Source organism: Xenopus laevis, chromosome 8L (genome assembly GCF_017654675.1).
Source record: "Xenopus laevis strain J_2021 chromosome 8L, Xenopus_laevis_v10.1, whole genome shotgun sequence".
Classification (NCBI taxonomy): Eukaryota; Metazoa; Chordata; class Amphibia; order Anura; family Pipidae; genus Xenopus; species Xenopus laevis.
In genome coordinates this window covers 123,594,420-123,666,508 of record NC_054385.1, presented here as the reverse complement: position 1 = coordinate 123,666,508, position 72,089 = coordinate 123,594,420, and the positions used below count along the sequence as shown (strand labels likewise).

The following is a 72,089-nucleotide window of genomic DNA, read 5'->3' as shown; positions in this document are numbered from 1 at the left end:
TTGGGCCTCTGTGTGGGCTGATTGGGCCTCTGTGTACCTGAAATGCCAGGGACTATTTTTACCTGCTCCAAGTCTGCCTCTGATCCACCCCCAGCCCAGCCCTTTCTAGCTACAATAATCACCAATTCCACACTTATCGGTTCAGCCCACCCCTCAATGGCATGATCCCGCCCCTGTGACATCACTGTTCTGCCCTTTTACATCATCTTCCTCCTCCTCATGGACCCACCCTCCACCTTGGCCAGTAAAGTTTTCCCAAAAAGGTGGCAACCCTAATACCAACTAGGCAGAGGCTTCCAAGAGTTTGATGTATATGGATTAGAAAAACAAACATATTTGGGTTGAAAGCAGTGCCAGCTTGATTCTTCACCCCTGTAGTATTCACTTGTGTTTATACAGTGGCTCCATATTATCCTGAACTCATCACTGGCTTATTGGGAAGAAATAGTGGATTTAGGACTTATATTCCTTATGCACATTAGAGTAGTGATCCACAGAATCTGCCTGGCCAAATACACTCTTTTTTGGGCAAATACCAAGCTGAATGTGTTCCTTCATAATCTTTTAAAATAGATTGTCACCAGTTTTCCAACACTATAAAGTCTCATGAATTTTAAGGTTAAGACTTGGTTCCATAGAATGCTTAAGATGCAGCCAAATCTACCAAAAAGTATTGGGGTTCGGTTGAATTCTCTCTATTTAACCAAAATCTAATCCTAGGGATTTTTGACGCCTGGTTTAGGATCTGGTGATGGTATCTAGAGGTTGTTATACTGAGCTGTAGGGTTTGTGCATTATGTTTGTTCATATAATAAATCACACTTAGATATATCTGCACTTTTATTCTTTCTGTCCGGCGGCTGTCTCCCAGGGTTCCTCCGGTAAGCGCTAAACAAGCAGTAAATATTTAGCTTCCTGTATCAAATTCCTGAGCCTGAAACAAAAGTTCTTGAATAATATAAATGCTTTTCATCTCATTTAACTGTTAAGGGAGAACTAAAGTCTAACTAAATAATTAGCTATAAATGCTGTACATTATGTTTTGTGCTTCTGTATCAGCCCAAAGCAACCACAGCCCTTTAGCAGTAAAGATCTATGTCTCCAAAGATGCCCCAGTAGCTCCCCATCTTCTTTTCTGCTGATTCACTGCACATGCTCTGTGCTGCTATCACTTACTGAGCTTAGGGACCCACTCACAATATACAGTACACATAGAATAGAAATGTCACAATATAAGGCTGATTAGAATTAATACACATAATTACTACATGGCAGCACAGAAATCAGTGCAATTAGCATCAGAATTTAATAATCAGCAAACCTGTAGCATCAGCTTATATTACAGGGGAAGCTCATTTTCTGCTGGATAATTAGTGACAAGCCCTAAACTTAGCTTCTCAACAGCCAATCAGAGCCCACTGAGCATGTGATTGTCACAGACACTTTCCAAGATGGTGACCCCCTGTGACAAGTTTGAAGTCCTGGATCATTGCTGCTATTGACAAGCTGACACTTTAGGCTGGTGCAATAAGTTCAGCATATAAAGTATGGCATTTTTAGCCGCATTCATTTTTAGGGTTTAGTTCTCCTTTAAAGGAGAAGGAAAGGCTTGGAGGTGCCAAATGTTAGGCACCTCCAAGTGATTGTATTGACTTGCCTGAACTTACCATGGGCTGGTGCAGCACTCCGCACTTAAAAATCAGCGTCAGAGTGGGTCAAAATGGGGCAGCATCGCTAGTGCATTGAGCGCAATTGCACTCTTTCCAGTAGCGGAGCCAAATTTCCATTTTAAAACCCGGAAATTCGGCTCTGAAAGTTACAAGAGGCAGATTTTTGCCGCCCCTTGTAACTGGCTGCCTGCTGCTGTCTGAGGCAAGGTTCTCACCTTGGCTCATGGCAGGAGCGGCGCCGGGGCCGGTGCTCCTATCAGCAGAAAACTGCACCGGCCCAGGGGTTATACCAGTGAGCACCACGGAGCGATCCTCTTCTGGTTTCTTCTTTCTTAAAATTTCCTGGGGCAAACACAAGCGGAGTTGAACAAAATAGCCAATTTTTTAGTCAAAGTTCGGTTTTTCTCTCTCCTTAGCGATCACAGCCACCAGAAGAAAGAAGAATCCAGAAGAGGATCGCTCCGTGGTGCTCACTGGTATAACCCCAGGCCGGTGCAGTTTTCTGCTGATAGGAGCACCGGCCCGGGGTTTCAGGTAAGTAACTACAATCACTTGGAATACCTAACATTTAGAACCCCCAAGTGCACCAAGTCTTTCCTTCTCCTTTAAAGAGAATTGGGCCCTCGTGTATTGGGAGTGAGGGGCTCAAAGGGGAAATGTGGCCACTTAAATTCTATCCTCTGTGCTCATTTCAGGACTTGATTTAGTTATTAGTAGTGTTGTTGAAGATCAGTTGAGATCAAAAAGTGGCAGAGCACAGGGTTGACGTGACATGAGAACATACAGTACGAATATGGGAATGAGGGGCAGGGTCAGACAACCCACATTTACCCCGACACAAACTGTGGTTTTTCCACAACTGGCCTGGTGGAGGGAAGTCGTCGGCAGTATTCCACCGGCCCACTCCAACCCTGGTGAAGGGGAGTCACTGCTTGGAGACCATAGTCCACAACACAAAAAAACAAAGAACTGCTCTTACAGCCAAACCAGATGGTTCTTCCCTCGAGGCCAGGGTACTAGTAGGGTTGCCACCTTTTCTGGAAAAAAATACCGGCCTTCCTATATATGTATCATTTTTCCCTATTAATAACATTGGGATCAACCATCATTTTTACCAGCCAGCCGGTGAAATACCGGCCAGGTGGCAACCCTAGGTACTAGTGACCAGAGCTAGTTTGAAATCAAAATCCATCCAAGTCAGGGGTGCTCATCCTCATGGGTAGTCTGTTGTGTTGTTCCAAGTGATTATTGACTGGCGATTGGTATTATTACTTGGAGATCTGTGGTTGTTTGTGAACCATGAAATCTTCTTCAGTTGCTCCACTAGACTGCAGGATTCCATGCTGAACAGCCTACGTATTGAATTATAGAGGAGAACACTGTTTTGTTTAGGATCCTGTCCTTAAAGGGGTAGTTCATAGTTACATAGTTACATAGTTAAATCTGGTTGAAAAAAGACAAAGTCCATCAAGTCCAACCCCTCCAAATGAAAACCCAGCATCCACCTTCAGGTTAACTTTTAGCATGTTATAGAATGGCTAATTCTTCAATTGGTCTTCATTATTTTTTTATATAGTTTTTGAATAATTTGCATTCTTCTGCTATTTCTTTCCAGCTTTCAAATGAGGGTCACTGACCCCATCTAAAAAACAAATGCTCTGTAAGGCTACACATTTTTTGTAAATGCTACTTTTTATTTCTCATCTTTTTATTTAGTCCTCTCCTATTCATATGCCAGTCTCTTATTCAAATCAATGCATGGTTGCTAGGGGAATTTGGATCCTAGCAATCAGATTGCTGAAATTGCAAACAGGAGAGCCGCTGAATAAAAAGCTAAATAACTCCAAATAATACAAAATGAAAACCAACTTCAAATTGTCTCAGAATATCACTCTCTACATCATGCTAAAAATAAATTTAAAGGTGAACAGCGCCTTTAAAGTCCCACCAGGCCCAGTTAATAAATACATGAGTGGTTCCTGGAAATGAACAGGATGGGAGCTGTCGGAACGACCTCTAGTTCACAAGTCTAATAATAGTCTAATAATAGACAGAAACAAATCTGTAGCCTGTTCTGCTAGTGACTGTGACTTGCGGATGCTCTGAGATAGCAGTGAAGTCCTGCCTGATAACGGCTTCCAGTCCTGGCATGATTTGTTTTGTATTTGAAGCACCTGTTTTTTTTTATTAAATCTCAAGACTATTCCATAAGCCCATAACACAGTGGATGAAAATATATTTACAGTCAATTGTTCCTGAAGTTCCATAAGGGTTGCTGTAATTTTGATTGAAAAAAACATTAGAACCTCAGCCATAAAGCAGGGCAGGATTTTGCTGCTTATAGTGGCATGCTTATAATTACCATGTACTGAGTGAAATTACAGGATTGCTATCAATTTATTTTGTATGGAATGTAAGATGACTGCTGAATTATAGATTAATTTCTTTAGGATTAGTCTTTTAATGCAGCATAACAATTCTTTCCATGTTGTGTCTGTGATGTGGTCGGGCTCTATGTCTCTGCTTGGGAACAGCTGCACAGAAAGTGTTACAGCAGCTGCAAGTCGCCCTCTCCCTTTCTGCAAAATCATTTCAAATCAAATATCAACGATTTGCCATCCTCAAATCCAACGCTTGTCCATGCAGAGTGAGCTTTCTGCTCTGTATTGGGTCAAGGCCCTTGACCCAATAGAGAGCAGAAAGCTCACTCTGCATGAACAAGCGTTGGATTTGGGGAGGGATTTCCCCTAATGCACAGGCTGAGATCTGATTGGCAGGTGTTTCTTTTTAATTCTCAACTTTGAGCCTCTTACAACCTGGCATTTCAGGTACACAGAGGCCCAATCAGCCCCCAGAGAGGCCCAAACAGCCCCCACCAGCCCACTAAATACTGACTTTCTATGGCACCTTATAGCAGCCCCTCTGGCATTTGCCAGAACCCACAGATTGCCAGTCCGGGCCTGCACCTTACTGACAATAATAAAGAGGTCCCAAAAAGTCTCTTTTTAACCAGGGTCACAAGTAAATATGACCTGGCTGCATCTAGGGTTGCCACCTGGCCTGTATTTTACAGGCCTGGCCGGTAAAAATGAAGGTTGATCCTAATGTTATTAGTAGGGAAAAAAGATAAATATATAGGAAGGCCGGTATTTTTTTTCCAGAAAAGGTGGCCAAACTAGCTACAGCCCATATTTCCAAGGCAAGAGACAATGGGGGATTAGAGCAGACCCCTGCAGAACACATTTTGGCATCAAGCTGAGAAAGAAACAGGAGAGCCCCAGCCCCAGGACTGACACTGTTATTCAGCGGAGAATAGGACTCGGAGATTCAAGCATTTTTTTCATTGTTCCCTTACAAGGAGCTGGAGTTTGGGGCTTGGGTGAGGTCATCGCAGTGAAGTCATCTCTCTGGCTGGGGAGGGGGAGCTTTTGTGTGGGTTTCAAGGAATCAGTCAGCATCAGCCCCCGGTGTCCTGCCCAAAGGAAACAAAGTACTTAATTGTCTGGCAGGGATTCAAATTCCAGTAGATGGGGGGGGGGAGCTGATTTTCCTTAAGTGCTTGATGGGCCTGACAGCCAACACAGAAAGTTTTGCTGCTTGGACAAAGCCAATGGTTTGGTAACTTTGAATTGTGTTAGCAGGGCCAGGCCAGACCAGCCGGGTGCCCCAGGCAACCCAGCAGCCCATCGCCCCCTCTGCAGCCCACATGCACGCTGAATGGCAGGATCACCGCCGGCAGGATCACTGTAATTAATCCTTACCCTGGTGGTGTAGTGGTGGTGCGGCGGGGACGCCCGCCGCACCGTCCTCCTTCACTGCCGGCTTCCTAATGCGAGCCGCGCGTGCACTTCCGGGTTTTATAGGCGCATGTACGCTGGCGTGATTACTTCAGCGCGCAATGCCGCGAAATTCAAATGGATTTAAAGAGACATTTTCTTTTATGTCATTGCCCGTGATAGGATTGTTATCCTGGTGCTCCTTAGCCTTGTGCTTTCTGTTCTTGAACCTTGATCCTGTTGTTAATCCGTGTTTGACCCTGCCTGTATACTGACTACTCTGAACTCTGAATATTGACCCAGCTAGAACTTTGACCACTCTTTGCCTGATCCCATCTGCCTGATTGATACCCGGTTTTGACCCTTGCCTGCCTGACGATTCTCTTATCCACCTGCCTCGACCCAGCATGTCTGACCATGTTAAGTCCAGGTGGCACCCAAGTAAGCTGAGGGCTCCTCCCGAAGCCCAACGGTGGTCACACTACTGGTGAAGCCAGACCAGGGTGCTTGGCACTTGTTCTGGTTTAGGGTGCCGGCCGTGACAATCACCCTCTCACCGCTGGTACTCGTTCGGAGGTGCACAAACAAGTGAAACTAGCCGGACTGCAGACTGGACTCGGGTAGGCAGCAGTGAAAGCAAGGTACGTGCCTGGCGCTCCCTAAGTTTTGGCTCCCTAGGCACGTGCCTACTCTACCTACCCCTAGTTCCGGCCCTGTGTGTTAGTGATCTGCAAAAGCTTAAGGTGGCCATAAACGTAGAGATCCGCTTGTTTGGCAATGTCGGCAAACGAGCAGATCTCTCCCCGACATGACCACACTGAAATGGGCGATATTGGACTGATCCGATCGTGGGCCCTAGGGCCTAACGATCGGATCATAATGCATTCGATACAGGCGGTCGGATTGCGGGACCACATAAATGCACAGATGCGGCCGTGATCCGTCGGAATTTTTTGACCTGCCTGATCGAGATCTGCCCGACTTTTGGCCAGATATCGATCGGGAAAGCCTGTCAGATGGTCCCACACACGGGCCAATAAGCTGCCGTCTCTGTCTGTCGACAACTTTTATCGGCCCATGTGTGGGGGCCTTTATACTCACACACACTAGCATTCTCAGGCAAAACTTTTGGTGATGAAGACGCTGGCAGCTGAGGTTTCTCAGCCTTACCACCTGAAGATACCTAAATAGACTTTACTTTTGCAGCAAATAGGCAAAATAAGTCCTGTTTTTGGAGGAAAACCCTGTTTGATAAATAGGCGAATTTACACAATAAGAAGGAGGAAAAGGTGCTACTGAGTACCAATGTCGATAACTCATCAAATATAACAAGTAGCCCAGGTGCACCAGCCTCAGACCCTCAGCTTCAGGGAGCGGCAATCTGAAAAAAGGCAAACAAAACAAATATACAAGGCTAAGTAAAAATGTGTTTAAATACAATGGAAGTGCAACTGATCTGGCCAATTGATCATTGCACATTCCCTGGTCCCCGGTCTCATAAGTAATTCAGTATAAATGCAGGGGTTTTTAGTTACAAAGTTGGGATCATAAAATTGATAAGCCACCATACCACATCAAGGTAAACCCCATACGGTGGTCCCTAACTATTTACTTCCGGTCATATTATATAGTATCCTCCCTGCATTACCATTCCTTGGGATAAGTGTCAAAACAAATGGAGCTATCCAGCACTCAAGGGAATCCACAGGGGCAAAAAAATTAAAGTAAAAACTATATTTATTTGTAAAGTTTAAAATGTACACATCTCCATGATAAATAGGTGAAACAGTGGCGAAATAAGATCTATTGCGCTTTCTTTTTGGGTCGAAACAAGTTAAACTCTAAATTTGTTGGACCAAGGACTTCCTGCTTGTTGTTTCTTGTTACTGGATTTGCATTAGTTATGTATACAGTTTCTGCACTGAAAGCTTTCAGAGGCGCTGAGAACCCTATACTGGAAAACTGTGCAAATAAATATAAACATACTGTATATACATAGATATCAATGATCCATTAGGACTTATCTAGCATTTGGTTTTCTTTATACAGTCAGTTAATTAAAAGACAGGGACTGCTATGCACGAAGAAGAGTCCTTCTTGGCATGTCTCCATCTAGACTTGACTCCACACTGGGCTGAGTAGTCTGATTTCAATCATACTGCCCAAGTATCTGGACATGTACAGTATGCCAGGTTTGGGGGTCTTTGCAATCCTGTCTGATCATTCAGTCTTTTGGCCTCTCCTACAGGCAAATGGTTGGATACAATAAAGTATTGGCTTCCTTTAAGGTGGCCATACATGGGCAGATTTAAGATGGTGTTTCTGCCCCTTCAGACTGATTAGGCAGCTTATCTACCAATATATGGGGCAATCCAGCAGGTCAACTTCATCAATATCTGGAATAAATTCTTCCAGATGTCAATCGGACACGTTTGATTTTCCTGTAGGATCAAGAACCACATCATCACATACATGAGGTCCTATCCAACAGAAAAATCAAACCTGTCCACAATTATGATCTGATAGGTGGCCTGAGGACCAAACAACCAGATAAGTCCAATATTGCCCACCTCAGTGTGGGCATATTTATGGAAGATGGGCTTGTATGGCGACCTAGCCAAAAGAGTTGGTATGACCAGCCCTAGTCTTGAATGTGAAAACTTTCTCAATTAATTTTTCCCCTAGTCTCACACACTTATCAGAGCCTAAACCTCAGAGGCTTCCACCCACCAGGATTTTCTGGAAGTCAGGATAATAGGGGTGGCCTTGGTATGATGGTTCATGTTCAAAAACCTCCTGAAAATCACCTGCAAATCATTGACATCTCTGAAAGCTCAGATCTTCATACAACAAACACGTGACCTTGTATTTGAAGGTACCTAAGCTAGTATAATATTGCTTATTGAAGTCCATACATTTGTTTAATAATATTCTTTATTGACTGTTTTATTAAATGTTTTATGTAGCCATAGCGCATGGTGCTTCACCTAACAGAAACACTATTTTCTCCAGGAACCCCAAATTGTGAGCATTTCACATAACAGATACCAAAAGAAAAACATTTGTGTGTGTGATAAGGAAGCCACCTTTTGGCCCAGTTGAATCTGGGCAGGGAGTGGGTCTGTGATGCAATGGGGTGGGGTTGTGACTGCAGGGGGTGGGGTGTGATGTCGGGAAGGCTATGATGTGGTGATTGGAAATCGCCGTGTCAATCATAGAGAATCCAGCAAAGTTTTCCTAATCATGAAAACTGGGCAGGCAATTTTGACCCAAGCAGCCCTTCAAAAATCCGTGCTGTCCGGGTCAAAATTGGACAGGTGGGAACCCTAGTGTGTGAGTATGAGCTTTTGCAGGTCTCTAACACAATTCAAAGTTAGCAAATGATCAGCCTTCTCTATGGCGGAGCTTGGTGCCTGACCCTTTTAGCAGCAAAGGAAAACTAACCTAGGACTATGGGTAGCAATGCTGTATTTTATGTACTGAACATACTGTACCAGCCCAGAGGTGCAATAGCCCTATAACAGTAATGATCCTTTAAAGTTGTCCCCAGCAGCTCTCCATCTTGTTAGGCCATCTTTGTGTGTCAGTGGCACTGCACATGCTCAGTGCGTTCTGGATGGCTCTTGGAAAGCTAAGCTTAGGTATCATGGAAAATCAGCCTTGTATTGTGAATGTTCTATTATGTATATAGTCAGAGTATGTGTTGTGAATCAGCAGAAAAGAAAATGGAGATCTTCAGGAGGCACCTCCAGAGTCACTGCTAAAGGATTGGGTCGATCTTGGGCTTGTACAGCACCCCAAAACACAACCTGTGGCATTCTTTGTTAAGGTTTAGTTAGACTTTAAGCTCTGCTTTTACTTTTTACAGAGTTTACAGCAGAAAATGTTGCCATAATCTGAACAATTTAACAGAGAAATACTTAAAGGAGAAGGAAAGCCCCAAGACAGTTTATTGCCAACAGATTAGCCACAATAGTGCAAGCTAGAACATTATATTTATTCATACCTGAGTAAACAGCTCTAGACAATGTCTCTGTTTATTAAGGATAGCAGCTGCCATATTAGCTTGGTGTGACATCGCTTCCTGCCTGGGTCTCTCCCTGCTCACTCATAGCTCTGAGCTCAGATTACAGCAGGGAGGGGAGGAGGGAGGGAGAGGAGCAAACTGAGCATGCTCAAGCCCTGCCCTGGAGGTTTAAACTGAAAACAGGAAGTCTGATACAGAAGCCCATGAGTACACAATAAAAGGAAAGAAATGCTGTGTTTCTTTTGACAGAGGACTCAGAGCAGCATTACTTTGATGGGTTACTGGTAAATACTGGTGTATTTATATAGACCTTTCTGATAAAGCTTACTTCGTTTTAGCCTTTTCTTCTCCTTTAAATATGTGGTTCACCTTTTGGTTATTTTTTAGTATGTTATAGAATGGCTGATTCTAAGCAACTTTACAATTGATCTTCATTATTTATTTTTTTATAGTTTTTGAATTATTTGCCTTCTTCTTCTGACCCTTTCCACTTTCAAATGGGGGTCCCTGACCCCATCCAAAAAAACAAATGCTTTTTAAGGCTACAAATTTCTAGGTATTGCTACGTTTTATTACTCTTCTCTCTATTCAGGCCTTCTCCTATTCATATTCAGGTATATTATTCAAATTAATGCATTGTTGCTAGGGTAATCTCTGCCATAGCAACCAGATGGCTGAAATGGCAAACTTGACTAAAAAGCTAAATAACTCAAAAACCACAAATAATAAAAAATGAAAACCAATTGCAATATGTCTTAGAATATCACTCTCTACATCATACTGAAAGCTAATTCAAAGGTGAACAACCCCTTTAATTTAGCCCTGCTTAGGTGACATAGTATTAAGTTGATCTAAAGCACATCCCTATTGTCACAAATACCCTCTTTACTCCTTCTCTTGCCAAAACACAGGCTTTAATTATCCAGGAGCCAAGTCCAACACAAAGGGATCCATCCTGTTAGCAGCAATTTAATACCCAAAAGCATGGGTTCCTCTCTGGAAACAACATTTACTGTTGCTTCTCTTTTTTTTTTAATTCTTTTTGGCTTGAAACAATCAGTTTGTTGGAGGCTCATCTGACCGCCTATGTTTCTAAATTGCCTTAAAAGGTAAATTCTTGGAAAAAGAAAGGGCTGACTCCAGAAATAAAGCAAGGTTTTGGCCCTGGCCTCTTCTGAAACAGTTGGACAAAACAGCTGGTACACGTCGTATATCAATTATGTATTTTATCCATCAGAACCATCAAGTGGGCTGTGGGGGGGCATTGATCCATAAACAGCATGTGCAGTTCCTAATGAGCAGACGATGCCTCTTCTGATTAGTTGTGAGGCCGTGGTGTTCCCAGGCAATGTTTCAAACCATCTACAGCTATCAAAGTGTAAATATTAATTTATGATACATAGCAACATAGTCGTTAAGGAAGAATAATACACAAGTCTATCACGTTCACCCTTTGGCTTGCATTTTTGTTAGCCCTATGTATGTCAATACGGGCCCCGCTGTGTCTGATGCCTCTATTTATACCCCTCTGATCACACTCTAAAAAATGCTTTAAAGACGAGGGCACCCATAGCATTGGTTGAAATAGCGGCCGCTCACAAACATCAGCCTATGACATATAAGGATGCGGAATTCTCAGGAATTATCTCGGAGCTGTGGGCATCAGAGTGATAAGGGGACTCTGCTTTAACTCAGACTTCTGGAAGGGGTTTATTTTATCCATTTGGGCTGAATCATTTTACAGGAGGAAACATGAAATGTGTAGATATTCAAGAAATATTCAGGAAAGCCATTCAACGGTCCAACATGAGTGCAAAACTTAGAAGAAGGAGTTGGGATATGGGATATGGGATCAGTTATTTGGAAACCAGTTATCCAGAAAGTTCCGAATTACAGAAAGACCGTCTCCCATATAGACTCCATTATAATCAAATAGTCCAAATTTTTAAAAATGATTTCCTTTTTCTGTATAATAATAAAACAGTAGCTTGTACTTGATCCCAACTAAGATATAATTAATCCTTATTGGAAGCAGAACCAGCCTATTGGGTTTATGTAATGTTTACATGATTTTCTAGTAGTCTTAAAGTGTGAAGATCCAAATTACAGAAAGACCCGTTATCCGGAAAGCCCCAGGTCCCGAGCATTCTGGATAATAGGTCCCATACCTGTATAAGAAATTGGTTCAGTGTTTGATGTGTCCCATCCCAGCAGCTCTCAGCTCACGTGGAGCCTTTGCCTGCGAAGAAGATATCGGCACCCTGCTCGTTTATTGTGCGGAAATGCAATGTTTCGGGGACACACCCCTTTGTCAAGCTTGAATCATAGGATCCCAGGGGGCGGCCCTTATTTTTCAAAATGGCAATTTTCCATTTAGGATTACCCAATGTGGCACATACTAGTAGAAAAATATATTATTCTGAAAATGGTTTATTTCAATGATACAGGATTTAACACATGAGCTGTTTTATGAAATATCTTTTTATAGAGACCTACATTGTTTGGGGGTTATAGTTTTCCTTTCAAGCATTTTCAGAAATGGAATGCTGATTTCAGCTCATATCTGTCGTTTCTACGATATAATAACACTATGATTTAGGCAGAAAGGAAAAGTTTGGGTTTTCCTGATCTTTTTTTTAAAGTAAACTAAAAGTTCTCCTCAGGAAATGCCCCAAAAAAATAAAAGAGCGCAAAATCAGTTTTGCTTTAACTGCAACCTCCTGCAGCAACAGCTAGGGGGTGCTAGATTATCAATCCATAAACAAGACTCCGCACCCCTTAAGAGGCAACATCTACCACTTAAGATGCTAGTGGCCTTGCAGGGAAAGTACTCTACCACCCACAGGGCACTCGTCCAGCACAATAATGTTGTTTATTTGCACTTTCATTAAAGACAAACCCCCCCAAAAAAACAAAGCTTTTGGCTGGCCCATCTAACCCCCTAATTCTGAAAATGCCACATGACTCTCAATCTGTTTCCCATATTTAAAAGGGAACAGATTTACCAAGTGTATTTTGCAGTTTATTCGGAACCACAATGGGGGCTGTGGAATCAGAATTGCTGAGTGTAGGACAAAGGATTGTGTTGCCTGAATGCACAATGGCAGGAGTTATGGCTCAGCATGTTCTCTTTCTTTGTACAAAGCAGTGGTTGAGCATTTGGAGCGGAGGCAGCGCATCTGATGTAGAAATCACTGCATTCCTTTAAGGCTGAAGTGTGGTGGAGCCAACTGCCCCTAATCTGTCAAGCTATGTTATGCTTCCCAGTTAGAGGAAATCACTGATACGAAATTTGAATTATTTATATAGGGAAAAAAACACAAAGTGTAACTTTTTGACAACATCCAAGTTGGATACATGCCCTGATTTTCCATCTGTGCACTCAAGACTGGATTTAAAAAGTGTGCGCCCCTAGGCCGCCTGGCTGCTTTCAACCCCCCCCCTGCCCCACCACCTGTTGCACCCCCAGCCGACACTTACCCCCAGCTGCTAACACTGCCCTCCAACCACCACAGCACGCCACCCACTCCTATCCAATCTTGAGGAGTTGGGTGGGATGGGGATCTCTTTATAAGTTAAAGAAAAAGGAAACAAGTTTGTTCTTCAGCCTGATCAACCTCCTGGTATGACATCACTACCGGTGACATCACTTGTGGGTTATGGGGAGAGTGGTGGGTAGCACTTTGGATTGTGGTGAAACCACTGCAGGTTATGTAATGGATCTGTGTGGGTAAAAAATTGGTTTTGGTTGGGTCACAGTTCTGCCCAACTTTGCCTACACAGGTCTCTATCATATGGGGTGCATTGCACTTCTGTGCTGACTTCAAACCCTTAAAGGGATACTGTCATGGGAAAAAAATATTTTTTCAAAACGCATCAGTTAATAGTGCTGGTCGAGAAGAATTCTGCACTGAAATCCATTTCTCAAAAGAGCAAACAGATTTTTTTTATATTTAATTTTGAAATCTGACATGGGGCTGGACATATTGTCAGTTTCCCAGCTGTCCCCAGTCATGTGACTTGTGCTCTGATAAACTTCAGTCACTCTTTACTGCTGTATTGCAAAAACAGCTTAGCAACAGAACAATGGGAAGGTAACTAGACAGCAGCTCACTAACACAAGATAACAGCTCCCTGGCAGGGCCATATTTATTTATATATGCCTATTTTTTTCAGGATTTGTTTTTTCTTTAAAAATACTCCCCACCCTCCACCACGGATTTCCATAGAAAATGTGGTGACGGAGCTGAGGGGTAGGGGGTCTGAGGAAGACAGCGTAAGTGACGTGTGTGATGTCAGCGCACACGCTGTAGGGGTGTTTAGGTCCAATGCCTAGGGCGGCATCGGACCTAAATACAGCCCTGCTCCCTGGTAGATTTAAGAACTGCATTCAATAGTAAAATCCAGGTCCCACTGCGACACATTCAGTTACATTGAGTAGGAGAAACAACAGCCTGTCAGAAAGCAGTTCCATCCTGAAGTGCTGGCTCTTTCTGAAAGCACATGACCAGGCAAAATTACCTGAGATGCACCTACACACCAACATTACAACTATAATACACTTGTTGGTTCATGACATTCACATTTTATCATAATGCAACTCTCAGAACTTGTGGCAAAGTTGATTATTGGCCGACTACATGGGGAAAGGTGGACAGCTGTGGCTTTACGGTTGAAGGCACTCCTTGGCCTTTAACAGGGAATAGTTAATCACAGCAAACTTACAAGTCAGTGTCTCATGTTCTTCACATTTGGTGCACCCCCCGCTGCTGTATGCTCCTCCACTCACTGGTCTCCAATCCAGCAAAATATGTAATTCAAACAGTGAAGAAAGAGTTAGGGAGAGTATCCAGCCAGCGGTTACTTCAAATCAAAAAGCTTTATTCCAGGCTACATTTAAACAGAGATCTACATGAAACATACTTCCTGTTCTATGACAGTGTGATCACCTGACGCGTTTCATGCCTCACGAGGCATTTAAATATAGCCTGGAATAAAGCTTTTTGATTTTAAGTAACCGCTGGCTGGACACTCCCCCTAACTCTTTCTTTAACAGGGAATAGATCGAACATAACCTGGTTTTAAGGTATGGGGGAAAGTAACCATCACTTCTATATCTCACAAAATCTAGCAAATAAAAGAAAAACAGGCCAGATATAATTAGTCTCAGAGCTTCGTAAGCACAGAAGTGATTAATGATTTAGTTACACAGCTTGAATAACATGTTGGGCATCGGGCAGCATCTGTTGATAATGTTACAAAAGCCTCAGCTTGGTATATAATAAACAAAAAGCAGCATGAACACAATCCAGGCTACTATTAGCCCATGCTTGCCTGTTATACTACAATGGCAGACTTGTCTCATATCCCACAGGAGACCTGGCACACCACAGTTCCACACCGACCCCTGCTGCTGTCTATAGTGATATCATGTAATAGGGTGGTGTCAGTCATGGTGCCAGCTCTGTCTATATGGAGATATTTGTAGACTTTGCGCTGATCCTGAGCAACTAATCTCATGCATTTATTAATCTAGCTTCCTGGTGAATGGTTGCTATTGGTTACTAGACCTCAGGCAGCTGTTATTGCATTCTTCCCATACATACCATGACAACTTCATCCCTCAGAAGGTGGCTGTAATTTCCGAGTTCCCAGTTCAGACTATCCCAATAGAGGCAGAAGACTTGCACCTAAAGAATAGCCCGTACATGTCATTTTAAGGGTGAGTGCCCAAAGTGATGCCAACCGGAAAGTGCAATTGTGCCCAATAACAGTGCAAAAGCAACTCATCAGTTTTCATGCATCAGATGCAACTGATTCAAGCGTAACTACCCGTGGTGACCACATTGGAAAAAAGCTGATTTTTGAGTAGAAACAAGGCCAAATGGAAGACATGCTAGTAAAAGCCACAGTAGAGGACACGTTGTGGGTTATGTAATGAAAGACCCTGGTAGTGATGAGCGAATTTGTCCCATTTCGTCTAGTTGGAAAATTCACGAAACTGGGGAAAAAATTGCGAAACGGCGAAATTTCGCGAAATCCATTAAAGTCAATGGACGTTTTTTTTCATGGTGACTTTTTTCTCCTAATGCATTAGGGTGGTGGCACACATGCAGATTCCCGGGGAAATTAGTCGCATCTTCTTCAGGTGACCAATCTCCCTGTAATGCCTTCCCGCCGCCGGCAAGAATGTGAAGCGCCAGCGGGATGCCATATGGATCGCTTTAGTCTTCCGAAGTCAATGGACGTTTTTTCTTATGGGCAAATTTTCACTGGAATTTCCGGAATTTCTACGCAAATCCATGGCTGGCGAATAAATGTGTTCATCACTAGATGCTGGCGGTCATTTATCAACACTGGGCATATTTGCCCATAGGCAGTGACCCATGGCAACCAATGAAATTGCTACTTGGAGCTGTCTTTAAAAAGCTATTTACTGATTGGCTGTTATGGGTAAATGCCCATGGGCAAATTTGCCCAGTGTTGATAAATGAGCCCCACTAAGTTTGCCCAGGAGCAGTAACCCATAGCAACCAATAAGCAGGTAGGATTTACTGATCAGCTGTTTAAAAGCAAACATCTTATTGGTTACTATTGGTTAATGCTCCTGGGCAAACTTAGTGCCTTTTATTATGGGGGATTAGGTTTAAGTAATTTTTCTACATGTATATGGAACCCCAACAGGGGTATAACACAGGCCATGAGTTCATGTGGGGGGGTTATTTGCATTTCTTAAAGTTCTGTAAATGAGAAAATATATTCACTGTCTTTAATACATTCACTTCAAATGGAAAAGACAAAGCCGATCCCTTAGCAGATTAAATCCTCAGCAGTGCGTAGTGGCAGCTGCTGGGGCGGATTCATTCTTAAAATATATGAAATCTGCTCTGTCATGGGACAAATGCCATTGCGTTGAGATGGAACGTTAATAGAGGCCTTTACAGCATGTGATGGAGATGAGAGAGCAGATTCCTTCTCATCTATTTAGAACTTGGAAATAAACTTGCTGGAGAGTTGCAGGCAGTTGCATCAGCTGAACATATAGATAGATATTTCCCCTTTGGGAGATATGGCTCATGTCATGTAGCAATGTGACATTTCCCAAAATGAGAAAAGGAGATTTATAATGGGTTTATAGGATCACCGGACATTTTTGGCTGAAGACCAGGACCTAATTGTCCTACAGTGTTTTAGCTCATCAAAGCTCATGAACTTTGTTATGATCTAAAAGGGCTCTGACCAAAGGATGGACCACCCAAGGCAGAAGAAGACCACTTCCCTTATGTATAAACATTCTGGAGGGGTCAGCTGACTGTAAACAGGAACTAATGCGAGAATGAAAATGTTATATAAGCTTTATTGTGCTAAAATAAGAAATTTTCTAAATATAATCAATTACAATTTTCTGAAATAATCAAGGTAATCTTTGCTCTCCCCATTTCAGCATCTGTCTCTCTTTATTCTCTGTTTGTGCAGGAGTTGGGAGACAGTTAGACTCAATGCAGCCTTTGGGGAGTTCCTTTTGCCTAAAATATGTAGGAAAGCTCTCTGTTTTAAAATCACTGGAAATCTTGACTCTCTATCTGCAGAATTTGTCCCAAAGTTAGTTATTGTGTTAGATTTTGTTTGTTCTGGAGTCTGTTATCTGAGTAAGCTCTAACACATCTGCTAGGAAAGGAAGCCCCCCTAAAAGATATATTGGATCTAACTGTCAATGAAAATCTGACACCTGCCCCCTGCAAGAAGACAGAGTGAAAATAAACAGATGCTGAGAGTAAGGATGTGATTATTTCATGGTACAGGATTTTTAATTGATTGTATTTAGAAAGTTTCTTCTTTCAGTATGAGGAAACATGTTAAATTATAATTTTCACGATAGTTTCCTTTTAAAATCTGTGCTTGGGATATCCACAGCTTTACCTTAAGGAATTACAGATTCCTCATCCAATACTATCTATAGAAAAGCAACTGGGGACACTCAATGCATATGAAAGGCAACTGCTACAATCCTAATATAAGTTCATACCACATCACAAGACAGAACAGGCACTTTGATAATTTACTCTTGCAATTCCAGTTGGTACCTCCTTGGTACCCCAGGCACAGCTGTTTTCCTAATCAGTACTAGGATTTACTCATTGTTTGAAGATGCTGTGCCCTAAAGGTCCCCATAGACGCGACGATTCTTCTTGCCGAACGACCGATTTTAGGGAAGCCCGACCGATCCTTCGAAATTATCGTGCGGTTAGTGGTATTCGAACGATCGTACATCTTACGATTTTTCGTCCGACATCTGTCGGGAAATTGATCGGCCAGGTCAAAAAATCTTTGTCGGTCCCAGTGCAATCTCTCTATAGCTGGCCATAGATGTTGAGATTTAAGATAGGTTTCTATAATAATATCCCCCATAATGACAAAGGCTTAATTAATTTGCATGGAAAAAATATACCAGAAATGGCTGCGCCCAGTGAGATTTGATCATCCGCCTCTCACTTTACTTTGTCATGTTGCTGTTCCCAAGTCCCTACTCACAATGCAAAGAACGACCAGCTGTTACATGCGTGATATGTAATGCATCGGCTCCCCAGGAATATATAATATGTGAAATATTTCCTTTGGCTTTCTTTTACTGTCCTTTTAAAAGAAGCATCAGAGATATTTACTAAGTTATTGCTCTGTAGGTATTCTTTAACGCCAGGCAAAGGCCAAGGTGAGTGTTACTGACAGATTAAGCACCAGCATAGGTACCCTGTCCCAAAATGGGAAAGGCCAGTGGGACATATCGAATGAGCAACCACAGATGTAGCCAGCCCCAATAAGTCAGCAAGGTGAGTGATACATACAGAATAAGTAACTGTAGATGTAGCCAGCCCCAAAAAGGGAGCAAGGTGAGTTATACATACAAAATGAGTAACTATAGATGTAGCCAGCCCCAACAAGGGAGCAAGGTGAGTTATACTTACAAAATTAATAACTATAGACGTAGCCAGCCCAACAAGGGAGCAAGGTGAGTGATACATACAAAATGAGTAACTATAGATGTAGCCAGTCCCAACAAGGGAGCAAGGTGAGTTACACAAGGGGGGTTGTGGGAGCACCCGCATTGCTAAGTAAAAATATATATAAGTATAAGTGAAGTGCTACTGGCATATCCAAATGGGTCAGTGCACATTCCCTGGGCCCCTGTGTAAGTAATTCAGTAGATATGCAAATGCATGTGTTAACAAAGACAGGGGTTTTTAGTTGCAAAGTTATGATCATAAAGTTGAAAAGCCACCATACCACGTCAAGGTAAACCCCATATGGCGGTCCCTAACTTGTTTACCTACCAGTCATAGTATTGAGGATCCTGTGTCTCTCTGCATAATAGCAATAGTAAAGTAAAAAGTAAAAGTCTGCTGAACCTTGGTTTCTGGAGGGCTAAATCCTCCCCCGCTGCTGAATTGCAGCTTTTAAGAGAGAGTGATTGCCCAAACCAACGCCCATTTTTGACAAAAATGTATAAATATGGTGCAGTTAAAAGCATAGGGCCACTATTAATTAATAGGGGTGGGTATGAGGGGGTGCTACAAGCCACAAGAAGCTTAGCCAAAGCTACAGGCTGTAAAAGCAAATACACAAGGGGGGTTGTGGGAGCACCCGCATTGCTAAGTAAAAATATATATAAGTATAAGGGAAGTGCTACTGGCATATCCAAATGGGTCAGTGCACATTCCCTGGGCCCCTGTCTAAGTAATATAATATATAATAAGTCAGCAAGGTGAGTGATACATACAGAATAAGTAACTGTAGATGTAGCCAGCCCCAAAAAGGGAGCAAGGTGAGTTATACATACAAAATGAGTAACTATAGATGTAGCCAGCCCCAACAAGGGAGCAAGGTGAGTTATACTTACAAAATTAATAACTATAGACATAGCCAGCCCAACAAGGGAGCAAGGTGAGTGATACATACAAAATGAGTAACTATAGATGTAGCCAGTCCCAACAAGGGAGCAAGGTGAGTTATACTTACAAAATGAGTAACTATAGATGTAGCCAGCCCAACAAGGGAGCAAGGTGAGTAACTATAGAATTAGTAACTATAGATGTAGCCAGCTCTAACAACAAGGCAAGATGAGTGTTACATACTGAGGAACCACAGATGTGTACCATTTCCAGACAGAGGGCAAGGTAACTGTTACCCACAGAATGTGTAGCCACAGATGTACCCTGCCTAGGAAATGTGCAAAGTTGGTGGTGTATAAAGATAAATAACCATAGATGGAGCCCGCTTCAGCAAAGGGGTAATCACAGATGTACATTGCCTAAAAGAAAGACAAGTTGAGTGGTACATACAGAATGGGCAACCATAAATGTACCCCCCCCCCCTTTTTTTCCCACTGGCCAAGTAGGGTTGCCTGGCCAGTAAAAATAATGGCTGATTCCAATGTTATTAATAGGGGAAAAAGATAAATATATATATGAAGGCCGGTATTTTTTTCTAGAAAAGATGTGGCAACCCTATGGCCAAGTCCGACCCTAAAGAATACGATGTGCAAATTACAATGGATCTTTGGATAGCATAACATTCATGAAAACTCTATTTATAATTAGGGAGATTTTTACTCTTTCAGGGTTTATGGAACTACAACCCCCAGCATACTCCACTAGTTCAGATTAGGAGTTGTAGTTCAAGTTTGGTTGCAATAAATTACAAAAAACTGGCAATGTCCCTGTAATGAATACTTTGGGGAGGTACTGTGCCCCTTTATCTTAGTTTGTTAAAGTCCCATCAGTTATAACCAGCTATTTGCTACCCATCTTTTCTTGGCCACAATAAGATTTACACTGAGGACCGTAGTAGATTAGATTCAATTAATTAGCCCACAAATTGCTATTCATTAATCATACACAATCAGACGATGGCTGTAACCACAGTGGAAATGTGAAAAGCCTGGCATTTAATCACTTATTAACTAATCTCAATGAATGAAAGCCAAAGGCATTATGGAAGGGAAAGAGGCTCGGCCTTATTCTGCTCTTTATCAGACCATTCCGGCTATTTTTTTCTCTCCGTTGCCATGGAAATGTATACCACCAACATTGGTCTGAAAGTAAAGTCGGCCTTCCTCGCTATTCATATGGATCTTTGCAGAGCTGCTTGGGATATTTAAATGCAAATAAAGGGAGGGGAGACCTGAATAAGGAGCCTTTAGTGTTTTGTGAGGCAGCTTTATCATAGGTCAGTGAATTGAGTCACTTGGGCAGAAAAGAGCCCAGATCCCACCGAGCATCGTATAAAAGACAAGATTAACCATTAAATGTGCCTACAACCTTGTTATAATAAATATAACTTTCAGCATCCACCGACAGCCAGAGTTAGGGGAACTGTAGGGCTTACATTTGGGCATTAGCGATGGGCGAATAAATCTGCCTAACGCGAATTTGCGTTGAATCTCTGCGTCTCGCCGCCAGTGTATAAATTCCCGAATCTCCTATGAAAATTTGCTGGCGTCAAAAAAATTTGGATGTGTGTCCGAAAAGTCAAAATCGCAACGCGTCAACACTATTCTGACGCCCATTGAATTTAATGGCTGTGCCGAAATTGATGCAAGCAACTTTTCGGACGCGCGTCTGCAGGCATCAATTTTCGAGTTTCACAATTTTTTTGTGAATTTTTAGCCGTTTCGCGAAATTCGAAAATTTTTCAGCAAAGAGAAATGGGAGAACTTTGCCCGTTACTATTGGGCAACCTTGATTTTCTCAGTGCTTCGGTACAGCTATGGGACCTGTTATCCAGAATGCTCTGGACCTGGGGTTTGCCACATAACAGCTCTTTCTGTCATTTGTATCTTCATCCCTTAAGTCTACTAGAAAATCATGTAAACATACCCAATAAACCCAATAGGCTGGTTTTGCTTACAATAAGGATTATTTATATTTTAGTTGGGATCAAGTACAAGCTACTGTTTTATTATTACAGAGAAAAAGGAAATCATTTTTAATAATTTGGGTTCATTAGATAAAATGGGAGACAGCCTTCCTGTAATTCACTTTTCTGGATAATGGGTTTGCAGAAAACAGATTCCATACCTGCTCTACAAGCCAATATTATGCAAAGGCTTTCCTGTGTCTGACCTGTTGTACATTCCGTAATGGAATGCTGAAGGTCAGGTCATTAGAGGGAAGTGAGCCTATTTATAGCTTATCTTCATCCAAAAATAACAGCATTTCTTATTGTGATGTCACAGACTGACAGAAAAGGAGCCTGGGCAGCTTGTTAGATAGACTTTACATCACTGTAAGGAACAAGAGTGGCAGTGGATGGTATAAGAAATGTACCACCAGGTTCTAAAAGAATTGTGGATAATTTTCTATTTTACAGATATAACCTTTTCTCTATAAATAAAGCAGAGGCCACAACACATGATAAAACATTGACTGATTTATTAAAGTATCGTAAAGGCACGCCGTTACATGATCTTCGTCTGTACTGTCATATGATTTTTCTTAGAGGCAGGTGGCACTTGTAAAAGAGTACATTCATACTTGTAGGTGAGTGCAGTATTTATAACAGTGCTTATACCATATTATACATAGCAACAGGCCCTTTACAGAGAGTTGCCATACTGTTTGCCTCCACTGGCATGTTGCCCCAGGAAAAGAAACATGTTTAAACCATAAGATGCTGCTCTTCTGTTAAGGTCTTGGAAAAATACATGTGGCAACTCCCACTGATATGTACAGAAGAAAATAGACAGCTATGGAATGTTCTCTGCATAGTCCTGCCTTATACTTTGTATATACCTTTTATTTCTATTAAGGCATAAGGTAAATCAGTTGCCTAAAAAACAGCCCCCTACCCCACATTAACTTCTAGGTTCCTCTTTAGTGTGTCCCACCTCTTCTTACCCAAACCCAGGGGAAGGCACCTAGCGCATAAGAACTGGACCATACTAATTGCTTTACTGCAGAGGGGTGGTAGTAAGGTCCACTGGCACCCAGAATGTACATGAGTGACGTTGTACTGGATCTTTAGCTGGCATTTAACTTTAAAGGCACATCAACATTATACTGCAGGGGTAAATTCACATTCAAAGATTATAGTTCCAATATCCGAGCACAAATGTAACAGTCGGTTCTGCTGTTCAGATGATGGGCAGATTATGATTACTGACAGTTGTTCTTAGGGCAATTGCTGTTCGAGACTTATAGAGTGTCTGCCTCTAATTGTTACACATCAATTCAAGGGCAACCTATTTGTTAGTGTGTCTGTCCCATTAATATGTTCCTCTACGGTATATGAACTACACTTAGGGTTACGCCCTTTTGCCACCAGTGTGGTGTTAACGTAGCCGGGAGATAACAATAACAGGGGCAGGGACTGGAGCAGTTACTATAGTTTATTCTAGAACATTCCTTACTTAGCTTAGGCTGAGGGAATCCAGTAATGTTTCCGGTATGATATGTCTTCTTTGGGGAAAAAAGGGTTCACACCAACAGGGTACAGGTTAAAAGTTACATAGCAAGCCTGATGGAACCCATTGCCACCCCTAAACTGGGGGGATATCATTTATCAAAATCCGAATTTTTCTGATAATTTTATTAAAAAAAAGTCAGTGCAAACTAGAATCCACGATTTTACCTTATTTATTATTAAAAAAAAACATAATATAATCGGATCGGGGGAAAACTCCATGAAATCGAGTTAAAATCCGAATTGTACGTTTTATTCTGATAATTTCCAGAATTTTTTGATTTTTTTGGGGCTTTTTCCCCAAAAAGCCCACATTTTCCAGATTTTTGACAGAAAAGGCCGAAAGTCTGAGTTGGATTTTTGGGCTAATTCCAGCACAGGCCACCTTAAAACCTTATTTTTCCACTAAGAATTTGGATTTTGTAGTAAAAAAAAAAAAAAATCAAAATTTTCAAGTTTTTAACATTCGGAATTTAATAAATAACCCCCTATGTTTCTCTCCCCAGTCCTTGGTCCCACGGTCGGATGCTTTTAATTCCTGTAATTGTTAAGATTTCCTAATGAATTTTAATTACAAAATTTAATAAATAACCAGTTAAAAAAAAACACTTTTCTTGCCTGTAAGCGACTCATGACTCTTAATAATTAGAGCACCAGTAGTGCAGTGCAATTGGGCAAAGGTAGAAAGGCAGCCATTACCCATAACAATTTGGCATTGTCGACCATCGTGAGATACTGTATATCCCTCTAGAGTTTTAACTGGCACTTAAAGGAGAAGGAAACCTATTCGGCGCAAAAACCCTCCCCCCCTCCTGTGTGTTCCAACCCTCCCTCCTCCCCCCTGGTCTACCTGTCCCGCTGGGCAAATGCCCCTAACTTGTTACTTACCCTTCTGCGCAGGTCCAGTCTACGGAGTTCACCGACACCATCTTCTTCCAAGCGATCTTCTTCCTGCTTTGACCGGTGTATGCGCAGGAGGAGCATTTCGCCGGTACGATCTACTGCGCATGCGCCAAAAGTCACGAAGTGAAATCTGAAAACTTTGTGACTTTTGGCGCATGCGCAGTAGATCCGTACCGGCGAAATGCTCCTACTGCGCATGCGCCAAAACGCAGGTCAAAGCAGGAAGAAGATCGCGTGGAAGAAGATGGTGCCCATGAAATGGACCTGCACAGAAGGGTAAGTAACAAGTTGGGGGCATTTGCCCAGCGGGATAGGTAGGCCAGGGGGGAAGAGGGAGGGTGGGCAACACATGGGAGGGGGGAGGGTTTTTGCGCCGACTAGATTTCCTTCTCCTTTAAAGCCTTGACACATTATATATGTTTATCATGTTAGCATAAGGCCTTCTATACTACTATAAGGACCCTCTAAACATCCCAATATCTTCCACTGTTGGTGCCCACATTCTCCACCAGTCCAAAGAAATGTAGAGGTGCAATGCATTGGCTTGATGTTCCCATACAGTGCAAGCACTGACCTGGATAAGCAAGTGGTGCATGATGATGGCAATGGAGATAGGGGTCAGTTAGCTGAAGCTAATAATAATAATACTGTTTCTACACTCAGCTGCCATTCCTAAGAATCAACCCATTTCCATACAGCTAACATTTTAAACCCTCAATATCCCAAGCCTGTAAAGACCCTGTAGCCTTACAGTACTGGAATGGACCTTGTGGCCAACTTTGTAGGGGAAGTTGCATGAAAAAAATTTAATATTTTCTGAACCAAATATAGTTTCAACTGGGCCACTTGTAAGTGATCCTGAGGGTAGCAAAATCCATGTCTAGGAAAAAATATGGGTGCCAGAGGGCTTAAATAAATTACAAACTCATTTAAAATTAGTTTCGGCTGAACTTTGAATGTATGGTGCATTTCATAATCAATCCATTTATGACTGAGACATACCAAAAAACATTATTCCATTACAATGAGTATATGAAAATTATGCCTAAATCATAATATATCAAAAATATAAATTGCATGCTAGTGATTGATCATATAAAATCGGAAGAATGTACCATTCAAGATTCTGAGCAAGAGAATAAAAATGATAAAGGTAATTATGGGTAGGATGCACTGCATTTCACACTTCAGCCTTTAGATGTATCAAAAAAATCTAATGTGTTGATGGTTCTTGCATTTTGGGCTATTTTTTAAAATATAAAATATAGGGTATTGGCGATAAAAATGCATTATATAACTAAAATCCCCTTTAAAGTAGACATGTTTTACATTGCCCTGGACCATCCAAAAAAACCCATCCTTATGCTTTGGAAATGCATAAAACACCAGGTAATTTCAAGAAGCCTATTAAAATAGACATCACAAATGCAAATGTATCAAATTCCTTCCAATTATGTGACTCTCATCTGGGAAAACTTCCAAACTTGTTGTGGGATCCAATTTCACTGTTGCTGCAGTGAAGGTGGTGATTCAAATTTAAGTCTTCATATTAACACTGATACAGTACATTGAGACGTGTCACTTAATCATCAGATGACCAGGAATCTTCATCGTCTTGCAGACTCTTTGTAACCAAAACTCCTTCATGTTTGTCATTATTCATTTCTTGATTGGATGAAACAAGTAATTCTTCGTCTACTAAATAGGACTCTGCAATAGTCTTAGCTTCCTCCTTGTTAGTTTTATCAAGGTATGGGTTTTGTACTAGCATGGTAAGTCTGTCTTCTTGAGAAGATTCCAGATATTCAGAACTAATGATGACCTTCTTACTTTCAGCAAATAAGAGGACTTCTTCTGTTCTGCTGCCATCTTTTGGTTCCGAGGTTTCGAGCAAAGACTGGAAGAGGCCTTCACTTTTCGCCTCTGACATGGCATATTTAATAATGGAATCTTCTGGAATATCTTGTGCATCTAAAACTTCACTTTCCATCTCAAAGCTCTTTTTGCTTAATACTATTTTACTATAGCCATTTTCCGTATGTCCATTTAACATATCCTCTGTTTCATTATGTTCACTGACTTCTTTGTGCACTCCATTTACCTTCTCATCATTTCCATCAAAAGAAAACTCACTCCCCTCATCATCTAACTCTTCATCTTCAGATTTGGAATCTTCCTGTTCAGATGTACTTGATACTAAAGGCACTCCTGAAGGAAATTCTTTTTCAGTCTCTTGTGTGTTGTCTTCCACGTTTTGTGATGAAGTTATTTCATAGGCTTCAGAAGTTACAAGTTGTATATCAGTAGAACTTTGTTGAGTCGTGCTAATACTGTTTTCTTCCAATGCCACAACATGACCGATTGCTGTTGCATTTGGTGACTCCTCATATGAAGAAGCTGTGCCTTCATTGTCTGAGATTACACTATCTTCTGATTGATTCTCATCTACACTGTCATTTGCTGGGCTTATTGACTGGTTCTCACCTTCCAGTAAGTTTTTATCTGGGTCATTTGTAAATTCTATATTCTCTTCATGGCTTTCATACTCATAAGTTTCCTTTTCACTTACATTAATATTTCCGGTAAGTTTGTTGGTTTCACCATCAAACTCAAGTGTTATTTCTGTTTGCTCTGTCACCTTTTCAGCTATGATGATATTTGTTTCTGACATTTCTGAGACCATAAAGTCAACTAGACCATCGCATGGGTTTTCATTCAGAATTTCAGCATTTTCCTCTGAATCTTCTGACTCCTCATTATCTCCTAAATAACATGGTTCCTGGGCTAAACCCGAAAGGGAAGTGACTTCCACTTGCGATGTTTTATCAACACCCAGTACATCCCCAAATTCTTCTTGATTGGATTCTTCATCTTTAGAAACTGACTCACTAATGTCTCTTTCCTTATCTACATTAACTGAAGTTGTAAAAGTAGATGCTCCAGATTCATCATTGTTTTGATGTTCTTCATCAATTTTAGAATCTGGTTGTTCAGTTAAATCTTCAAATTCATCTTCTAGGTTGGGTAATGGTGTTGCATCTGGCAAGGTTTGCTCTAACTGATAATCTTTACTAATTTCAGATTCTTCACTTTTATGGGAGTACAGTGAGATCTCCTGTGAATCAATAGATTCTTCAGATTCGGAATTCTCATTTTCTATCTTGCTCTCTGCTGGTTTGAAGGGGTTATTCTCAGTTTCTTGCACTTCCGGTGATTCTTGATCAGGGTCTGCCACAGTTTCATATTCTATATGATGAGCGATTAGTGTCTCGGTAGGGTTCTCACAAAGCTGTAGATTTGCACTACATTGCTCCACAGTCAGTTCTCTACCCTCATCATGTGAAAGATCTGTAGCAAACTGCAGACTATCTGTGACTTCAATATATTCTGTTTCATTCTCTTTTTCTAAGCAGAGCTGTCCACCATTATCTTTGGTATCCTCCATTGTTTCCATTGAACTGACTTGCTCATCTCCCATAACTTTTGTTTCAGACATCAAATCTACAACATCATTCATTTGAACTGACTCATTTTCTGCTTCTCCTGAAATATCTTCATCCACATCTACCCTCTCAGAAATTTCTTGGTTAAGTAATAAGTTTTGTTGAATCTCCACATTTTCTAGGATATTGTTTCCATCTTCAAAGTCTTCTTTAATTTGATATTGACCACTATCATCATCCTGAATACCTACATTATCATCAGCAGCATATTCATCTGTAAAGAGATCACCGTGTTCTTTATTTGCAGCCAAGCTTTCATTAACATCAATCGTAGCAAGTTCAATATCAGCAATTCTTTCACCTAGCTTCTCATCAATTGTAAGTTCATCATCATTAACTGAGCTTTGATCATCTGCATGATGCAAGATTACTTCTTTCTTTTCCAACAAATCATTATTATCTTGTTCATTAGGAGGATAATCAATTTCTTCTTTGTCTAAATCCTCCTGTTGTCCAATATATTCTGACATGTCTGACATGGTCTCTAGTTTACAAACAACATCACATTCTTCTTGACTTAATTTAGTATCCTCATCTGATCTGATATATTGTTGATCACTTTCCTGCTCTGTTTCAGGGTTATTTTGTTCTTCCTCATCTTGCATACCCAGTTTATCCTGATTGATATCAGATTCACACAGCAATTGAGCTGAAACCTGATGGTCAATAGTCTCTTGACAAAACTCTTCAACTTCATAACCTTCTTGCCTAAACTCTTTAATATCCGTCACACCAAATTTCTGATTTCCTTCATCTTTAAAGAGTTGATTTTCCTCTTTCAAGTTTTTATTTTCTTCCAGATCACTTGATTCAAGCCTCTGGGGCTCGTCATAATTGTTCTGAAGACTGTCTTCATCTTCATTATGCAAAATATCTACTTCCTGATCAATATTACTTAGCTGGTCAACTTCCTTTTGAAATGACTGCTTCACTTCTTGCATAAAATCTACAACTTGATGATCAACCTCTTCAATGTCAAAATCCTTTTCAACTTGCTCACTTATGTCCACATTATCTTTTGCAAGTTGGCTATCTTCTTCCTGTGCATAACCTGGACTTTCCAAATCAACAGTATTCTCTTCCAGATCACTTGATTCAAGCCTCTGGAGCTCGTCATAATTGTTCTGAAGACTGTCTTCATCTTCATTATGCAAATAATCTACCTCCTGCTCAATATTACTTAGCTGGCCAACTTCCTTTTGAAATGACTGCTTCACTTCCTGCATAATATCTACAACTTGATGATCAACTTCTTCAATGTCAAAATCCTTTTCAATTTGCTCACTTATGTTAACTTCATCTTTTGCAAGTTGGCTTTCTTCTTCCTGTGCATAACCTGGACCATCCAAATCAACAGTACTCTCCTGTTCTTTCTGGGTTATCTGTGATCTACTATTCCCTTCATCCGCAAATGTTTGTTTAGTATCATCTTCAACATCACTTATCTGGTGAATAATTTCTTCAACACTAACATTCTCATTGATTTCCACTGGGATTTCACTTGACTTGTCATCTTCTCCTTGCTCTAGTCCTGTATTGTTGTGTTCCACATCAATAAACTCTGAAGTCTTAGGTTCTTTATGATGACTGTGTTCATCCAATAGTAACTGATTGATATCTGTTGACTGATTTAAAATATTTTCATCAGCAGCCATTTGAACATGATCCCCATCACCATTATTATCTTGTGAATACATTATCTTTACAGTGTCTGATACTACACTGCTAAATTCCACATTCTCCAAATGTTCTTGATTGGACTGGAAGATATGTTCTTCAGTGTTACTTTTCAAGTTTGTGATGAGTTCATTATCAGTTGACTTGTCCTCAAAATGTTTGCTATCAAAGGACTGGGAGTTCTCAGAATAATTTTCTTGGTGGCTTGTAGATTCGGTAAAATCATCTTTGGAAATGGGTATATATTCCTTCTCCAAAAAACCATTAAGGTTTTTGCTTATGGTTTCAACTTCTTCAACTTTGTCTGAAACTATTTTTGATTCTTTGATTTCATAAGACTCAATTGTCCTGTCTTGTTGGACATCAGGTTCATTATTTTCTGGAGTATTTGCTTTATCGTGTTCATCCTGTTCATTGGAATCAAACTCTTGGGTGACTTCTTGGACATTTTCCTCATATGTACTTTCCATTTTCAGCAAGTTGGATAATTCTTGTTTTTCAAAATGCACTCTCTGGTAGCTAATAGATTCACTAATAATCTCTTTGATTGGGTCTGCTTCAGCATTAATACCTGGGTATTCTATTTCAGAAGCATATTCATTTTGTAGATTCTCCAAATGTATTGGTTCTTCTTTTATTGCCTTTAAATTTAAATCTTGACCTGCATCAAAAGTATAAGTCACGCTGCTGAGATCTTCCTCCAATGACTTCAAAGCAGACTCTAAAGGATCTATTTCTAGAACTTTATGTTGAGTTGATGTTACTGGTTTACTCTCGATATGATCCACAACACTAGTTTTCTTAATTTCCTTTTCTTCTTTAATACTAGTGTTCCTATTCGAATCATTCAGTCCCACAGCATCTTTTTTAACAATCTGTTCATCTGTTGTTTTATGCAAGCTCTGGGAATATGTGTGGGAGCGTGTTTCCGTTTGAGCTCTCCTGAAAGCATCACCAGTAAAGGTGCGTGTTTCTAAATTGCTTTTAACTGTTGCTACTGTCTGAACTTCCTTGACCTGAGGTGGTTTGGTGTATTTTAGACCTTGAGTCTGAAGAACAGAGCTAACTTTCTGAAACTCTTTGGTAACAGGACTTGTCCTTACTGGAGCCGCAGAACTTTTCACAGTCAAGAAATTGTTTAGAGATGGTCTTTGCAGTTCATTTTTGTCACCAATCTGTTTTTTGCTGTAACTTTGTCTGTGATTCCTGGAAACAGCTTTCCTTGTATCTTCCAATGGTCTTCTTCTGAAATTATTATGTTCCAACATGGAATCTAAAATGAAACAAACAAAAAAAAGTCAGAGATTTTGTAGCATGACCTATTCATACTAAGCAGTTCTTACTTCCACTTCATACCACAATAAAGCTTGGTCTAAAATATGTTTTTCATTTTGACTACTATAAATTTTTAGGCTCACATATTGCAGCAATCAGGCAGTAGGTTCAATGTCATAATAAAAATAAAACACTGGAGCATGTGACCAAAAATCAAAGTAATAACTAATGAATGGCCTTAACAAACAAGCAGTATTTAAACATCATGAAAATCACAAAATATAAAAAAGTAAGCCTATTTTACTATATTTCTATCTGTAATACAAAAGTAATTTAAAGGGTTCATGTTGTTAGACTTTATCTAAATTAGACAATTGCTAAAGAATGCAAAGGCTATGTGTTTGTCCAATTAACATATGACTGAACAGAATGGAGTGAAGAATTGGTGGAAATGCTTTTGAAATGCTTTTGACAATAGTACCTACTGTAAATAGACTTCTCTTTGTCATGACTTAAACATGGTGTGTAATGGAAGAGGATGACAGTCATCATCCGTCCTACTCTGAATGTACTCTCGGATGTAAGGGCTAGTCCACACGGGGAGATAGCCCTGCGTTTGCGGTCGCGGCGACAAAGCGCCGCGCCAGTCGCCGCGACCGGCGCAGGCGACAGTTTTGTATGGGCGCCTATGTAAAAACGCCTGTGCTAACCACACGAGGCGATGCGCTTTTCAACAGTCGCCTGAAAAAGCCTGGCGAGGCATTTTCAGGCGACTGTTGAAAAGCGCATCGCCTCGTGTGGTTAGCACAGGCGTTTTTACATAGGCGCCCATACAAAACTGTCGCCTGCGCCGGTCGCGGCGACTGGCGCGGCGCTTTGTCGCCGCGACCGCAAACGCAAGGCTATCTCCCCGTGTGGAATAGCCCTAAAGGGTAACTTAAATCTCTTATCTACTGTGTTATCTACTCTCTGTTATCTACTGTGTATCCTGTGCTTGAATGGCTGCCCCCCATGGCTACACAGCAGCTTGTTTATATAAACTATAGTAGTATTTATCTGTTATCTACTGTGTATCCTGTGCTTGAATGGCTGCCCCCATGGCTACACAGCAGCTTGTTTATATAAACTATAGTAGTACTTATCTGTTATCTACTGTGTATCCTGTGCTTGAATGGCTGCCCCCATGGCTACACAGCAGCTTGTTTATATAAACTATAGTAGTACTTATCTGTTATCTACTGTGTATCCTGTGCTTGGATGGCTGCCCCCATGGCTACACAGCAGCTTATTTATATAAACTATAGTAGTACTTATCTGTTATCTACTGTGTATCCTGTGCTTGAATGGCTGCCCCCATGGAGAAACAGCAGCTTATTTATATAAACTATAGTAGTACGTATCTGTTATCTACTGTGTATCCTGTGCTTGAATGGCTGCCCCCATGGTTACACAGCAGCTTGTTTATATAAACTATAGTAGTACTTATCTGTTATCTACTGTGTATCCTGTGCTTGAATGGCTGCCCCCATGGCTACACAGCAGCTTATTTATATAAACTATAGTAGTACTTATCTGTTATCTACTGTGTATCCTGTGCTTGAATGGCTGCCCCCATGGCTACACAGCAGCTTGTTTATATAAACTATAGTAGTACTTATCTGTTATCTACTGTGTATCCTGTGCTTGAATGGCTGCTTGAGAAAGGGGTTACACCCCGAAACGTTTCATCCGCAATAAACGAGCAAGGTTATACCTGCTAGTAATACCCATGCTGTGCCGGTGTGTCTACGCTGCTTTTGAGGTTGTCCAATTCCTCTATCATCGAGCACCTGGGATTCGTTTGTTTTTGGACGGCCAGGGTGTGCGAGTGTAAGTCTGTTTTTTTTACAATTATCCTTGAATGGTTGCCCCCATGGCGAAACAGCAGCTTATTTATATAAACTATAGTAGAGTTTCTGAAGCAAATACTAGTTGTAACAGTGCAGTTCAGCACTACATTATATTGTCTTTACTTTAAAACACTTTCATTATTTTGTGTAACTGTTTCCTTTAAACTAGACTACAAATGCCAGCACAGTAACTCGTGATGCACAGACCTAGCCATCTGCACAATCTTTTAGGGGAGCAGAACTACTTGCTGCAGTAGGACTAATGAATTATTATTAAATTGATTGGTTGCTAAAGGTTACTACAATAGTAAAACACTTTGATTGGCATTGTGAATTTCACACAGTCCTTTTGTTATACCATGCTGGTGCGTCCCACATTTGTTTATGTCGGCAACAAATACATTTATTTTCTAATTTAAAAAAAAAAACTTCATAAATGGTATCTTACCATTAAAGGTGCTAGATCCTCTGTAATCGATGTCTATCCTTGTATTCTCTGCCTCTAGAAGTGACCTAAAAACAAAAACCAATAAAGTTGTGGCTTTAAAGCTGTTAGTGTCGATACACATATAAACAGCAATTCACATTGTGAAAGAATGCTCTGTTATACAGATAGCTAGAATCTCAGCTGCCATAAAGCAGGACAGGACTGCTGCTTACAATGGGGATCAGATAGGATCTGTGCAGCCACTGGGACAGAATGTTCTGTTATACAGATAGCTAGAATCTCAGCCATAAAGCAGGACAGGATTGCTGCTTACAATGGGGATCAGATAGGATCTGTGCAGCCACTGGGACAGAATGCTCTGTTATACAGATAGCTAGAATCTCAGCCATAAAGCAGGACAGGACTGCTGCTTACAATGGGGATCAGATAGGATCTGTGCAGCCACTGTGACAGAATGCTCTGTTATACAGATAGCTAGAATCTTAGCTGCCATAAAGCAGGACAGGACTGCTGCTTACAATGGGGATCAGAAAGGATCTGTGCAGCCACTGGGACAGAATGTTCTGTTATACAGATAGATAGAATCTCAGCTGCCATAAAGCAGGACAGGACTGCTGCTTACAATGGGGATCAGATAGGATCTGTGCAGCCACTGTGACAGAATGCTCTGTTATACAGATAGCTAGAATCTCAGCTGCCATAAAGCAGGACAGGACTGCTGCTTACAATGGGGATCAGAAAGGATCTGTGCAGCCACTGGGACAGAATGTTCTGTTATACAGATAGATAGAATCTCAGCTGCCATAAAGCAGGACAGGACTGCTGCTTACAATGGATTCAAACACAGTTAATAAACAACTAGTGTGACAGAATGCTCTGTCATTATGAAGATAGTTGGACTCTAAGTCAGGGATCCCCAACCTTTTGAACCAGTGAGCAACATTCAGAAGAGCAACACTAACATGAAAAATTTTATTGGGGTGCCAAATAAGTGCTGGCCATTTTGCAGCCCCTATGTGGATTGTCAACCTACATTGAGGCTCTGTTTGGCAGTACACCTGGATTTTATGCAACAAGAACTTGGCTCCAAGCCGGGAACTTAAAAATAAGCTCCTGCTTTGAGGCCACTGGGAGGAACATCCAGGGAATTGGGGAGCAACATGTTACTCACGAGCTACTGGTTGGGGTTCACTGCTCTAAGTCATAAAGCAGGGAAGGTTTGCAAAAAAGATTTAACTATACTACCGTGTCACCCCAAAGATGATTACAAAATGACTCTACTTTCCAAAACATTACTTTGTCACAAATACTAACATCGTTTTTAACGGTGTCTTTTTTAATTTTTTAGTTTTGTATGCCATTGTTTAGCAAAATATTTAGAAAGTGATGAATTTACATCCCAGCACAAGATCTTTGCACTTTTAAACTCATTCAGTTAATTGACATTATCAGATAGTGTTATCCATTGTTGTACAAGCTCAGAGTCCAGCTTCAGGGTCGCACAAAGACACACACACACACACACACGCAAGCCCTTGAGATGTCTACTCGGAGACTTTTATTGAGGATTTATTATCCAGGACACAACCCTGGGGTATAATGGCAAGTCTCAAGAAAGAAATGTTTAGCTGTAGCCCCCCAGTGAGAATCATTGTCATGCTAATAAGTGACCGGCTTTTGTTCGGCGCCAACCGCAAGTCCGACCTTATTAAATAGGGAGAGAAATGTAGCAGGGCAGGCCGGGAGGGAAACAAATTCCCATGGATAAAACAGCCTATAAATTAAAAGGGCAAGAAATCTTAATGGGGGAGGGGGGTGAAGCTTATAGCATTTGTATTTCTCTTGAATGGAGTATTTCTTTTAGAGGACCCACAAAAGAACCGACAGTTTCCCATTTATTAAAGTGCAATTCTGCAAATTACAGATTCGCAGCCGTTTTATTCACTTCTGGGAGCGCCATGTGCTTGTCTCTCGCACGATCTCACCCCTTAGACCGACTCCTGCGGGGAAGTTCTTCCAGTTCACTATTGAGACTCAACAATACTGCTCAGACCTACCACGCCGAATCTGGGGGCTTCCACCACCTCCACTTGCAGAGTCTGCACTTTGGGGCAAATTTAGTAAAGGGCGAAGTGACTAACACGGGCGAAAATTCTATATAGACCCTAGCGGTACTTCGCACTCTAACGCCAGGCGAATTTTCGCTCTGGCAAAGGGACGTAACTACAGAAATTCACTAAGATGCGGATTTTACTAAACTTGCACCAGACTTGCCTTCGCCACCTCAGACCAGGCGAAGTGCAATAGAACAGATAGGACTTCCTAAAAAAATAGTTGAACATTTTTCTAAGTCCCAAAAAACGCTGGCGTCTTTTACTTTTTCAGGGTGATAGGCTGCAAAAGAGCGTACATTTTTTGGGGGTAACCAGCTTCCCCCTACATTCCCTAACATATGGCACATAATACACTGGGCTCATGTGTAGGGCAATTTAACAACTCTATTTTCTTTTATTAAGGTTTCCTGGGCTTGTGTAGTGTAATGTATTTGCTGCAACATATACGTCCATTCAACTTTAACTTCCCGCCGTATGCAAATGAGCCAACACTAGCGCAACTCCGCTTCGCTTGCCGCAGTAATGATAGCGCAACTTCGCCAGTGTTCGTCGTCCTGGATGCAACTTTGGATTTTAGTGAATTAGCGTTGTCCTGGCGAATCTACACCTGGCGAAGTGTTGCGCTGTGAGCAAAGCCATCGCTGGCGAATTTTCAGAGGTTAGTAAATTTGCCCCTTTTTGTGTAGAGGAGACGGCTTGAGGTTTAAAGTCTTCACCGGAACCAATCAATGAGACAAATGGGCTCATTTATCAGTGGAATTCCAGGTTCACCATTTATTCTACAGTAGGAGACTTAGCTCCCTATCTAGTAAAACTACAACTAATAATGATTGACTCTATGAAGTGTATGGGACAATAGATGCAAGTTGAGGCATTCCATGGACAAAACACTGCCAGTATATGGCTCATGTATGGAGCCCACAGACAAGCCCACCCGACCGATATCTGGCAGAAAATTGTCAAGCTATTAATTGGACTATTTGATTTCCCATCCAAGGACGACTGCATTGACGTGTTGATGTGGTCCTCATTAACAGGCCTGTTGGCCCTGCAGTGGAGTAACTAGATATTATTGGGCCCCAAATCAAATTATTTCTCAGACTCCCAAAATGTCTAGAGGTTGACTTGTTTTACCAATATTTATTTTATATGTATATTGTATATGAATTAGGATTTCATGGGGCCCCAATACCTCCTGGGCCCCCCTGCAGCCGCAAGGTCTGTTTCCTCTATAGTTACACCCCTGCCTGGGGCCAATGATTGGGTCAGTCCAATTTGGCCCAGCGTGTGGGTTGAATCGGGCCCAGCTCTGCTTGTTTGGCGACCTTGCCAAAAAACTTTAGAAAAATGAACCTTTAGTAGTGATGGGTGAATTTGCGGCTACGAAAATTCGCTGGCGAAAAATCACCGGTGTCAAAAAAAAATGTAAAAAAAAAAAATCGAGACGATGGCGCAGTTTCGCGAATTTTTCGCTGTTTCACGTATTTCACGGGCACAAATTCGCCCATCACTAACCTTTAGCATTTAAAGGATAACTAAACCCTAAAAATGAATGTGGCTTAAAATGCCATATTTTATATACTGAACTTATTGCAGGAGCCTAAAGTTTCAGCTTGTCAATAGCAGCAATGATCCAGGACTTCAAACTTGTCACAGGGGGTCACCATCTTGGAAAGTGTCTGTGACACTCACATGCTCAGTGGGCTCTGATTGGCTGTTGAGAAGCTAAGCTTAGGGCTCGTCACTAATTATCCAGCAGAAAATGAGCTTCCCTGTAATATAAGCTGATGCTACAGGTTTGCTGATTATTAAATTCTGATGCTAATTGCACTGGTTTCTGTGCTGCCATGTAGGAATTATCTGTATTAATTACTAATCAGCCTTATATTGTGACATTTCTATTCTATGTGTACTGTATATTGTGAGTGGGTCCCTAAGCTCAGTAAGTGACAGCAGCACAGAGCATGTGCAGTGAATCAGCAGAAAAGAAGATGGGGAGCTACTGGGGCATCTTTGGAGACACAGATCTTTACTGCTAAAGGGCTGTGGTTGCCTTGGGCTGGTACAGAAGCACAAAACATAATGTACAACATTTCTACATACTTCTTTAGTTTAACTTTCCTTGTCCTTTAAATGGCAGCATTTTAATATGGGATTACCCCAATGGCACAAACTACCAGAAAATATCTGATATAAACTCAGGTTTAATGGAAAAGGAAAGCCACATTGACTTGGGGTGTCGATATGTAAATCACCTCCCCAGTGGATTTGGCTTTCCTTGCCCTTTAAATAGATGGGTGTAAGAACAGACTAAATAATCTGTAGTCAAATACAATTCTATGTTAATATATGAGAGTGCAATGGATATGGTTTGACGCAGTGGAGAGAGAGTTTAGATTTCTCAGGTGACTCTGCACTTTATAAGCTTCTCGTTGTATAAACAGCGAGGCTTTAACTGCAGACTCTGTGAGTGTCCTGCCAGGCTTATTTGGGTGGAAAAATATTTTTAGTTCGGCCACTTTCTTTGCTAATATAAACTGCCTGTATCCTTATTCTGACTGCTATTATTTGTAATATGGGCCGTATTTAAAGAGCTCCTTACAACATGCTGGGACTTAATGGGGTTGTTCACCTTTAAAGTAACTTTTACTTTTTTTTTTTTTACTTTTTTCATTTTTTTATCATTTGTGTTTTTTTTTTTTTAGTTATTTAGCTTTTTATTCAGCAGTTCTCAAGTTTACAATTTCAGCAGTCTTGTTGCTATGGTACAAATTCCCCTAGCAACCATGCATTGATTTGAATAAGACACTGGAATATGAATAGGAGAGACCTGAATATAAAGATAAGTAATAAAAAGTAACAATAACAATACATTTGTAGCCTTACAGAGCATTTGTTTTTTTTTTAAATGGGGTCAGTGACCTCCATTTGAAAGGTGGAAAGAGTCAGAAAAACAAGGCAAATAATTAAAAAAAAATAAAAAAAAATGTAAATAATGAAGACCAATAGTGATGGGCGAATTTGTGCCCTTTCGCTTCGCCGAAAAATTTGCGACTTTCCAGTGAAATTCGCAAAACTGCGAAAAATTTGCGAAACTACGCCGGCATCTCATTTTTGACACCAGCATCCATTTTTATTTTTTGACGCCGGCGAATTTTCGCCAGTGAATTTTTCTGGCCGTTTTGCAAATTTATTTGCCGGCGGGAAATCGCACAAATTCGCCCATCACTAAAGACCAATTGAAAAGTTGCTTAGAATTAGCCATTCTACAACATACTAAAAGTTACGGTAAAGGTGATCCACCCCTTTAATACCCAGGCACTGGTGGTAGTGGGACCAATGAGAGGGCCAAGGTTATAGACATTATTTCTCGACACTAAAATGCAAAGGTTCATTTATACATAGAGATTCTCACTTGAGGTCCAGTTGTCAATAGCCACCAATCAGGTCTTTGGTTTTATTTTCTAACATGTCCAAAACAAATTGCTGATTGGTTATTACACAGAATAAAAAGTTGAGGGCATTTATGCCGCACATTAATGGGGATGTATAATACGGGTATGGGACCTGTTATCCAGACTACTCAGGACCTAGTGTTTTCATATCGTAAAGTCTACTAGAAAATCATGTAAACATGAAATAAACCCAATAGACTGGTTTTGCTTCCAATAAGGATTAATTATATCTTAGTTGGGATCAACTAGAATATACTACTTTATTATGACAGAGAAAAAGAGAATCATTTTTAAAAGTGTGGATTATTTGGATAAAATGGAGTCTATGGGAGATGGCCTTTCCATAATTCGGAGCTTTCTGGATAATGGGTTTCCGGATAGCAAATCCCATAATTGTGCTGTAAAATGTGCTGAAAAGGTTAGATCTGACGGATGTGTTACCATGAGACAACGTGAGGACTTTGCCTAGAAGCATTAAATGCTTTGTACTGTTTTGTTTTGTATTACTGCTGAATGCAAATATTACTAAAGAAAAAAAATCCAGGCAACCTCCCTTTCTTATTTCCTGCAACCGTGCAGATGAATCTGTTATTCCCTACTAGTGATGGGTGAATATATTCACCTGGCACAAATTTGCGGCGAATAAATCCAGGACTCTCTGGCAAAAATTTGCCGGTGAAAATTCAGATTTTTTCGTGAAAACGTTTGAATTTGCACGATTTTTCTTCAAAACGTTCGAATTGCATGATTTTTTAGTGAAAATGTTAGAACTGCACAATTTTTTCGTGAAAACATTAGAACTGCACGATTTTTTAGTGAAAACTAGTGATGGGCAAATTTATTCGCCAGGCGCGAATTTGCAGCGAATTTGCGCAATTCGCCGCCTGCGAATAAATTCGCAAAATACCCGGGAAAATTGGCCCGAAAAAATTCGGCATAAAAAAAAACGGGCGCCAGCGTCAAAAATGAGACGCCAGCGCCGTTTTGCGAATTTTTTGGCGAAGCGAAACAGCGCAAATTCGCCCATCACTAGTGAAAACGTTAGAGTTGCACAATTTTTTCCATGAAAACGTTCGATTTGCACAATTTTTTTGTGAACTTTCGGATTTCACGATTTTTTGTGAATTTTTAACCGTTTGGCAAATTTTGTGAAGCTGGAGAAATTCGCCCATCACTACTCCCTACCCTACACAGGGAACAAAAGGTGGAAATTGTGACTCACAGCAGTCAATGGAGACATCTGTATGACAGTATTAAGTACAAGTGGCTAAAAGGAGAGAAATATTCCAGACGCACACACGAGATTTCCGAGTTTGGGCCTCCCCGAGATTGTTACCTGTATGTGGCCACCTCCAGGCTGAGGGACATCTTAAGGTGCATAAGCTGCTGTCTGTCCTCTAGAACTTCAGCAATCTGAGCTCTAAGGTCCTGTTTCTCCTGTTCCAAAGCTTCAGCCTCAAGCTGCAAATGAGAAGGAAAAGCCGATCAGTCCTAAGCAAATTTATACAATACACACATCTAGTTCTAACTTTCTGAATCTCCTAACTGCTAGTTGATCCAGAGGAATGAAGAAAAAAAAAAAAAAACATCGAAGTCTCTAACCCTCCCTTGTTCATGGTGAAATTGGATAAAGTGGGGTGTTATGTTAAGATTAGACTTTACTTGTCCTTTAAACTGGTGGTTTACCTTTAAGTTAACTTTCAGTATGTTACAGAATGACTAATTCTAAGCAAGTTCTCAATTGGCATTCATGTTTTGTTTTTATAGTGTTTGAATTATTCTGACTTTGGCCAGTTTTCAAATGGGGGTCACTGACCCCATCTAAAAACAAATGTTCTGTAAAGCTATAAATGTATTGTTATCACTACTTTATATTACTCGTCTGTCTATTCAGGTCTCTCCTATTCATATTCCAGTCTCTTATTCAAATCAATGCATGGTTGCTAGCAATCAGATGGCTGAAATTGAAAACTGGAGAGCTGCTGAATAAAAAGCTAAATAATTTAAAAACCACAAATAATAAAAAATATGCAAATGGTCTCAGAATATCACTCTCTACATCATACTAAAATTACATTTAAAGGTGAACAACACCTTTAAGACACATCCAGTGGTTTGTCTGTTTCCACAGCTAAATGTTCTTATAAATAATAGTGACAGAAGCTCAGAAGGACAGATACCATACGCATGGCTATACAAGGGTACAGGTTAGGACCTGTTATCCAGAATGCTTAGGGTTTTCCCGGTCTTTCCGTAATTTGGATCTTCATATGTCTGCTAGAAAATCATGTAAACATGAAATAAACCCAATAGGCTGGTTTTGCTTCCAATAAGGATTAATTATATCTTAGTTGGGATCAAGTACAAGCTACTGTTTTACTATTACACAGAAAAGGAAAATTGGAATTATTTGATTAAAATGGAGTCTATGGGACACGGCCTTTCCATAACGCAGAGCTTTCTGGATAACAGACTAGGCTGCCACTGCCAAGTAAAGGAAATCTCTAGAGCACAGCACCAGAAAATAAACTGTAAAAAAATACAAAAAAAAAATAATTATATATATATATATATATATATATATATATATATATATATATATTGCATTTTCCCAATACAGGCATAGGATCCATTTTATCCGGAAGCCCATTATCCAGAAAGTTCCAAATTACGGGTTCCAGAGACTCCATTTTAATCAAATAATAAATTTTCTAAAACAACGATTTTTTTTTCTGTGTAATAATAAAACAGTCACTTGCACTTGATCCCAACTAAGATATAATTAATCCTTATTGGAAGCAAAACCAGCCTATTGGGTTTATTTAATGTTCACATGATTTTCTAGTAGACAGGGTTTTTCGTTGGATCGACGCCCGCTGACAAAACGCAAGCGATATGTCGGATTGGAGTCGCACGCGTCAAGATATAATTGGACTGGATGAAAAGTCGGAGGTAACAACTACACGGTCCGACTGTCGGATGAAGTTGCTGCTTTCTGCGTCCACATTCCGACAGTCGTGTTGCGTCGGATGTAATGTACTTTTTACCTGAGACTTATCATTCAGTCCAATTAGAATCTTGACGCCTGTGTCTCCATCCGACTTATCGCGTGCGTTTTGCCGTCGGGCGTCGCTCCGATGAAAAACGCTTGTGGAGTTCTACCCTAGAGGTGTGGAGATCCAAATTATGGAAAGACCCCTTATCCGGAAAACGCCCCGTCCTGAGCCTTCTGGATATAACTAGGTACGACTGTATAGTTTTCAGACAAAAGAAAACCCTTTTCAATAAGACATTCATGTCCATTTACGTTATTTTACTAACAGGGTCTATTCAGGAACGAGACATATGACACTGACAATACACCCGGGGATTTTGCAGCATTTATCTTTATTTGTGACCCTTTTATGTGGCCCTAAAGGTTCAAGGGTTACATTTATTTACATTCCATAATGACTGCAACTGTCCCAGTGGGATTCCACTCCAGGCAATTACTGACGTCTGTGGATTCTCCGGCCGTGTAATAAAGTTAAGTGGCCCAAATGAAATTAAGGAGACTAAAATACTAACCATCTGCCGGGCTAATATATATAATTCAGGAGGCAAAGCAGCTGTTTCCCGTTGCTTCAGAATCAAATTAGCCCATGACCCTGACATAGCGAGTGCTGGATTGGGGGGGGGGGCAGCCTGAATCCTTTGCTACGTTACCTAATATAGCGTCTCCTATTAGTAGCTTGGAATTAAAGGAACAGTAATGCCAAAAAAGAAAACCATTTTAAAGTAATTAAAATATAATGTACTGTTGTCCTGCATTAGTAAAAGTTATGCGTTTGCTTTAGAAAAACAACTATAGTTTATATAAATTGGTTGCTGTGTAGCCATGGGGGCAGCCATTTACTCTGAAAAAAGAGAAAAGGCACAGTTTACATAGCAGATAACAGATAAGCTCTGTAATAGAATACAATGGTGTTCTACACAGTGCATTTGGTATCTGCTATGTAACCTGAGCCTCGAATGGCTGCCCCCATGACTACACTGCACCATGTTTATATAAACTATAGTAGTACTTATCTGTTATCTACTGTGTATCCTGTGCTTGAATGGCTGCCCCCATGGCTACACAGCAGTTTGTTTATATAAACTATAGTAGTACTTATCTGTTATCTACTGTGTATCCTGTGCTTGAATGGCTGCCCCCATGGCTACACAGCAGCTTGTTTATATAAACTATAGTAGTACTTATCTGTTATCTACTGTGTATCCTGTGCTTGAATGGCTGCCCCCATGGCTACACAGCAGCTTGTTTATATAAACTATAGTAGTACTTATCTGTTATCTACTGTGTATCCTGTGCTTGAATGGCTGCCCCCATGGCTACACAGCAGCTTTTTTATATAAACTATAGTAGTACTTATCTGTTATCTGCTATGTAACCTGTGCCTTGAATGTCTGCCCCCATGGCTACACAGCACCATGTTTATATCACCTATAGTAGTGTTTTTGAAGCAAACACACCAATGCAGGGAAACAATACATTATATTTAAATTACTTTAAAGCACTTACATTTTTTGGTGTTACTGTTCCTTTAAAGGACCAGTGACATTCCTTTTATAAAGAAAGAATTTGTTTATACATAATGAAAAAAACCCACCAAGACACATTTAACTTTAAATTCTTAAAGTCTTTATTAAGAAATAACTTACTGATACTCCTCTTCAGAAAAGGTGACAGGGAGACGATCGATTTCTCCTCCCTGCCTTGTATATGAGATAGCCAGGGAGGAGAAATCGAGCGCCGCACGATGGATCATCGGCCTGTCACCTTTTCTGAAGAGGAGCGCAAGCGGAGTATCGGTAAGTTATTTCTTAATAAAGACTTTGCAAAGTTAAATGTGTCTTGATGGTTTTTTTTCGTTATGTACAATAAAAAAAATGTTTATGTTATTGGTCATTTAAGGAATCCTTAAGTGTTTATTTATTTATATATTGATTCCCTAGATCAGTGGTTAAAGGGGTAGTTCACCTTTAAGTTAGCTTTTAAGATGTTATAGCATCGCCAGTTCTAAGCAACTTTTCAGTCGGTCTTCATTATTTATATATTTAGAATTTAAATTATTTGCCTTTTTATTCTTCTGACTCTTTCCAGCTTTCAAATGGGGGTCACTGACCCCATCTAAAAACAAATGCTCTGTAAGGCTCATCTTTCTATTCAGGCCTCTCCTATTCCTATTCCAGTCTCTTATTCAAATCAGTGCATGGTTGCTAGGGGAATTTGGATCCTAGCCACTGGTTTGCTGAAATTGCAAATTGGAGAGCTGCTGAATAAAAAAGCTAAATAACTTAAAAACCACAAAAAATGAAAAACAATTGCAAATTGTCTCCAAATAGCATTATCTACATCATACTAAAAGTTATTTTAAAGGCGAACAACCCCTTTAATTGCTCCCTAGATATTCCTGGAAGTATGGCTGAATAACTGATATGCCAATGTTTTTGCTTAAAGTCCCCGGGGTATTGAAGTGAAGAACCCAACCACGGGCCAAGATCAATGTCTCTACTAATGAACAGTAATAATAATAATCCTACATTTGCCCAACGTTGCATACGGAGCATAGTGCATGTCTTTTAAGGACTATTATACCTTTTATTCAGCCATAAGGGAAGGTGGGCACACTGATCAAGAAGAACCTCTGCAGGACCACCCAACTGGAGATGTCCCCTATTCTCTGTGGAGCTCAAGTAGATTTAACTTCTAGATTTCCTATCTACAGCAGCCATTCCAAAAATTACTATGGCTGTGCCATAACTGCAACGGACTTGTGCCAAGCAAACCTCATCCTAATACCATTATTAGTTGCCTTTCCTGCGGAAACTGGGTCCACACTGTTCTATCAAAGTTATTGGGAAGTAGTGGGACAGTTTGGGGCACTTCTCTCATTGTGCCGCCCATCAAAGTTATTAGGCCAACGTTACTCAATGTCGCTAAGTAATGGACTATAGCAGGTGTTGTTATGTATGTAATTTCCTTAATTAATGCTGCTTATTGTACTTCATTTCCTTTGTGTTCTCATTCAGTGTCATGCAATCTCATCAAGTGCCGGAATTCCTGTAGTCATATATGGCTGAGATTCTAGCTATCTGTATAACAGAGCATTCTGTCTCAGTTGCTGCACAGATCCTATATAATCCCCATTGTAAGCAGCAGTCCTGTCCTGCTTTATGGCAGCTGAGATTCTAGCTATCTGTATAACAGAACATTCTGTCCCAGTGGCTGCACAGATCCTATCTGATCCCCATTGTAAGCAGCAGTCCTGTCCTGCTTTATGGCAGCTGAGATTCTAGCTATCTGTATAACAGAACATTCTGTCCCAGTGACTGCACAGATCCTATCTGATCCCCATTGTAAGCAGCAGTCCTGTCCTGCTTTATGGCAGCTGAGATTCTAGCTATCTGTATAACAGAACATTCTGTCCCAGTGGCTGCACAGATCCTATCTGATCCACATTGTAAGCAGCAGTCCTGCCCTGCTTTATGGCTGAGATTCTAGCTATCTGTATAACAGAACATTCTGTCCCAGTGGCTGCACAGATCCTATCTGATCCCCAGTGTAAGCAGCAGTCCTGCCCTGCTTTATGGCAGCTAAGATTCTAGCTATCTGTATAACAGAACATTCTCTCCCAGTACATATAAAAAAAATAGAAATGAAATAGAAATAAAATAGTATCCATCTTAATCAGGGACTGACTCACTGGTTGTTGGGAATGATCTCACAACTGTAACTCATTTATACTTCCAGGAACACTTTCCTAGAGACATATCCCATGTACATATGATTTATGTATATGTGTCAGATGGAACATTCCTACTGGAGACAACAGCATTGAACAGGAGTCAGTACCATAATGTTTAGGGGGGGGGGGCGACAGGAGGGGCAGATACTGTACAATCACAATGGAGCTTATTCCCCAGACAATAGAAACAGACAGATGAGCTACTTTAGCTCTGGGATCTTTGTTTCCCAAACATAGCTGGTGTGGCTTTCCCAAATGGGATACATATAGATTTCTTAGTAGCACTAAAACAGTTGTTCCCCTGAACCCTTGCAGGGCTGCATAAACCTCCATTACAATCATTTTTATAAGCGCTGTTGTGCTGCCTTTTATTGGCCAGCGGTAATACTATTCTACATTTACTCCATGTCTGATGCTTTGTGTCCTTGACAGTATGGCAGCTCCTACCAGTAAATACAAATAGGCTGAACTCTCTACTATTTTACAGGCATTTTCAAATGTGGCATTAAAGATGTTGAATAGTGTGATACACTTGGAGTTAAAAATAACCTTGGAGTTAAAAATAACTGAAGGCGCTGGTTGTTAAAGGGACAGTGCATGGAGGGTATTTCATTTCATATCAGCAGTGGAAGCACTATGGCAGCTCCAGCTGGTACTGATAGTAGATTGAGCAACCTGTAAACAAGGCCCCATTTTTTTTATTACCATGTCTATTCTTATTGTGATAATGCAATATATTAAGCTATATAAAGTACAAATGGAATAACTGTTGTGATTGTTGCATATGTCTTCATATGGGGAGCTATAGATTTTGTTTCATAACACTTAAGGGGTTAAAGAGTCTATTTCCAATCTCTAGCGGCTGTTAACTTGGGCACAGAATTTTAGAGGAATGACCAGTAAATGTCATTAGCGATGCTGCACCATCACCATTACAACAGGTGTCTCATTTAGTAAATGGGTGCAACTTTTTACTGCATTATGGGTAAAACAAAACATGCAAAATAGCCCTATTTTTTGTATTTATTACTATACATTCTAGGTCGATGTCATTAGAAACTCTTTGTTATGATTGGTTAAAGTACTCACCTGCAGCTTTTCTTCCTCTTCCTTCTGTTCCTGCCACTGCTTGGAGAGAAGGTCCTCCAGAGCCTCCTTCCTCATCTTGAGACTCACTAATTCTTTATCCAGGCTTTGCAGCAGAAGCCGGTTCTGTTTGTTTTCATCCAGCACCTTTCTCAGGTTCTCCTTAGATTCGGACAAACCGGCTTCCAACACTGACAGTTCACTCTTGTACTCCTCCACGGCCCCTTGCCAGATCTCTGAGAGTTTCCTGGCATAGTCTTCAACCTCCACGGGTTTAAAGGCTATGGGAGCGACCCTGAAGTTCTCCAGTCTTTGGGAGAAGCTTGCAATCTCTTCCTCCATCAATGCTTTTTCTTCTTCATGGTCTCTGAGGATGTCCTCCAACTCTGCCTCAAGCTGGCCAAGTCTTTCTTTCAACCAGATCTGTGCTCTTGTCTCTTCTTCCAACAATTTCTTACTCTCAGACAGTTCTTTCTTTGCATCTTCCCTTGCTTGCTTCTCTTCCAGACACCTTTGCTTTATAAACTCGATCTCTTCATATATGCTGTCTCTTACCATTTCTGCTTGGACCATATCTCTGTGGCCATCATCCAGAGCATCCCTCAGCTTCATCATCTCTTCGTGATGCTTCTTCTTCCAGCATCTTTCAGACTTACTACTCCTTAAACTGTGGATTTCTTTTCTGAGCAACTCATTCTCCTCTTCCAGGGCTTTGACTCTGGACAGATAGGCTTCCAGACGTTTGTTGAGGCTCCACATTTGAGTGGACTCTTCTCCCAGTGATACTGATGCTAAGTAACCTTCCATTCTTCTTTATTGATGTAGTGTGAATCCCAGGGAACTTTTCCTAGTTGTGTCCAACAGCCAGACAGAAGGGGCTTCTGCTGGGCGCCTGAATGAGTGAGCAGATTGAGAAAGTGACTAAGGAGGAGCAGAGCTCATCTATTCATATACAGCATCTGGCTGGAGATGGGAGGGACCCAAATTAACACACTTCTTAACCCATTGCACTAAGTGAGGCAAGCGCTATATTAACTCATACCAAGGCTATTGTTATAAGAAATATAGGCTCAAAGTGGAAAAGTCTTTATCAGGAAAGAAATGAAATCATAAATGTTTTTTATGAACTCACTACAAGTTTATAAAAAAATGTTAATAAAATAAAAACAACTAACTTTTGATGAGTGTACCCTTTTTTGCTTACACTTAAGGGCACATATTGTATCATTCATATAAAAACTACATTTTTTGAATTTAATTTCCTAAAGAACCGACAAATAAACATCTCCTGCTTCGGTTGTTTTAACATAAAGTAAACAGCTCCGTTTTGCAGCAAAACAGTCATAGATTAACTGAAATAAATTTACAAACAAAACCTTTTACAGGATTATTCTCTTTGCAAGTATAACTCCGGATTCATATTTCCAGTTAAATATCTGTATTGTTTAGCCTAGATTTAAGGGGTTGTTTATGACTGCGAGGACTCGCTTATCTCCCTACGATTAGTTGTGCAAAAATCCCAGTGAGTAAAGGTACTTGCCTCAACAATATTCTCCTTACACTTCTGTATAGTCGGGCTCGGTATAGTTCTTTATATGCCCTCTATTAGTGATGGGCGAATAAATTTGCCAGGCACAAATTCACAGCAAATTCGTATCGAAGTTGCGCTTTTCGTCATCGCCGAAAAAATTTGCAAAACTCCAGCGAAAAATTTGGACTCGCATGGGAAAAGTCGCTCGCATTAAAACTGTTGCACAGTCAATAGTGATGGGCGAATTTATTTGCCAGGCGCGAATTTGCGGCGAATTAGCGCAATTCACCTCCAGCGAATAAATTCACGAAACGCCCGAAAAACGGGCGCCGGCGTCAAAAAAACGGGTGCCGGCGTTAAAAACGAGACGCCGTTTCACGAATTCGCCCATCACTAACAGTCAACGCTTTTCAACACTTCGAAAGTCCACTGAGATTAACGACAGCGTCAAAATTGAGGCGGGTGCCAAAATTGACATGGGTGTCAAAATGATTTCCGCGAATTTTTCGCCGTTTCGCACATTTCACGGGAAATTCGCAAATTTTCCGGCAAAACAAAACGGAAGAAATTTTCCCATCACTGCCCTATATCTCCTGTTTTCTGGCAGTATTTGTATGAAATCTATTTTTTTTTTTGGTTGTACACCCTTCTATTGAGCACAGCTGCAAAATACATTGGTGCTTTATAAAAACTTGGTAGTAATAATAATATCGTTCCCCAGGATGACAGATTTCAATAACCGGCATTTAGAAAATCCTAAAATTCTATCTAGATGACAAGCAATCCAACAGTTTGGCAATGGGAGCATTGTGCCCCCTTGTGGAGCAATTACAGTATGCGCTGCTTTGTAACCTACTTTATATCGAGCATATATAATGTGAATTTATTTGGTTTTTACAGGCATGGGACCTGTTATCCAGAATGATTAGGACCTGGGATTTTCTATCATTTGAATTTCCATATATACGAAAAACATTAACTAAGCCCAATAGGCTGGTTTTGCTCCCAATAAGGATTAATTATATCTTAGTCGGGATCAAGTACAAGCTACTGTTTTATTATTACAGAGTTTATTTGATTAAAATAGAATCTATGGGAGACGGCCTTTCTGTAATTTGGAGCTTTCTGGATAAAGCGTTTCCGGATAGAGGATTCCATACAAATATACCCATATATGAACAGAGGTGTGAGGGAATTGTCCTCATTTACACAGAATGCACAATGGGAACATATACAATGAAAAGCACCAAAAATGCTGTAACCTTATACTGTAGTATCCAGGAAGCTCTGAAGCTTTATCAAAATAGTCCACATTTTTAAAAAATTATTTCATTTTTCTCTATAAAAATAATAATAATAAAACAGTAGCTTGTACTTGATCCTACTTGATAACTAAGACATAATTAATCCTTAATGGAAGCAAAACCAGCCTTTCCCTAGCCTAGACGAACTTGGGAAAGCATTAGGCCTGCCCAAAAGGCGTCCTAGGGACAGGGGTTTTGGTCCATGGGACCTTTAATTCCCCAGCACACTACCTCATATCTGGAGTCTTCTGAGCTTCAGCTTCCAGATCAGGTAAGGCCCTGTGTGCAATGTTTGCTACTCCCTGTCTGCTTGTGTTTTAGTTGCCTTCCTGTATTGCTGTCAGGTTATCTGGTGGCAGGTGCTTGTCCCCCCATCCGTGTGCCCTCCTGATCTGCCCAGATGGAGTCCAGTGGCAGAGATGTATGTGGACCCTACACCCCATTTTTTACGGATGGGCGAGGGAGGCGGCAGTTAGTTTAAGCATAATTAGCTAGGGGCCTGAACCTTACTGTCTCCTGTTACTTTTGTTTTCTTTTAAGTTTTAATGGGGGCAGGTTTATGGCCAGCTGCCTCCATTAACAGTCTTTCCTAAGGTGGAGGTAGTCAAAATTAAAAAAATAATTCAAAACAAAAGTTGCTCTATAGGCTTCAGCCAAAATAGCAGCAAACTTGGGCCCTTGCAGGAGGCACCAACACTAATTATCCAATTTGCCTCTGTATAACCTCAGCAGTTGCTTTTGGTTACCTGCTTATGCAGACAAATCACATACCTCCCAACTGTCCCTTTTTCGGAGGGACAGTCCCTCTTTTGACAGCTCAACCCGCAGTCCCTCATTTGTACTGGAAAGTCCCTCTTTTCTCTGCACTGAACAGCCAGAAAAAGAAACAAAGTTTCTCACTTAATTGGCTTTTAGCAGAGAGCCCAGAACAGCTAACAGGTGCAAATAAGATACTTTGTAACAATTTTGAGACACAAAAACAGAGTTTAAATAAGGAGAAATATTTTCAAACTTTCATAACCTGCCAAATTTTGTAAAACAAACATGGTAATTAGGGGGTGTGGCCACAGAAAGGGTGTGGTCAAAAAATTGCTGCGCTACATGCAGAAAAAAAATTTTTGTCCCTCTTTTTACTTCCAAAATGTTGGGAGGTATGAAATCAGATGATCCCTCTGTCTGTGCTGACACCAGCTGAGTATAATCAGGTGATTCCTGTGCAACTGCCAGCTATAGCAAGTGGAGATGGCCCCGCCCACTCTCTAAACTCAGCAGACTAGAACGCTGCTTCAGAAGCCTCAGATAAGTACTGCTGTTGTCGGTAAACTTGTGTTAACAATGAACCTCCTAATAGATGTAGAGAGTGTTCTGAAATATGTGGCATTAAGGGGTCTGCTTCAAGCCTTTCATAATAAGCAGCAGGTAAGGAGTGTGTCCATATACTGTTGTGCAGTACTAAAGTCTAACTAACTGCTATGCAATGTAATCATATGCTTACCTGCAGGCCCAGACTGGCAATCTGTGGGTTCTGGCAAATGCCAGAGGGGTTGCTATAAGGTCCCATTGAAAGTCACTATTTAGTGGGCTGGTGTGGGCTGTTTGGGCCTCTATGTTGGCTGATTGGGTCTCTGTGTACCTGAAATGCCAGGGTCTATTTTAATTCTCAGTCCGGACCTGCTTACCTGCACTGTGCTTGCTTCTGGTTGTTTGCTCACCTGAAACCAGTAGCCCTAATACAAATATATCAATGGGCTAGCAGGCTCTTATGCTGACATGTAGTGTATACTGACATGCAGGGTGCCGAGTTCAGGCCATTTGCATACATGACATCAGTAGCCCTATTGAATATGGATCACTAGGCTGGGTGGCTGCTAGGCCTTGATATATACTTGCTCTAAGCAGCAGCCAATCAAAAATGTGTATTCCAAGTTGCTGTGATTGTATCTATGTGCTCCTGTCTTGTTCTGCAGTATATGCTCTGGCTATTGCTCATCTAGAACAAGTAGCCCCAATGGATGTAGAGCAAAGACCTGGTGAGCTGCTAGGCCCTGATATAGGATTGCCCTAAGCAGCAGCTAAATAAACTATGTATTACATGTTGCTGGGATTGAATCTGTGTGCTCCTAGTTTGCTCTGCAGTATATGCTCTGGCTATTACTCGCCTGGAATGAGTAGCCCTAATGGATTTAGATCACTGGGCTGGGTGGCTGCTAGGTTCTGATATAGGCTTGCTCTAACCTAAACTATGCATTACATGGTGGTGTGATTATATCTGGGTACATTGGGGTTTAATACCGATGAGTACTGAAATGGATACTTACATGTGAATGTCTTATTATGCCATTGCTTTGCTACTGGGATAAGGTATGGCTTAATCAATTAAACAGGGAATGTAATTTATTACTGTACTTGGCAATGTTTTCTCCCTGTGGTAGACATTCATTCTGTTTATTAGGGATAGTTTTGTATACAGAATGTATTTGGGACAAACGGCACCCCATAGTAGGTAAGTTTAAATATGGTCTTGATAAACACAACAGGAGTTTCTGAAGCCCGTCTGTCATAAGGATTGCTGGGTTAACAATAACCACAGGTATGTAGTACATTTGGGGCTGTTGAATGTAAATTTTCCCAGATTCAACAGCCTTGTATTACAGATCACTGCCTACATGAATGGAGGGCCAGGTAATAATTACTTATTCCAGTCAAATGTGCAGTACAATTACTATCCATTGTTTGGGCTCTGGGGTTGGGCATGGTGCTCTGCCAGAACCAGTATCTTAGGGCCCTGAACCAGGCATATGTAATAATCACACAGTTTATTACATGCTAGCACCATGGCTCACACCCTACAGGGGGGGATTCTAATGCCTTCAGAATGAATGCTAGTTTTTGTCCTTGAGAAAGGTTCTGCACTGGTAAAATTGATCTGATTGCTTCAGAAACACTACTATAGTTCATATAAACAAGCTGCTGTGGAGCAATGGCAGAAATTGAAAAATGGCTATATGGCACAGGTTAACTAATGGATAACAGATAACCCCATTAGACAGACAGAGCTTATCTGCTGTGTAACCTGAGCCTTTTCTCCTTTGAATGGCTGTCCCCATTGCTACAAAGCAGCTTGTTTATATAAACTTTAGTAGTACTTATCTGTTATCTACTGTGTATCCTGTGCTTGAATGGCTGCCCCCACTGCTACACAGCAGCTTGTTTATATAAACTATAGTAGTGTTTCTTAAACAAACACAGCAGTTTTACCAGTGCAGGGCAACACTGCATTATATTTTTATTACTTTAAAACACTTATTTTTTGACGTTACTGTTCCTTTAATGAAATTATATTTTCATTCAACATATACTTTTTTTCTCCTTTTTATGAAAATCCTGTGAGTGCCAGTACTTTGAACTCTCTATCCATAATCTCTACTAGAGCACCCATATAGATATAGTACTGGACTACAAGTTCTAACTATGACAGAGTTAAAGAAGAACAAGGAATACAGTTTGCTTGGCTGAAATAACCCTATATGTATTTCTACCCTTTCTTGGGAGGCTCCTCAGTGCCTTCTACAAGCTAGAGGGGGGCTTCTACCCAGGGTTATGCATTGGCACTTACTACTGATGAGCTTAATGTCAGGATAGATGGATACACATAGACATCAGGCCACTGGGAAGTTTTAGATCTTCTCTTAAATGAGGCTGGTCTCATGCCTAAGGTCTATACTTCAGACCAAAAGTTTTCAGGCTATAGGAATCCTCAAAGTGTCTGTTAGACAATAGAGATGGCCTTTGTTCAAGATACAAACAGGACTGGCCCAGTTTAGGAGTATTTTGCTTATACAACCAGCAAAACAAAACATCATTGTGGCTTAAAGGCCAGGTTTCTGCTCTGCGTCCAGAAGGCAGACTTATTTTGGGTCTGTTTTTTCTTCAATTTTCCAATACCCTAGTACATACAGGGCTGGCTGTTCTTCCATACCAGATAAGTAACTGATTAGACAGCAGATGGAATCATCCAATGAGTGTTAATTTTTCCTCTCTAAGTCAGTGCCCTCTTGAACCACCAGCAGTAATGGAATCTGCCTCCTCACAGTTACATACTGGTGTTTCTACCTGTTCTATTGCCTCAGGCTGTAACGGACTTGATTCTCCTGAGCAGGATCATAGTTTTCCCTTATGTGAGACGTTTGCCGTTATTACAGAAGAGTGTAGGGATGGGCGAATTTTGAATTTTTTCGCCTTGTTTCGCTGCAAAAATGACACCCATAGACTTGTATGGCATTGCGCGTCCAAAAAAAAAAAAAGACGGGCGCCAAAACAATATCGCCGCGCGACAATTTTTTTGACGCCCATAGACTTTAATGAAGTAAAAGTACACAGTTCTTAAAGTGTCGGCCACCAAATTGCAAAACTGTCGTAAGCACAACAAATTCACAGAAGGTATTTTTATTATGGGTTTGTCATAACGCCGCAAAATTTTTTAAACACAATTAAAAAAAAACTTGTGTTGTGAAAATGTCATTTGTTCACTAAAACATTTTCTCTATAGCGATGTAAGTCAAATGAACCTTTAGACATTTTCATTATGGCGGAGACATTTTGGTACAAAACATGTCTGAAAAAATGTTGACTAATGCTCAAAAAGTTCGTACATACCACACACAAAAAAAACACACCTACTTCAAGCAGAAAAAGTGACCGATAATACGTTTTCACATTTTCTTTTACTGACCTGTAGTGTACCCGTCGGTGGGCAATAGAAGTGAATTTGTGGTGTGTGTGCACAGGATTATACTGCTTTCCCCAGTGCCACCTAACCCTGGCTGCTCAAGCAACTCCCAGCAACTCCCTGTACCTTGCAGTAAAAGATCCAGATCACAGAGCTTTCTTGCAGCAAATAATTGGTTTATTAACCGCGGACAATTAGATAAATTAAATTGGCAGTCGCTAAGATAAGCAAAGAGTATTGGTTGCCACAATCCTGTGGACAGATTCCTCCCTGGGAATGGATCACTAGTTGTGGAGACCTTCACTGTGGGATCTTGTATCTTGGTGCCCTATCTGGTCATCAACTCACCCTCTAATATCCCTGTTCTTGAACATAGTGGGGTCTTAATACCTCTATGTCTCCTCGTTGGAGCGAAAGGCTGCTCACTACCTTCCCCAACTCTACCTTTCACTCCTAGTGTGACTATAACATCAATTGGCTATTACTAACTAACCTTGTCTATAAGATAACACAAGCTGGAGCCCTGGGCCATCAATTGTAACTGTGGGAGCCTGGCCTAGAGAACAAACACTCTGTGGTGTTATTGCAACAGAACTTTAGCATCATTGTCCTCATGGACAGGTTACAACGTGTAGTCCAAAGATGGAGTTACTTTTAAAATAAATATACATTTTGGGGTATTTATTATTATTTATTATTATTTATCAAAGGTTGAGTTGTGTTTTTTCCTAAAAATCTGAGTTTTCATGGGTTCCTTTCGGTAAAACTTTTGTAAACTTTTCAAGTTTTAAAAAAACACATGTCCCGAAGCTGAAAATCGCTTCAATCCGAAAATACTCCAGCTAAAGCCTGTCTAGGTCATGTAGAAGTCAATGGCAGAGGTCCCTTCAACCATTTGAAGATGTTGCAGCCTTCATGTTTGTTTTTTTTTTGGTGATTTGCAATTGAAAACTCAATAAAATCTAAGCAATTGCAGTTTTTGGTTTTTTTTGCCAAAAACTCAATAAATTTGTGTATTTGGTATCCCCCCCACCCGAATGCACTGATTCAAGTTTTTTACATTCGATTTTTTTCATGAATAAGAAAACATTCGAGTTGTGAGTTTAATCAATGTATAAAATGTCTCACAAACTAGACCATAACCCCTTTAATATTCTGAAAATATTCAGGAGATGGGGTATTTGGATAAAACATATTAAAGGGCATGTAAAGGCAAAAAAAATAATGAAAAAGAAACTTTAGTAAAAAAATCTGTACTGTTTTAATAAGAAACCTGACTGTATGCAGTGAAATTCTCCATTTACTACTGTGGATAGGAATTGTCAGACTGTCCCTAACTGCTCTGCAGGGAAACAATCATACTTATGAACAGCAGGGGGAGCCCCCGCCTTACTTCCCAGCCATGCAGATCTCAAGCAGCTTTGTTTGTTTCCCTGTAGAGCAGTCAGGGATTGTGTAGAGATTTGTATTGGATTTTATTTTTGCCTTTACTGTTTCCAACTCCAGGGACAAAGATCATGGAGCCAGATTTAAACAGATACACTGGGATTCTATTTGGAGGATTATTTTGCTGCAGCCACTGGTTCTAGAGAGTTGGAGAAAGTTTGTATTAAATAATACAAAAACAATAAAATCCACATTAGATTACATGACAACACAGGACCCAGTGCAGTCTGTATATTCTGATTATTAATTAGTCTTGCTGTATTGGCTTCTGGCAGATATTATTTGACTTGTGCTGTTTTGATAATTTATGACGATCCCTAAGCAGCCCAGACCACACTGAGCATGTGCACAGTCTTGGTCTTGCAAAGATGTTTAACAAAGTTACAAGATGGTGACCCCCTGTGGCCAAATTTGAAAGCATAAATCATTTGTTTGATTAGGCTTGTGGTGCAGTAAGTTTATGTTTGTTTAGTATACAAAATACAGCATTTCTAGTCTTATTTCTAGCCTACCTTGATTGCTTAGTGGAGAGGTAGGGTCGGCCAAAGGTGAGATGGTGTCAGTGTTATCTTTGGTCACATGAGCATTATGTTGATCTCTACAGGTTTTTGGCCATGGTGAAGCCAATGCATTTGCGATTGGTTGATTCTGTGTTGCTGTGAGTTTTGTGAGGTGTGTTGTTTGCATGTGATACTGAGACGCCATCTTGGGAGCTTGTGCGTACATCTTTAGATAACTTTTTATATTTTTTTTCTTTAAAACGTATTGTCTGCCTAACTGGTGTACAACATTATACTGTCAATGATTAAAATTGTAACACTTTGAAAATGTACCCCAAAAATGTAGGTAAAACCTACAAATGCTCATTCTAATCCTACTATGTTTTTATATCCCACCTCTTACAGTTAAATCTTTAAAAACATAAAATAATAATGGGAAATATCACTTAACGCATGAGAAAATTCTGGCCAAAAAAAATGATGTTGCGATGGCCGGGAATCGAACCCGGGTCAACTGCTTGGAAGGCAGCTATGCTCACCACTATACCACCATCGCTCACTGAAGCTTTTGTTCCCTGCATATCCCTCTATTCCGCATTACGGCTCAGCAGTTACATCGCAAAAGCCCTGCAGCAAATGCATCAATATTTCTGTGTGTAAAATTCCCATCGTTACTCTTCTGAAGGCATGGAGGTCAATACTAAAGCAGGGACTGAACATCTGGCGTATATGTGGCAAAGCTAATCCCCTCAGGATTCTAATGCATTCCTTTGCTGGAGAATGAATTACTCACTCTACAGTTCTGCAGCCTCGTCTCCTTCTCCAATCAGATGAATAGGATGATTTTCTAGGAATAAGATTTATTAAATGCTGAAAATATCACATTACTTATTATCCTTCTAGATTCCCCAGTTCGATACTTGATAAATCTTCGCCCAAACGAGTTTGATGACTTGGAATGGGGATTACATTGGTACATATGTTAACAAATTAGTGATAAGAGCAAATTAGGTTGTTGGCGTACTACTGATGTAAATTGCTTGTCCATTACACATAATATAGGGATTGTGTACATGAATATTAATACAAACGCAGGCTACAAAAAGCGCCTTATGTCTTTGCATTAAGTAGTATCGGTCCATTTCTTGTCAATGTATTTCAGAGAGAAACAACAAACGTGATCTTGTCCAGTGAAAACACAGCTTTCAACAGTTGCGTCGGGTCAGATGGCAAACCCTTCATGTAGTTACCAGATCCAATTTACATATCCGTTTCATTATCCTTAGAAAACTACATTTGACATGTAGGATGTGATCTATTGATTCAACCACATAAAATCTCTTATTTTGTTGCTGTAGCCTAAAGGTGGCCATACACGGGCCAATAAAAGCTGCCGACAGACCGAGTCGGCATCTTATTGGCCCGTGTATGGGGCCCCCCGACGGGCTTCCCCGATCGAGATCTGGCCAAAAGTCGGCCAGATCTCGATCGGATGGGACTAAAAATCCCGTCAGATCGCAGCCGCATCTGTTCGTTGATGCAGTCCCGCGATCAAACCGCCCGTAAAGCCACCGTTAGGATCCGATCATTGGGCCCACGATCGGATCAGCCCGATATTGCCCACCTCACGAGCGGATCTCTCCGTGTATGGCCACCTTAAGGGATGAGACACGCTGCTATTTCGGGAGATTAGTCGCCAGCAACAAATTTTTGTTTGGGCGACTAATCACCCCGAAAAGCCTTCCTGCCGGCTAGAATATAAATCTCCGGCAGGATGGCACTCGGAGCGCTTCGTTTTACGAAGACACAGAAGTTGTCTCATGAGGAAACTTCGAGCAACTTCGGAAAGCCAAAGTGATCCGAGTGCCATCCCGCTGGTGATTTACATTCTAGCCGTCAGGAAGGCTTTTTGGGGAGATTTCTTCGTGCACGTCTCTTCTCTAAAGCCGATGCTTTGTCCTGTTTGTATTCTTTTGTGGATCATCTGATATCTTCATCGGAAACAATTCTCAACTCAAGGCACTTCCTAATTCTTTTCTGGTATGGCCAGTCCTACACTCAACTTTCATCTGATTCAGTAAGAATTCTATTACTTCATTATACATTTTACACAGGGACTACGTTTTACCCGCAACTTACTTGCTGCTTTCAAAGTAAAACACCCAAAATTGGTTGCCCTTTTATTGGCCATATCGGGGATGACTTTGACGTAGTTGGCCAGCTTAAATATATGGACAAACAATCCCAACAAGGGGAAGGCATTTTTAGTAGCTTAAGGCACAAAATATTTCAATGTCCTTAATATATTGATAATGGGATCTTTTGTATTTGTCTATGTAATTCTTTCCTGGAACAATGCAGAAATATTCTCCATTAACTGCCTAAAATATTAATTAGGAAGTTCTGAAACGAATTCCTCAATCCAAGCCATTCTCCCGATGCACTTCTCCTGTCACCTAGGGGCCCACCAGAAAACCTTAGAACGTGGGCCCACTTTCCAAACTATTACTCTACTTACTCTATTCTTCCATTATTAAACATTTTCTTCCCATAAAATAGGAAATGACCATGAAATAGGCCAAATGGTTAGAAGCCCACTGCCACCTGGGCCCAGGTGTTTTCTTGGTATCCAGGTGGGCCAGTCCGATACTGATCGCAAGTTTAAACAATGTCAATTCTTATGAGTATTGGGCAAGGTTTAGATATTGACTCTAAGGGGCAGATTTATTAAGGGTTGAATTGAAAATTAATTTTTTTTTTTATATGGTCAAAAACTGTAATTCAACAGGATCTGCTTTGTGGACACCAGACCTGGACTGGCAATCCGCCTGTTCGGGCAAATGTCCGATGACCGGCTTTATTTTATGTTAAAGAGCCCAAGTGAAGCTGCCAAAGGGAGCCGAAGCAAAGCACCAAAGGGAGCCGAAAATGAAGAAGATGTGGATCTGTGCGTGTTGGGGGGATAGGGGGCAATTGCTGGACTGTAGGGGGCAGCGGTATCGGGTAAGAAGTAAATGTATTTGTATAGGTTACAGTATATATACAGTGAGCTCTCCTACTGTATCATATGGGTTACATGTATGGCCAGGAGTCTCTCAATCGACTTCCTTAATTTTGGGGGAGTCCTTTTTGCAGATGTTCTGTTTTAGTGGTAGATTTCCCATCTAATATTTACTGCATTGTCTGCAGGAAGAGCCAATATGGTAAAGGAAACTGGATATTGTGACCTGCTTGGCATAAGGCCCTCTGTGTCCTTGGAAGAGATAAGATGAGCGTTTAGACGCTTGCATTGAAGTATCACCCTGACCAGAACCCCAGTACTGGGGAAAAGAGAGCACAAGTTGGGTGTTTTTTCTCAGCAGGAACAAACCCTTAATTTGGCTCATAGTCTGTACAGAGAGATCCCATAAAACTATGGCAGAATAGGTATTCCCTGTACTAAGCACAATTCAGCAGGAGCAGCCCCTTAAGTTTGTTCATTGTCTGCACAGAGAGATCCCATAAAACTATGGCAGCACAATTTTATTCCCTTGTAGTAAGTAAAGTTCAGTAGGAATAGCCTCCTACGTTTGCTCAGCAGACATATCCTAAAACAATTCCAGCATGGCTAAAGCTCAGTAGTCATGAGTAGATTCAAGGCGAGTAAATGTGAATTGAAACATTGCCACTTGTTATATAAATATAACAGGAAGTCAGAAGAAGCTACTCACACGCTCAGATTCGGGGAGATTAGTCGCCCATTTTTCAAAATGAATCAGTTAATAGTGCTGCTCCAGCAGAATTCTGCACTGAAATCCATTTCTCAAAAGAGCAAACAGATTGTTTTATATTCAATTTTGAAATCTGATAACGCTGTAACGCTTTCTTGGCCTAATCTGCCAATTAGAAGTTAAGGGTGACCAGCTAGGTAGTGAGCATGGGTTACACTGCGAATCTTCACCCAGGGCAGAGCCTTCGCCAAATGGAAGCTTCCCCTTTAAACTGTAGTTGAACTACAACTCACAGGCATATAAGTGCAAATAGAATAATGGACGCCAGGAGGTTCTTTAAAAAGGTAAAACAGGAGCAACAGATTTATTATGCCAGAGGCAAATGACCACAGGTTTACTTACAAATATACTGAGGACACAGCAGGTGGAATCACTTTGGACAGTACAAGGTTCACAGTCAAACAGGTTCAACCGACGTTGCACAGTGAGGGGATCGGGATCGATCAGGTAGGGTACAGGTAGTCCTTTGCTCACCTAGATGCCTATCAACTGAGTTCCCTGCTCTAAAGGCAAACAGGCCTTGTGGGAAGCTACTCCCTCCTACAATCCTCGTTGGAGCGACAACTGCTCTTTCTGCTACACCTCTCTGTCTTTCTCTCCTAGAGAGACTATAACAAGATCTTACTATTTTAGCTGGTCCTCGTTCACGGGGTTACCTGGTCCCCGACTTAGCTCTAAAGGTGTCAGGTCCCTTTAGGGTAAAAGCTTACTGGGGCCTATGGTGATCCCAGGCTCAATGGAGATTCACCTAGCAGCAGCACCAGGAGCCAAAGAGGAAGAGGCTACTCCCTACACAACACTATATAGCAGTGTGGCAGGGGAGTGTCATTACACTCTTTGTCCAATAGGTGTGGGTGTTACACTTTACCAGTTACAAGGGCTTGGCCCAATAGCAAGGGAAAAGAGAACTACATACAAAAGTAGGGGATTAACTCTATAGGGATAGGATATCCTATAGGTCCCTACACTGACATGGGGCTAGACATATTGTCAATTTCCCAGCTGCCCCAAGTCATGTGACTTGTGCTCTGATTAGGGATGCACCAAATCCAGGATTCTGCCTTTTTCATTCGGATTTGGCCAAATCCTTCTGCACGGCCGAACCAAATCCTAATTTGCATATGCAAATTAGGGGTGGGGAGGAAAATTGCATGACTTTTTGTCAGAAAACAAGGAAGTACAAAATATTTTCCTCTTCCCACCCCTAATTTGAATATGCAAATTAGGGTTCGGATTCGGTTCGGTATTCGACCGAATCTTTCGCGAAGGATTCCAGGGTTCGGCCGAATCCAAAAAAGTGGATTCGGTGCATCCCTAGCTCTGATAAACTTCAATCACTCTTTACTGCTGTACTGCAAGTTGGAGTGATATCACCCCCTCCCTTTTTCCCCCCAGCAGCCAAATAAAAGAACAATGGGAAGGTAACCAGATAACAGCTCCCTAACACAAGATAACAACTGCCTGGTAGATCTAAGAACAACACTCAATAGTAAAAACCCATGTCTCACTGAGACACATTCAGTTACATTGAGAAGGAAAAACAGCAGCCTGCCAGAAAGCATTTCTCTTCTTAAGTGCAGGCACAAGTCACATGACCAGGGGCAGCTGGGAAATTGACAAAATGTCTACCTCCCTGTCAGATTTCAAAATTGAATATAAAAAAATCTGTTTGCTCTTTTGAGAAATGGATTTCAGTGCAGAATTCTGCTGGAGTAGCACTATTAACTGATGTGTTTTGAAAAAAACATGTTTTCCAATGACAGGATCCCTTTAATATAATCAATTTAAAGTCCTGTACTGTTTCTGAAATCATCAAGTTGCTCTTTACTACTTCCCTCCCATCGTCTATCTGTCTTCATTCTCTTTTTCATGCGGGAGTTGGAGTCTGATTTTGATTGATAAGTCTAATGTAGGCTTTGGGGAGGCTCTAAGATGCATTAAAGCTTGTTTTGTGACAAAAAGTCACGCGATTTCCCTCCCCGCCCCTAATTTGCATATGCAAATGAGTATTCAAATTCGGTTTGGCCTGCCAGAAGGATTCGGCCGAATCCTGCTTAAAAGGATGAATCCTGTCCGAATCCCGAACGGAATCCTGGATGCATCCCTAATGTATGTATGTGTATATTTTTATTTGAGGGCAAAGCACTGTACAACAAAACAATAAATTAGGGGTCATTGGAATAAAAAGTAACAATAAGTGCATTATTAGAAATACAATTCACATAAATATAAAATATAATTACAATACAGATTAAGTGCTCAGTGTCAAGAAAACAAAAGGCTAGAGGACCCTACCCCGTAGGGCTTACAGTCTAAATGGGAGGGTAACATACAGACACAATTCAGAGGGGTATTAAGGTGCTGTGGGTTACAGTTAGTTACACTGTTATATAAGTGCCAGTTCAGGTGTTATCCAGGTGCATCCCTAATATTTCTTCAGATTTACCCATGAAGGTGTTTGCGTAGGAGGGAGCCATGTTTGTCCCCTTGGCTGTCCCTTTAAATTGTGGAAATAAACTCATCCATCATTATATGTTTCTCTATTTTTTCATCCTCCACCCAGGGTTTTATCTTGTTCCAAATAGACATATACTGCCACCGTCAAGGGGTACTCCAGTCAGGAGTCCTATGGTTGCAGGGGTCCTTGAGATACCTGTATTTACTCTTATACTCTTTTACTGTTATCTACTTAAATAACTTTGTTTTTCATGGACCCTCACACTATAAACATTTATTTTAGAGCATCATCCAGGGAGGTGCTGTGCTTTTAACATCAAGTAAGCAGTCATTACATATATTGACCACAAGAGGTCAGTATTGTAACACTACATGAACCAAGGACAAGCTGAGGGCTCTTAATATCACTCATGTAGTATAAGGGATAATGTACCTCCTACTGTAAATGATAAGGATATTAGAAGTCACTGAGGGGTTGTTCTGTGACCATATAAAGGCACAAGGCTGCAGGCTGAGTTATACAGGGAACTCTGAGTATCACTCATGTATTATAAGGGATAATGTACCTCCTACTGTAAATGATAAGGATATTAGAAGTCACTGAGGGGTTCTGTGACCATATAAAGGCACAAGGCTGCAGGCGGAGTTATACAGGGAACTCTGAGTATCACTCATGTATTATAAGGGATAATGTACCCCCTACTGTAAATGATAAGGATATTAGAAGTCACTGAGGAGTTGTTCTGTGACCATATAAAGGCACAAGGCTGCAGGCTGAGTTATACAGGGAACTCTGAGTATCACTCATGTATTATAAGGGATAATGTACCCCCTACTGTAAATGATAAGGATATTAGAAGTCACTGAGGGATTGTTCTGTGACCATATAAAGGCACAAGGCTGCAGGCTGAGTTATACAGGGAACTCTGAGTATCACTCATGTATTATAGGGGATAATGTACCCCCTACTGTAAATGATAAGGATATTAAAAGTCACTGAGGGGTTGTTCTGTGGCCATATAAAGGCACAAGGTTGCAGGCTGAGTTATACAGGGAACTCTGAGTATCACTTATGTATTATAAGGGATAATGTACCCCCTACTGTAAATGATAAGGATATTAGAAGTCACTGAAGGGTTGTTCTGTGACCATATTAAGACACAAGGCTGCAGGCTGAGTTATACAGGGCACGGAACTACAAGGTAACATTTTATCCTTATATTATTCAGTGGGGGATACATTGGAAGTGGTAATAAAAGGAAAAGATACTGGACTTCATAGCAAATAATAATACTATGAGTCTGTGCCAGCATGGTTTTATGTGCAATTGATCTTGCCAGACTAATTTAGTTATGAGAAGGTGAACAGGAACCTTGACTCTGGGATGGCAGTGAATGTGATCTCCTTTGCTAAAGCATTTGATACAGTGCCACACAGAAGGTTACTGGTTAAATTAAGGAATGTTCGCCTGGAACATAGTATTTGTACCTGGATAGAGAACTGGCTAAAAGATAGACTACAAAGAGTGGTGGTAAATGGAACATTTTCTAATTGGACCAGTGTTGTTAGTGGAGTACCGCAGGGCTCTGTACTAGTTCCCTTGCTTTTCAACTTGTTTATTAATGACCTGGAGGTGGGCATTGAAAGTACTGTTTCTATTTGTGCAGATGATACTAAATTGTGCAGAACTATAGGTTCCATGCAGGATGCTGCCACTTTGCAAAGTGATCTGTCTAAACTGGAAAACTGGGCAGCAAACTGGAAAATGAGGTTCAATGTTGATAAATGCAAAGTTTATGTATACATTATATATTTTCTATAAATTGTCAGGAGTCATTACGGGTTTTATTCTGACCCTGACATAGCAGACATAAATAGATAATTGCTCTGTATAGGAAAAAAGATTTCTTTAAAACTAGAACCAAGACCTAAAGATGGATTATGGGTTTTTATTGGCTGCCTATTGTTCTACACTAAGATGTTCTTTCCATATGGAGAAGATTAGTGAGACCTGGACTAGAAGTAAAATATACGCCAAGCTCTCCTCCAATCTCCTTCTTGCGTCTTTATGGGCTGAAAAGTACATTTCAAGATGGAAATGACAATTTAAAGGACAAGTAATACACAGATGTACAAATATGTCATTTAATTTACAGCATTTTTTATTCCCAGGTATCAAATCAATGGCTCAACCACTATCCACCAACAGATGGCGATGTCTATTCACGTTGATGCAGATCTCTTGCGCTGTGCCAGGTACAGAGGGGCCTATTGATTAAAGGAATGCCATATATTTAACTGTGAATGCTGCTTCCAGTCAGTAGGTGCTGGGAGTTGGAGGCTGACAATAGATGGAATGATCACAGATATGTCCCTCAGACTGGCCCTGTCAATGTGAAGGGTCCCGAGCTTTCTCCTGCCCTGGGTAAGGTGGCACTTGGGGCAGAATTGGCACTCAACACGAGCGTTAGAAACCAGCCAGGTTCCAGGAGTTGGTGGCAGATGAAAGTTGCCTCATGTTTCCAGGCTGACATTTAAAAGGGGAACAAAGCCGATGTGATAAGAGGGCACAGGTTCCGCCCTGACGCTAGCGAGAGAGAAAGGGTCATTATCCAAAGAGGGGAAACCATAGCTCCCCCCAGAGCATTCCTGCCCCGATGAGCTCAGAATCCTTCGTTCACTCCATAGAATTCACTGCCCTGCGTTTTTCCAGTCCTTATCACTGGCATCAGGTCTATTCATTGTAGGGACCGTCTCCTTGTTTCACCTGCCCTAAATAAGAGCTACATTTATACTGGGATTAGCTCAGCTCCTTGCTTTTATGGCTATGGCTAAAGGTACACCGGCAGTTCTGACTAAGTCACTTTCTCAGTTGTGCACTGCATGCAGCACTGAGAGTGAGGCCAAAATTAGCTACACAGTCCTTGCAAGTCAAATCAATCTCCAGCCTTGAGCGGGACATACATATAGAGATTTGTACGTTTTGGCGAGGTCGCCAAACAAGTGTATCTCTCCGCGATGTGCCAACCTTGAGGTGGGTGATATCGGGCTGATCGTGGGCCCTAGAGGATCATAACGAGGAGAAAACGGGGCAGAGGGGGCATTAAGGTCTTAAAAGTGTGATTCATGGGTCACAGAGACGCTGATTCTTTGGTGGGTCATGGGCAGGGTCTTGCAGTAATGAGGCATGCTCAAGTGTATCAAGGGTGTGCCCATGTGTGGGACTTTCTTTATAAATTATTTTTTATTGGCAAGGCCCACCATCCAGAGGCCCAGATGACCAAGTCTAATAATTGGGGGGTCCTACTAACTTCGTAGTATGGGGTCTCTGTCAGGATTACTGATGGTAGTCCAGCAAGGTGCTATATATGGCTGGCTTTCTGTAGGTATGATCATTTGGGTGGCATTTGGAACAGGAGGTTCAGGTACAGGGGTTGCTGTGACCTCTTTCCACTTCCTCATTGGCTGATGCTCGAAATATTGACAGTTATGGTATTTTGGGAGCTAGGTCAGGATATTGGTCAGGACCAGCAGGCCACCGTACATGTACTGACACTGATTGGCCGGCTTTAGGTTAATGCAATATAGGGTGTTTTGACTGCCAACCAGCCCCCTGACTGCCAGTTACTGCTCCTGTTTAAATGAAGAGTTGACGTAGAGGGAACGGTGACAGTTGGACCTAACTGGTGGCCGACAGGTGGATTTCTGACTGAAAACACTCAAAAGCATATTTTGGGCCAAAAATGTGTGTTTCCAGTGTTGATCGACGGATTCCTTTAATGCAAGTAGCAGGTTGCACATAATAAACAAAATAACAAAATAAACATAACAAAAAAAAATGGTGTAAAATGCTCCTCCTGTGTCAATCCACTCTGTGTGCCTTTAGCCTAGTGTAGAGTGGGAACAAGTCCTAACGAATCACCAGGGCGTTTTCTGTTCCATTTTGGAAATAGTCCCGACCTTATCTCCTGCCCATTGTGACCTCATTGCAGCTTCCACAGGGGGTAGTGAAAACCTTTTGCAGATAAATCTAATTAAAGGAACACCTGCTAATAAGCTAAGAAAGCATTTAAGTGCCTTAATCCAGGAGGGTAAATATTCTGATTGGCTGATTTGCATAATGATAGCCACCTCTGCTCCCTGGCCGGCCCAGCTCGCTTTGAGAGCCGGGAGAGGTAATGCTGTTTGCCTTTGGTATTAGTGGGATTAATTGAGAGATGGGGGCGACAGTGGAGATGCTGAAAGCTTCCCTGCTGGCCTGAAGTTTAGAGAGACCTATTGAGATACAATGTAGATGAGCTTAATTTGTGAGACATTAGTCCCCTAATTGCGGATGCCCACAGGCACGCAGAGCCAATTATCTCATTCATTAATAAGGATTCGGGGGGGGGTCAGGCAGAGGAGAACAGAGGATCAGCCCAGGCAAACGAACTGACAGTTGCGACTCTTGTTCCAGAATCTGAGAGGAACAAATTACTGATTTTATCAATTAATTGGCTAATTTCAAGTGATAATCAACTTTTTAGGGCAGACAGACATGCTGCGATTCAGGCGACTAATGGCACTTTAGGAGTTTCGTTTTCCGAAGTCGCCCAAAGTTGCCGCACTTTGGGCGACGGAAAACGAGTTGCTCCGAGTGCCACCCCGCTGGCGATTTTGATTCTAGCTGGCAGGAAGGCAGGGGAGGCAGTTCGGGGAGATTAGTCGCCCCAAAGAAGAGGAGATTTGTAGTCCACGATAAATATTCGGTACTGTGGGCGACTAATCTCCCACAAAATATATTCCCAACGGCAAGAATGTGAATCGACGACAGGATTGAATAAACATCGCTTCGGTTTTCCAAAGTTGCCTGTCGATTCCTTGTAAGGCAACTCTCTTGTGTCGCCACCTTTACCGATAGAGAGGAGGTTCTCAGACTCCGCTCCTTAGAGGTAAGTCCACACTGGGCGTTTTGGGGTTATTTGGTCGCCTGGCGACTAATCGCCTTGTTTTTGCGGGGACCAATCTTCCCAAATGCCTTCCCTGACTCTGCGCCGGCTTAAAATGAAAAAACGCCAGCGCTTATCACACGCGGCGGTTGGTATTCTGAAGTCACCTGAAGTTGCCTCACGAGGAAACTTCGGGCGACTTTGGAAAATGAATCGCTGCTTGTGATTAGAGCCAGCGTTTTTTCATTTTAGTCGGCGCAGAGTCAGGGAGGGCGTTTGGAGAGACTGGTCACCGCAAAAACGAAGCCATTAGTTGCCAGGCGACCAAATCTCCACAAAACGCCATGTGTGGTCTGACCCTTCACCTGCACAAAATTGCCCCCTGGCCTCCTATTGACTGAAGTGGGAAGCCAAGGACATGTCCCCAGTACTGGATTTTTGACGTTATAACTGGCACCCGAAAGTGCCCAGAAGGGATGATTCACCTTTAAGTTAACTTTTACAATGGCTCATGCTAAGAAACTTTTCAATTGTCCATTGTTGTTTATTTTTTTTATAGTTTTAAAATGATTTGCCTTTTTCTTCTGACTCTTTCCAGCCTTCCAATAGGGGTCAGTGATCCCATCTAAAAAAAAAAACAAATGCTCCGTAAGGCTACAAATGTATTGTTATTGTTACTTTGTATTACTCCTCTTTCTATTCAAGCCTCTCCTATTCATATTCCAGTCTCTTATTTAAATCAATGCATGGTTGCTAGGGTAATTTGGACCCTAACAACCAGATTGCTGAAATTGCGAACTGGAGAGCTACTGAATAAAAAGCTAAATAACTCAAAAACCACAAATGATAAAAAATGAAAACCAATTGCAAATTGTCTCAGAATATCACTCTCTACATCATACTAAAGATTAATTTAAAGGTGAACAATGCCTTTAAACTTTCCTATCCCCAAACTATCCAGTAAGTTGTCTACTTTTCATTGGCAGCCAATATCTTACATCATCAGAATGGCAACTGCACAGAGGTACAAGGTGTGTATTTGGGCACATCTAATATGCACAACCGTTGCTCCTTTTTTTAGGGTGAGGGCACTTGAGGCTTCCATTCTATCCACCCTTCACTTTTGCAACCAGATGGTTGACTCAAGCTGGAATAATGTTTTATTTGCCCCTTTAGGCCATGTTAGTTGTGGTGACCCCCCCCCCACACCTTTCCCAGCTGGTGTAGCGACCCATAACCTCCCAACTAATCCCTTTTGGATAACGTAGTTAAAGGGACAATAAAGGGTCTGCTGAAGCCTGAAACTGACGAGTAATATTACATAAGGGGGGATTATATAAGGAGAGGGGCACTCATTACTGCTTCTATATCCTTTCCAGGAAAAGTAACGGCAGTCCTGCTTTGCTTTATGGCAAAGGATGCAAACACAGTATAAGTAAGACATATTTCTGGCAGAGCTGTAGTTAAAGGGGTTGTTCACCTTTAAATTAACTTTTAGTATGATGTAGAGAGTGATATTCTGAGACAATTTGCAATTGGTCTTTACTTTTTACTCTCAGTGGAAGAAAGCGCAACACAGGGGAGTGCAGGTAAAACTGCTCCTCCCCTTAAATTGTTCAGCAGCTCTCCAGTTTGGAATTTCAGCAGCTTTCTGGTTGCTAGGGGCCAAATTACCCTAGCAACTATGCAGTGGGTTGAATGAAATGAAAGCAAGAACAATAAAATTGTAGCCTGTTGGAGCTAAGCGTTTTTTGCTTCAGGGGTCAGTGACACCCTTTTCAAATCTGCAGCCCCAAGTGTGTGAGCAGTGAAAGGGTTAATTTCCCATCATCACACAAGGGTCCAGCCTTGGCCTCGAGAGCTGACACCTGCGCACACACTTGTGTCTACACTGATGGGGGGGGGAAGCTTTATGGGCGAGTGCCGGGAGTTTATTGCCGGGGGCCATATACCATTCTCAAGGGGCTGCGAAATTATTCACACATCCCGGTCATTTCCTCTGCTAAATGCGGCCACAACAGCTGGGAACAAACAATGCCGGGCTTCTCACTAATCGCTAGCTCTTCGCTCACCAGCAGGGGCAGTAACGGGCAGGGTTTGGGTGCCTCGGGGTGGGTAGGTGTAACTGGGTGTGTGTGCATCTGGCACATTACTGATACATTACACATCACATTCATCAGTTTCCATTAACTAACTCGCTCCAGTACAGTCAGCAGCAGCTCTGCCGAGCCTGTGTCTATAGCAAGTTTCCATCTGTCTATAGGAGTGAAAATAAGGGGTACGGGGGGTTAGGAAATGTAAAGGGGAAATCCAACCAAAGCTATTTAACTATCCAATACACGTCATTAAACAATTGTAAATGAAATTGCTGATTGACTGTTTATGTTCTCTACACTGCTGGATCTGACTCCTGAAACAATGCAGCAGAAGTCCGACCTGGAAACATTGGGGTAACATTCAACTTGTTATAGTCCCAGTGGTACCCAGTGAGTATAGCTTATATAGGCACTGGGTACCCCTGGAACTATAGCAGGTTGACTGTTACCCCAATGTTTCTATATATCTGTAACCTTGTTATGAGCTAAGGGGGCCCAGTCTGAAGGTCAGTTAGGGGGAGATTTGGGGTGAGTGATTATTTGTACCCCTGGAACTATAGCAGGGTGACTTGTTATAGCCATGTTTTCATATACAGATATTGATCACGTAATCAATCAACACTACACTAGATTTTAGCCTAGTGCTCGTAAACTCATTAAAAAAAATCCTTATGTGGAAAGACTCGGGTTCCGCGACTTCTGGATAAGGGGTTCCATAGCTGTATCTAATCTATGTGTGATAACTAAGCAACTAGATGTTAAAGGACGACCTAAAACCAATGACACATCTGCCCTTGGGTATTTGTGGGTCCAACCTGGCATTGCTCGAGTAGTAGCCCAACATATTTGGGGTACTAATTCTTCATGCCTTGCCAAAATGACTGGAGGATTTTAGCACTTATTGAGCCACAGTTTCTATTACTCCCATCAACCTTGGGGTATGTTTGGAGCTTTAGGACAAAATGCTGGGAATATTAGGGCTCCGCACACCCCTGGACCACTCGCCCCCAGCCACAAATCCCCCCCCTCGCCCCTGCCAGAGTGTACCTCCTTTTTTTTTTCATGGTAAAAAAAATGGTGCCCCAAATATAATATAAATTAAATATAATTTCATGTTCTCTCTCTGGAAGGATGGGGGTTACAGATTCTAAATTTGCTTGTTACCTGTTGGCCTTGACAGAACTACATGACATTTTACGGCTCTTAAATTTTACGGGCCACGATGCTAAGCAAGTGTTTTGTCACCGCTGATCTGCCTGACCATAATCTTTGTGTCATTGTAGGAGCTGCCATGGGGGTCACATTCCATTGGGAGGTGAAGAGGAACCAAACGATTAGCAGTTTAGCGTCATTACAGGAAGAGACAGGCAAGCCAATTGCAATTTAGTGCATCTAAATGCAAATGAAGGCATCTGGGACACCCAAATTCAAAGGCAGAATGGAGACTTATTGGCTCTGGGAACAACAACAACAGAGGCACCCGGGGCCCTTGATGTTATTATTGCAGGAGGCTTAGAGGCAGGTAAGTGGTTTAGGCCAAGTCAGCAGGAAACTAAGCTGTTTGGGAAGAGTTCTCAGCGGCAGGAAAGGATCTAATGATGCCAATGTGTCTCTGGGATCAGCCATAACCTCAGGCACTGGGCTGGGCTACTGAACCTTAGCACTGGGGCTACTGAAACTTAGCAAGTGTATAGCACAACAGAAACAGATAAGCCCCAAATAAAATGTTACCAAATGAAAGAAAATGTAACTATAAACAATATACAGTATATACAGTATATCTATCTATCTATCTATCTATATCTATATCTATATCTATATCTATATCTATATATCTATATCTATATATCTATCTCTTTCTCTCTCTCTCTCTCTCTCTCTATTCTCAGAGTATCACTCTTCTGAAATCACATTGAGGAACCCTTAGGGACATTTATAGTGGCCAAGACATTCCTTGCATTTCTTATATTTTGAGCTGAGTGTGTTGACAGGCTCTTTGCTTATTCACCAGCTGATAAATGTCAGTGTGCCATGAGCCTAATTGCCTGGAGAACAAATATCATATAATAAAGATGGGCTGATGAAAATTGACCTAGACAGGGGTCCACTAAGAGTTGGGCGATCCTCTGGTGCTCTGTTAGGCCAGGGTGACCCCGGGTGGAATTATGATAGCAGCCCCATGTGCCCTGAGCCCTAGAAGCAGATGGAATATTTAATAATGTCTTTTATTAATCAAGCACAGCTCCCCGCTGGTCTGAGCAAGGCACAAGGAATCTCAGTGAGGACCTGGAGTTCAAAGCATTTGTGATAAACATCTTATCTACAGGCTTTGGACCATTCTTTCTTCTGTCCATCAAGAGATGTTCTCGTCTGGGGACTGATGGAAATACCTTTGGCCCAGGCTTATATTCACTCCGATCGTTTGCTGTCCTGACCCAAGAACCCCCCAGCCCAGATTATGACTCTGTTAAAAGTTATTTACACAAGAACAATGGGGGTTTTGGGGAAGTGCACACATTCTTGTTGGGATAAAGCTGCTATTTTGACAAGGTGGTCCCTGAGCAATGGCCATTTAATATGATGGTGCCCAGCCATTCCATTCACTCTCCTGCGGGGTTACTCATCTTTCTGAGTGATGGCTCAAGGAATTGTTTTGTCCTCGCTGGGGATGTGTCCCTTCCCCTTAGCTATTATTCTCAGTTTGCCTTTCCCATGTAAAAGAGGGGCTTTGCAATGACTCAGCAGCCGGCCTTTGGAATGGAGATAAGGGGCTGAATTAGCAGTCTTTATGAGAGTGACGGACACAGCAGGGGGTTTAGGGTTCAGGAAGGATTAGTCAATGACTAATTTCATGCTTTGGAATGTGTCAAGGGTATTTCAAAGTCCAGAGAGGCTGAAGGGTCTCTACTAAAAGGGGTCTCCACAGTGCGGCATAAGTTGGAAGGGATATATACACACAAAGCTGTGATTAACATATAAATATATCCTTATAATTTGGGATTAGTGATATCATTACCCCACCTACCCTTTTACTTTAATATATAAGGCCCTTCTAGGTTCAGTTATTTGGGAATGCTCAGTTACTAAGGGTAAGGCCACACTAAGCGATAGCGCGGCGATTTGACTCGCCGCGACTATTCGCCGCGACTTTTAATCCTCAATCGCTGGCGATACTTTGGCGCTGGCGTCTATGGGGAATCGCTGCGTAAAAACACACGCGGCGATCTTTTTTCTATTGTCGCTCGAAATCGCCTCGCTA

The 72,089-nt window shown here is 41.3% G+C and overlaps 1 protein-coding gene and 1 non-coding gene across 2 annotated transcripts; both read right to left on the bottom strand.

The window, feature by feature from the left end:
- Window positions 1-24,848: 24,848 nt before the first annotated feature.
- Window positions 24,849-46,997, bottom strand: nes.L (nestin L homeolog). The gene is made up of 4 exons (XM_018231440.2): window positions 46,073-46,997; window positions 39,532-39,656; window positions 32,627-32,691; window positions 24,849-30,287 (listed from the first exon to the last, which is right to left on the bottom strand). The coding sequence occupies exons 1-4, from the start codon at window positions 46,874-46,876 to the stop codon at window positions 25,417-25,419; spliced, it is 5,865 nt and encodes a 1,954-aa protein (XP_018086929.1). The 5' UTR covers window positions 46,877-46,997; the 3' UTR covers window positions 24,849-25,416.
- Window positions 46,998-56,063: 9,066 nt separating this feature from the next.
- trnag-ucc lies at window positions 56,064-56,135 on the bottom strand. The gene has a single exon. It is a non-coding gene; the product is annotated as a tRNA-Gly (tRNA).
- Between the last annotated feature and the right edge of the window lie 15,954 nt (window positions 56,136-72,089).

Coding starts and splice junctions, on each gene's coding strand:
- nes.L (XM_018231440.2), bottom strand. CDS start 46,876: ATGGAAGGTTACTTAGCATCAGTATCACTGGGAGAAGAGTCCACTCAA. Junction 39,657..46,072: donor AAGAGGAAGAAAAGCTGCAG/GTGAGTACTTTA, acceptor TCTCATTTGCAG/CTTGAGGCTGAAGCTTTGGA. Junction 30,288..32,626: donor AGGATCTAGCACCTTTAATG/GTAAGATACCAT, acceptor GTTTCATTTTAG/ATTCCATGTTGGAACATAAT.